The sequence below is a fragment of the Psittacula echo genome (genome assembly GCF_963264785.1).
Source record: "Psittacula echo genome assembly, chromosome: 15".
NCBI lineage: Eukaryota > Metazoa > Chordata > Aves > Psittaciformes > Psittacidae > Psittacula > Psittacula echo.
Window position 1 is genome coordinate 2,478,931 of NC_137751.1, and position 51,155 is coordinate 2,530,085.

Genomic DNA, 51,155 nt, shown 5'->3' on the forward strand with positions numbered 1-51,155 from the left:
GTACTTTGGGCTTCTTTATAGAGATCCCCTGGGCTCATCTGGGGGAGTGTGAGGGGGCTGGATGCACCCGAGCTGCTGTTGGAGTATTTTAAAGATCTTTAACATCCCAAGGAGAACTAGTTCCCTGCTTGCCTTGACCCAAGCCTCCTCTCCTTTTACAGGATAGCACCCGGGAACAGGGATCCCAATCCCTGATCACACAGTGCAGCATTGGGAGCATTGGGTTATCAAGTCAGTGGTGAGGAAGCAGTGTCCATAGGGCAGGACATCACCACCCAGATGAAGGCATCACTCTCATGGGCAAGGAAGAGGTGCGATGCTCATGTTGGTGCTCAAAGCTCATTCATCTCTTGGTGGCTTTCCAGCTGCCTACTCCCTGCCTCACTCCTCCCATGTCCCCAACATCAGCTGTACCATGGCATTCACTTCGGGACACAAATTGGGTCTTGCCTAATGACACTAACACCTTGCTGCCACAGAAAGGCCGGGTTTGGTGTCCCCATGTCACCCTTTGCACACTCTCACTGGGATAACACCAGGCACTTCCCTCTCCATGTTTTCCTTGAGCCACAGGATGCTCCCGCACATGTGGCTGTCAGGAGAGCAATATCCACATATGGCAGCAAAGGATCTGCTCCCACCATTGTGTTTTAAACCCAAGAGGAACCTGTGTAGTTCAGATTTCCTGCATAAACATGACCCTCTGATTGCCATTAAATAACTTAAACTGCTGCTCTGCAAAGCATGACCTGTCCCTGCTGAAGGGACACAGCCACCCACCCTGCGATGCCAGCATGCCAGTGCTTGGCAGCCCACCCACAAGAGAACACTTCCCCTTGGCTCCATGGCTCGGCCTCATCCTCAGATTTGATCTTGTGCCCAATTCAAGAGTGCAGATTTTCATTAGAAAGTCATCTCATCACAGTTCAGCTCCCCCTTACCTCTGCTGCAAGCGATGGGAACGATGTGCAGCGTATGCAGGACATGCCTTCGTGGTGGGGTAATTCCCAGGGGTGCAAGGCTGTGATGTCTGGCAACTCCTCGTCCTGTGGAATGCCTAACTCAACTCCCTGTAACAACCTCCAAGCGTTCATAGATATGCAAGTACTGGTACATAGATACGCAAGTACACAGATATGCAAGTCCTGCTGGGGCTGGAAGGAGAGCCTGTGAGCACAGTGGACACCTGCATGTCCAGTGGGACAGGAGCACATCACAGCAGTGTTATGGGCACTCACATGCTGGTTTCAAAGCACAGGGAAAGCTGAGGGCTACAACCTCTCCTCGGCTCCTAGCTCCTAGTAAAAAGATTCCTTTACCTGTCAGGATGCACAAAAGACTGAACAAGGCCTTGGACAGTGCTCCTGGTGTCAGCCTGGCTGCAAGCCCAGAGAGAGGAGAAAAAAGAGAGAAGAGAAACAACCTCCTGAAGGCCACAGGCCAGTGGCAGAGCTGGCATTTGCTGACTGATCCCACCTCCAAAGGCACTAAGTAACTCTCCAGACAGACACTGTCCGTCCTGCCACACCAGCTCCTTGCTCTGCATCTTCCACCCCAGCACTGCCCATCTGCAGGGAAGGAAATACATCTCTAAGGACAAAGAACTGACCTTTGGGAACAGCAGGAGCTGAGTGCTAGTGCCTGCCTGGTCAGTGTGTTACCCGGAAAGGACAATGGCTGTCACTCACATTTAATGTAAGGCTGTATTTCTGTGAGTGGTTACCTTGTGAGCATCGCCTGCCTGCGCTGGAGAGGAATCAACTGAGATACTGCCGTAAGTCCTTCTCGATGACCAGGAGCATTTCATGACCACACATGCTCAGTGTATCAGTGAGGCAAAGCTCACGGGGGAAGATGCTCTCTGTTATTTATACCAACTGCTACAAGCAAATAAACCAACAAGTTTTCAGCCATGAAAGATCTTCCTGCTCCTTCTGCAGTCTGTCTTTTGAAGAGCCTGGCATCCCCTTGCTCTGGGAACTGGTAGCAGGAACAGGCTGGAATACGCTGGTTATGGGTAGCAGATGGAAAATGAAGTAAGAAAAGTGGGAAAAGCCCCATCTCAGCCAGGCTGAGGTGCACACAGACTCCCCAGCTCCCCTTCCCCTGTCAAAGCCCAAAGCATTTCAGAAGTCACTCAACAACAGTAGCTTCCCTGACAAGACCGATGCTTTCGAAGCCTGTGTCCAAGCACAGAGAAGCAGCTTTCATGCCTAGAAGCAAAGCATTTTCCAGGATGCAGAACGTGCTGTTTGTGCATTGCCATGGCAGAGCTGCCACCCTAGGGAGGCAGAAACAGTAAAATATTTAGTCATAGACAACGCAGTACAGGGAGATTTGTGCATTTCAAAACCAGGATCCAGAATAACCTCAGTCACGGCTGGGTTAACTCACCTGTGGCTTGACTCGAGGGGCCGAGCACAGCTAGCATGACTGAGTGAATGGTTCTGTATCTCAGGTCAAACGTAAGGCAGTGAAGAGGCTCTATGGATTAATTTGGCCTGTGGAATAGCATTAATCAAAACGCAAGAGAAAACTAGTAAGATCACAAGGTCTGAAAGACCATCTTATCCCAGCAGCATCCTGGGACACATCCCTTACACTACAGGATCCTCGTTTGGAACAGACTCAACTCACTGCTGTAGCTGCAATGTGCAGGATGCACCATTAACACAGAGCAACTTCAGAAACTCTGATTTCAGGCTCCAGCAACTGATGAAATGACAGGCACGACATAAAACCCTGCTGCCATCCTGGCAAGACTGTCCCCTTCCCTTTGTCACATCCCAGAAATGAAGTATTTGCACCGTGCCAGAGCCCCAAAGCACCCACCAGCAAAGAGGCCACTGGGCATGAATGGAAAAGGGGACAAGGGAGAAACCCCCAACTTGCTGCCTCTCAGATCTTAACAAGAGCAGCCTTTGCCTCTGTGCTGAGCAAGCAACAAAAAACATTCCAAGTGCATAGCGGGAGGGAAACCAGCCAGCCAGCAACACTGAGGTTGGAGATCACCCAGTTCAACCTCCCCACTCACACAGGGTCAACTAGGTCTTTCCCCTTCAACTATCAGGTGGGAGAAACACATTTCCAGTGGGATGAAGAGCAAAGTATGACTCAAGCAGCCTGCAGCTCTCCCCAAGCAGCCTCCACAATAGGTCTGGGACCAGCAGGAATTTGCTCCAGGACATGATCTGACTGCTCTGCTACAACTCAGCTGTGTTCTAGTTACATTTCTCAACTTTATTTCTTCTATGGTGTAACAGCTTCTAAAACATGTCCAGATTGATTATTTGTCCTGTGTCGGGGTCTGCCAGGATTACAGCAGTGCAGGCATCCACCCCTCATGGACTCTGATGTGGCTGGTTTATCATTTTAGGGCATGAGTCCCAAATGGTGCAAACCAGCCTGGCTTGGTCAACCTCTAAAGCAAAAGCTTGTCTATGACCAGTAGAACCTTTAGTAAGTAAAGTTATCTACAGAGCTCTTTATGACAGAACCTCCTTAAAAACATTTGTATAAACACTTTTAGACACTCTGTAGATGTTGCTTAACCCCTTCAGCACACTGAGACATTAGGCTTGAATGCCACTCCAGTGTCCTGCTTCAATGTTGTTTAAAGGCATGCTTCAGAAGAAAACCTACTTCAGAAGAAAGCCAAACCTCCAAATGCTGGGGGTTTGCTTTTTCTAATGAAGACCACACACCTTTACCTAGTGAACACACCACACAGATAGAAACAAAATGCCTTTTGCTCCCTGTGAGACATGGAGAGCTTGTCAAATTCTGCACTTCAGTGGTGGGGAGCAGCCCCTGTGCAGCCCTGCCATGGTCTGACCACCACCAAAGCTGCTTGGCTCACTGATAGGGATTTCCGGGATTTCCAAGATTCCCTGTGGACATTTCTGTTCCCAGTGTATCCGTTTCCCAGCTCCGGAGAACAGCCAGGTAGGAGCTCCTTCTGCTCCCATAAAACAAATGTTCTAATAAAACTTCTCCAGCAAGGGCTGCCAAACAAAGCCTAGGGCAAGCTGCCCTTCTTGCACTTGAATTTATGAGAAGAGGAACCCTGGGTATTTAGAAGGATCAAAACGGGAGAGGAATTCTGGCAGCTCATTCCCTCTTTCTCTCAGAGCGGTGCTGAGAGCACAGGAGCTGCCCTAAGCAGAGCTGACAATGAGCCAAAAGCCAAAGACGCAATAGAGAATAAACACGAGGAACATGTAAGGAATGAGAAAACTAAAAGCAATATGCACTTCTTAAATATCAGAAAGTGAGGAGTACTATGCCCCTCTGTTCTTGATCCTGGGGACCAAGCTTTTAAGTGCCCAATACACACATATGGTTTCATCTACCCACGACACATCAGAAGGCCACCATCTCTTCATGTCATCTTCTCTCCTTCAAAAGAATTAGAAGAGTATATTTACTGTGTTAGGTAACTGATTAGTTAACAAAAAGCAGCCCTGGGAGAGACACACAGCTTTCATGTAAGACACAGGACACTGGCAAGATGGTATCACATAAGCAAGATGAGACATTTGCTTTCCATAAACCATTTCTGAGTCTCGGCTTTCCAAAAAACACACCTTAGGGTAAACATCACAACAGGAACCTGCTCTCAGCACCACAGCAGTTCCTCACCTGCGCTTACAGGATCAGAGAGCACAGACAGTACATTTAAACACGACTTCTTGATGCAATGCAGATGTCAAAATCCCAGAACCCTTCAAATGTTACTTAGAATTGTATTTATAGGGAACTTAAGAGTTTACGTACCTGAACTGAGCCTGACAGAGCTGCCCATGCGTTTGCACAAGTTTAATATGTGTATCCATCTGGAATTGATTTTGATGACAAGGTTAAATACAACAGCAAGTTCTTGTATCTTGTACAACATACACAGCAGAGGACAACACGGATGCTGGCAAAAATCCATCCCGATAACAAATCGGCAATTCCCAAGATGGAACATCCAGCTTCAGAGATCTGTTAAAATATTCTTGCTGGCGAAAGGCACTTGCAATCTGGTTCCATCTGCTTTTTGCAAGCTTAGAACGTGCTTCAGCAACTTCATTTTACAACAAGACAGCTCTAAAAATGTAAACACTTGCAGCCCAAGGCCAGAGCATGTCAAACTGCGACTGCTACGGGTAAAAATGCTAATTCTGGAATTAACTGCATGTCATTCTGTGCTCTGATCTACTTATCTCTTTTGTTTTGCTGCACATTTAGAGAGAAAAACGCATAATGATGTATCACAAAACTCACCAAGGACTTTTCCCTCTAATACTACTACACTTCCCCAGTCAAAACATAGCTTTAGTCTCCAGCCTTGGAATGCATTTCAGATAAATTATCTTTAAGAGGTAACAAATATATTTTCCTATTATTTACTCTTCAAACATCAAAGCAGCTTAAAATACCATGGAAATGCGCATCATAAATCCTCCAGACACTTGAAGTTATCTCTCCCTTTCACATACAGCTCAGAAAGAATAAATTCTTTGTCTAAAACCACAAAATAAAACCATGACAGAAGGAAAGAAGTCAGATATCCTGATCCAAACTCTTATATCTTGTCTATAAGATTTAAAATTCCCAGGACACACTTCAAGCTCTATTTATAAAAGAATGGTCTGCAGTCATTGTATAAAACCAGTGCCATGTATAACTCATGACTTTATGTATATATATGTATACTACCCAAATGATTTATTATAATCATCAATGCTTTCAACATTAAATACTTGACCCTGAAATCTTCAGTCAGACAAAAGCTCAGTACACAGAAAATTCTGCTTTAACCAGGACTGATTCCCATTCTTCCAAACCAGATTAGGACTCCAGTGTTGACCCACTCATTTATTTCATGGTCACGAGCATGTTCACAAGACTGTGACTTGTCTATATATAACTATTGAAACAAAGTTTGAAGGGAAAATATACACCTCACCTAAATCTGCTCTTCTGTTTGTATTACTAAGAGCCTTAACATCTGAGTCCAGAGCCCCAGCTGCTGTAAACTGGTCCAATGCAGCTGATTATGGTGGCAATACGTTGATTTAGCTGATGATCTGGATAATTCTTTTATCAAGAAATGCCAGACATCCTTGAGAACAGTTACCCTTCCAACAGATCCTCTCACTTCCATGTTGCCAACAGCCTACATGAAATTGTCTGGCCAGATACCCAGCAGTTTTTGTCCATTACTCTCTGTTCTGGTCACTGAAAAGAGCCCTCTTCACAAACACAAGTTGGCTTTGTATTGTAGAATGCATTCTGAAAACCAGTTGGGCAATTCAAAAACATATGAAAGCAATTATAATTTTAGCACTGCTGTGACAATTAGAACAGTGCCAGCTGTATATGAGCCTATTCAAATGTACAGCTGTTACATGGGTAATGGAAAAAATACAAAAGCTTCAGATTCTGTGCCCCGTAATTTCTCAGACATTACAAACTCAGTTATTACCATCCCTGTTTATGACCAAATGCCAAAACAATAGTGTCCTTTTCCATGCTTTCTGGTAAACAACTGTTTCCCTCATCACCCCCGAGTCATAAAAATTGCAACATATTTTACAATGATGTCCAATGCAAGACGAAACTGGTATCATGTAAAAACCAGAAAAATATTAGCTGATTCTCTTCTGCTGAAATTGTTGCCAGCTTTGGTCTAGATGCCTCCTAGGCTTGGTCACTTTTGTCTTCAGTTGCCATTGCGGAGTCCCTCTGTTGTTCTTCAGGATCCCCTGGAAGAATACTGGTGACTGTCTGGAGAAGTGCCTCAATCTGTTCTTCTGTAAGCCTTTCCTCGCTTTCTTCTACCATCTGCAGGTTAAAAAAGCAATCTATTGTAAACATTAAATCCATACTTCCTTCCTTGTTCTGAATCCAAACAGAAGGATTCAACTAATTGGGAAAGAGAATTCTCAATGGATGCAAGACAGTCTGAGCTCATTGCCAAAGCATTTTACAAAGTCGAACTCTTGCAATATTCAAAAATAAAGACAGAAGAGCTCCACTGTAAACTGCTACAATTGGCAATCCATAATGAGACCCTGCTTGCTTTACAGCAAGCAGAATGACACACTCAGAACAGACTTTCCTCCCTGGTTTCTTCTAAAGCCTCTCTCATTGGTACACGTCCATATCTTGAGTCAGGCTTTTCATTTAGCTCATGTGCAAACCTACCTTCCAGGCTGATTTTCCTAAGTTCCTGTGCTTTCACGCATGAACTGAAATGAGATGACAGAGAGCGGTTAACTGAACCTCTCTATCTTACTCTGCACCTAGACTATAAGCAATCAGGCCATAAAAGAAACCACCTCATCCTAAGCAGCTATACTTTATCAGAATGTGCTTTGATTGTGAGATTCCTGAGGATAAAGGCATATAAAAGCTCTGAGCAACACAAAACACGCTGTCACGAATCAACAGTAAAATTCCCTACATTAATTAGGGCCGTACTCTCACTGTGGAGCTGTGGGAACTCTTCTATCACTGCTACCAGTAAAAACAACTGCCCTAATTTATAGGCAGCTGTTAAAAGGAAAAGCTTGTCAGAGGCCTGGAAAAGCAAGCCAAAAGAACTCTTCAAACGCAAATGAAACCAATTAGGATTGTGGGGTTTGAGACTTTCTTTTTTATACAAAGTCCTTTAGAATGTCCTTTGAAGCACAGTGATTTATATTAAATTATGATTCCAAGTCAATGCAGTTTTAATCAGTTCTAGCTATAAATTGTCAACCATTCAGACACATCTTTGCCATGTAAAAAGCAGACTGGTATATTCAATTAACTTTTTTTTTCCCCTTCAATGTCCTATGAGCCCTCTTTGCACAATCTGATCATCTTTCATCAGCCATTACCCACAGATACTAGAATCCACTCATGTAGCAAAGGCAGAGAGTGAATACCCATTTGCAAATGACTGTTTCTGGGGACTATCCCGATCAAAGGATGAAATCCTCTGTGGAGTGGCTTTCCAAGTAGTGCTGGTTCAAGAACTACTCTAGGACCCTGGCTTGAAAAACAGCCCTGGCTCTCATTACCACCAGCTGCTATACTATAGTGCATTAGAATGCTATACATTGTGCATTAGAATATACTAAAAATCCTCCTAATATTACCTTTCTGTGTAAGCAACTGCTGCAGCTACTGAAGTATCAGATAATTGCCTGCTAGGCTGCATTTCAGAAGTGATCATCTCAGCAGCTTGACTAGCATACCTTGGAGCATCAACAATATACAATCCAGTATGCTGCAGTGTGCGCATACACTGCCCATTGCCAACACTGCTGACAAAGCCACTACTCTGTAGATGACCCATGCTATTAAGTTCTGTAGAGGATTATCAGCCTGATTTTTGGACTGGGTTATTAATTACTGTTACATTGAATTTTAAAGGTGACAGCCCCATAGCAGCAGGAACCATACAAAGAAAAAGCCCACATCCTTTGGATAGGCGATATCACTTTAGGCAGGATGATTTTTCTCTTAGTGGCCAATGTCTCCCACATTTATTACCATCCCACTGCTTTCTGATCTTCAGAAAAATGGCCCCTTGCCTGGTTTAGGTTTGATTTATTGGATCACATGAAGTCAGATCCTCTTCCTCATTTAAATTTTATCCCTCCCTATACATCTCCTTTCCATTTCTCCTCCAAACACTTTCTCCTTTAGGTGCTTGCTTCAGGTAGCCAGTAGCTGCCAGGATTTAATCAGAACTTAGAGAACAGAGAGTGATTTTTAGATCAGCATCGACCCTCTCAACTGTTGCATTTAAGGACACTTATATGACTTCTAATCACTGCTTCTGATGTGCTCCTCAGTGCCAAATGAGTGATACCGCAGTATGAACAACCATGTTGGTGTCATTTGTACTGGCTGAACACAAAGCCTGCAAGACTGACAAACAGCGGATACGACTCAGGACATCAATAGATGAGCTCTGGTGGTTGCTGTGACAGTTTAAGAAATCATACTTTACCAGAAAGTTGATGAAAGGAAATAGTCTCACATGTTTCAGATGCTTTGAAGCTGATGTCTCATTAAACTGTTGTGAAAAGCATCTTTAAAGAAAGACGCCAGATATTGCACTGAGGAGTGGGTAATGTAGCTCCAAATTTCCTTCTGTTGACAGATCCACAGCCTCTGCCAGAGGGAAGTGGTAATTCCTTAAACTACTGCAGCAAACTCATCAGGGGCTCACCTCTCGGTGCCTCCGAGCAATGCATCCTCACTACCAGCTCCCACACCAGGAACTACCAATAGTCAAAACTCTGTATTAGGCAGAATGTACAACTTATTACTCCAGTTGATGCTTCAGCACTATTCTGATGTGATACTAGTCAAGAGTTCAAAGGATCAAACGCATAAGCTATAAAAATCAATTTCTTTCACTCCTCAGGGAAACAGCCCGAGCAGTGACTTATGAAACATAAGCAATTAGGAAGCAGCAAAGCAGGATGCCAAAAGGAAAAACACAAAGTTAAGCACAGAGAGCATGTAGATAGGGACAAATGAAACTGTCCAAAAGGAAAACAGATCTCAAGGGAAACAGAAGGTCACTCAGAAGCTTATTCTAGATTCAACAGATGTTCAGAGTCTTCTGATTTATAAGATGAAATACCTTTGCTATTGATAGTACTAGGAAATAATGATACTCAGAAGAGAAATTAAGTGTATGAAAAAGCCTAGGAGGCAAAAAGAAACAACTGTATTCAAGTACCTGCTTTTCTAGCAAGAATCTTACAAACAGATGAAAAAAAATCTATCAAAAAGCCTTGCTAACCTCTAACTTGCAATTGGCTGACAGTGCTCAAGCAACAGCTTCAAACCATAAGCACTCAGGAATGCAAAGTTTATACTAAGGAAAACAAAAATGCTAATGTTTTTAATAAGTGTATGACATAAGATGTTTATATTGGCAGTGCCACAGGCACCAAATGGAAATAGATTATCCTCACAGATGATGCCATGTGCTAAGTGTAGGGTATCGTCAACCAAAGCTCCACTGAGCTGTGAATTTGCAAGATGCAGGGATTTGTGCAAGTAGCAGAATTGGACAATGTTCTAGTAACACAGTTGATAGATAAAAAGCACTTATTATAGATAATGCTTGTCTTGCAGCATGAGGCGCTGCAAGACAAGCGTGTCTCCTCAGGGCTGAGAGCAAGGATTTGCTTGAAATGAACACAAGAGACATGTCAGCTATGCTGCTTCTTGCAATAAATAATTCCTGAGCTGGTACAGCTTTTCAGCATTCAGGTCTATACTATCCCAAAATAACTGCAGTGTTTTTGTAGCAAATGTTATAGTATACCAATGTCATTCACGCATACACACAGTGTTTGCTAGGAAATGGAACTATGGGGTCAAGATCAACTCAGTCACGTCAGACCTCCATGACTTCTTATTTCACTCAAACTTGTAACAGTTATTAAGCTATCACTGCAATATATTACTACACTAAGCAATTTTCACATTTCATTTCCCCTCCAGCTAATACTCTGAACAATATAATCTACAAGACAACTACAGAAGGAAACAAAGAAGGAAACAGGAAAACTTTGCTAGTAATTGGCCTACAATCCTTAACAGCTAAAAAAGGGAGGCATGTTCCCCCTGCAGCTAAGATATACTTTCCAAGCCTCAGTACCTAAAGTTGCTTCTTACTTCATCAATGAATGTATGGACAAAACCAGCCAGATCTTCAGAACTGTGGAACATACACAACATACTCATGAGGCAGCTGAAGCCCCAGTAGTGCTCACCTTTGAGAGCATTGCTACCTGTATTTAAGTCAATTTTCCACCTGCTTAAGCACCTCATAGCTGCAAGTGTTAAGTCATAGCTTATGTATTTACTTAATTTCAAGTACTCAAGGAGTCCAACTAACTTCACTGGACTTAAAGCTTAAAATCAGGCAAACACTTATTAAACAGAGAATACAGCAAGAAAACGATGCCAATTCTGTTCTCTCCAAGTTCATGTATGGATGGGCTTCCTAACACAGCAAAATGAAACATGCATCTAACATCCATCACTGAATGTTGCTACATGAGAATGAAAAGACAAATCACTTGCCAAGTGTGGAATTAAACACTGGCAGATGCCTTGCACAGTAACATAACCGCTACTGGGAACCAGAGCTGAGCTTATTAAACAAATGTGTATGTGGGATATTTTAGTACCACACAGCCTTTCCCAGCTGCACATTTTAACAGTAGCTTTTTTTAAATGGAGTGCTATGTATGAGTTTCTCAGAGGAACAAAACAACCATAATTACCAAATCAGAACGTAGTAATAGAATTCCATTAAGCACTAAGTCCCATTAAAAGCTGCTGATACATTCTCATGGCAGAAAGCTAGTTTTCAGAAGCTTTTGAAGACTTCATTTATGGGGCAGGTAAATCACAAAAGCCCAGCTCGCCTGACTACCAAGCTAATTTCAAGCATTAAAATGTCTGTTCCTAAAATAAATGTGCAAATCTGCACGTTAGTAGTGCTACGTATACATGTAAGCACAAAACATGAACACAGCTATATAAACATGCATGCTTGCTCTTTTTTACCAGTGAAACAAGGACAAGCATTTTAGGAACATGCTTTCCCTAATTATACCCATCCCTTGTCTTTTCTGCTTATCCAAATACAGGCAAAGTATAAGAGACTTCACCATCCTCCCTGTGCTCCTTTTCAGCTTTCATTGCTAACGTTTAGCCTCTTGAGACATGACAATACACTGCTAATTAAGAAGCATAAATAAAGCCACACTAAAGAACCCTGCAAAGTTCTTTCAGAATTGAGAAACTGTCTCAAGGATAAGTAATATTTGATGGGTAACAAACCTCAGCATCACAGAAGAGAACAACCTGTGGGTTAAAAGCTATTGTTTATTTGAATGTTAAGCTAAAAGCTCTATTTAAAAAATAATCAGTAAAAAAGAGGGGTCCGATCCCTGCCAAAGCTATCAAGCATGTAATTTAACTCCAGTGTAGGAGATAGGTATTTTATGAGAAAATGACTGCTATTTCCTCCTTTGAGCAGTAACTTGAAATGGTTCAGCAGGAACATGCTCATAGAAAAAAAGGCACATAAAAAAGAACTAAAGTTAAAGACTGAATGATTGGATTAATGTCCCTCAGAGATAATTAACCAAGTATGCAAAACGGGGAGCAAAATACATTGCCAAGAACGTAAAATGATTAAATCCTCTTAACGTCTTTCGTTTCCAGAAGGATATTTTACATTCTTACTTTTCATTCAACAATAAAAGACCATTTGTCAGGCTGGTTATGCAGAGCACATAAGATGCGGTACCAAGCTCTCTGAGATGGAAATCTAGTTTTCAAAAGCACAGAATTGAAATCCACTTTTCCATTCAGAGAGAAGAATGTGGAGCAATTTGTTCATTAGAAAAGATGATGTTTAATCTTCAAACCCATCATGGTTCAGCATTAAGTAAAGCTGGCCCGCTGTCATGGTTAGATGAGCACCACTGTTTTGTTTGTTGTTCCTCCTTTGTGAATTGAATCACTGAGCCGGGAACAACATATGTTAGAGATTAAAACAGGAGGTCAAGATAGCTGCAATGTGTACGGTGTTTTGCCCTGTGGGATATGAATTAGAATTTCATGCTCCTTTTGTTGCTATTGTTCTTTGAAAATAAATCCTCACACGCAGTACAGAAAAGACAAATATGAGCAATTACAGCGATCTATGCATAAAGATTTACAAAGGAACTCGAGATCAAAAGATCACAACATAAATTTGCTTAAATATGATTTTATCAAAAACTGATTTATAGTTTGCATGCAACAAAAGACAGAGAATTTTATAGAAGGGAATAAAAACACAAAAAGCTGGAAAGGCAAAAAAGCAACAAGCAGTAGTAAATATAACTATCCTCTCACATCAGCTATTAAAAGCGTATCAGATAAACATGACTCCGTTCCATGGACAGGCAGCAATGAGTAAGAGTTTGAGACATCAAAACTATTAAAGTAAGCGAGAGACAGAAATACAGCTTATGTGGCATTTTGTTTAAAGCTTTTAAGACTGATTTGCCTACATTATGAAGTGGTCAGAAGTCTTCATCATCATTTATTTCTGATTCAATCCCAGGAGTGACTCAAAGCTTTTCAGTGGCAGGGGAAAGTTTGATGAAAAGAGAATCAAGGTGATTTCAGACCTAGCATTCACTTCTGCCTAGGCTGTCTCTCATTCATCAACTGCAGTGAATTGACTTGCCTGCATGAAATATATGAATGGGTAACCTTCTCCCTATTGACATCAAAGAAGAAAACGCTGGTAGCCTCCACTGCTCTGCATTATTTTATACTCAAAGACACTCAGAGAAGACCGGGTTTGTGCGTTCAAAAGGAGCTGCACTGCTACAACCTCTTTCCTCAGTCCTTACCAAACCCCAAAATCATTCAAGACAGCAATCAAACAGCAAAATCATTTCCTTGCTTCTAGTCTCTGTATTTCACTAACAAAAATGGCCTGCAGTTTCCTAGCAGTTATTGCACTCAAAAGACTTTGATGTGCTTTGATGAAAGAGTAAACGTACTGCAATTCTGGGGAGGCTTCATTTAACACAGTGCTAACAGTCCAGTCAACTTAGATTACTGTAACACTAGTTTTGGAGAAACTTGCCCTGGAAGTTACAGGGGTATCACAATGGAACAGAAGCAACTGCATCCCTAATACTTCCATGACAATACAAATTCAGCTTAGTCCTCAAATGTATGAATATTACAAGATGCTTCTGATCTTTAGAGAAGGGTTACATATCAGTAATGGACTGACACCAAACTTAAATCTCGTATCTGTATCCTGCAAGTTTCAGCAATGAGTTTTATCTAACCTTGACATTACAAACCTTGGAATATCTGAAGTACAACACTCCACAGAAACCTGATTTCTAATATAAAGGCCCAATTTTCTTACACTTGCTTCCTGGACTCCAAATGTGACACAAGAACAAAACTATTTTAGGTATTTTATGGCTAGGTAAGATTATCAGGAACAAGGCAGGATAATGAGCGGAGGAGGGAAAAGACAGACAAAACCACAGAGCCACCTGAAAGCAGCTAAAGACCACTGCATTGAAAGAAGGGGAAAATAGACTATATATAGCCTATATGGGAACATAATAAATCTCTGTCTCAGCATATACAAAGGTATGAGACAGGCTCTATATCATAGCTTATGACTAACTTCCTAAGCAAAACTCATGAAGCCTTAATGCTCTTGGTTGGGCTGATGATTGACACTGATCTCTTCAATCACAAAACAGAGTATTAACTCCTCAGCTAGAAGCATTCTTTTATGAGATGCCCTCAGCATTATAATTTCTATTCCCTGGCTATGAAAGAAAAATAGTCCTACTGGTACCTCTTTAATCCTTCCCTTTTTTGCAGCAAAATATGATCCTGTTGCTACACAGTTTGGTTTCTTCAGAATAAGATTGTAAACAGATGTTCTTAATGGAAGAGATATTTACTAAAAGAATATCCTTATTATAATAATCTATTACCACAGGATTTTGTATTCCTAAGGAGATACTTCAGAAAATATAATCAACTATTTCTATCTAGCAACAATCCCTCTTCACATCAGAATTGTGCTTAACAGACTCACAATGGCTATTTTCCATCCAAAAGTCTGTTTATATCCATTTCCTAATCTGCACCACTGGCTCAAAGGTCCGTATCAGTCATTACTTGTTCCTTTTTAGTGTGTTTGGTTTTACTGTAACATAAACCCCTGCCATCAAAACAATCAGGTTATGACAGCTATCAAAAAATCAAGTACATGATTACAGAGCAGCAGCAAAAAGACTCAGGTTAAATACATTCTTAGTTGTAATACCCTAACCAACCTTTAATGACTGCACTGGGCATTTTCACCATGTGACACTAAAGCAAATAGAGGTGGAGAATCTGTCTGAGAGAAAGATGGGCAAGTCTCCAAGGAGTTCTGAGAGGAAGCAGAGTGGATTTGCAGCCGTGAATGTAAAGATGTGCATAAAGGGATACATTCAATCACTGACCATAAGAAAGTAATTATTCAATTGATCTTCAAGGTTAAAGCTGCTTTCATTTAAGTTCTGAACAGTCAGGAGCATTGTTACTTACCAGCTGTATTTCAACTGCTGTCACAGGCCTGTGGTTAAGCAACTGGAGCTTTTCTGCCCTGTTTAAAAGCAAAGTGTAAAACAATCCGCATTACTATGTAATTTGAGGATCCCCTCAAAGGACTGGGAAGATGCAAACACATTCCTGATAACTTAGGGGTGAAACATCACTGCCAAGAATAATTCTGACTGGGTTTGCAGTGTGGTTTCATTGCCATGATAATTTGGATATTTTAAATACACTACTTTCTTATGCGTTTAGACATACTGCTACTTCCACCTGTAGTCTAAGGTGGCAAGGCAGAGACCCTGAGGTCATTACTGTACAAGCATTAACTAACATGCATTGTTGCTTTGTTAAAAGCTGTATGGAAACACCAAACAACTTGTCAAAATATCACAGACTCTTTTGCTGGTTTAACATACAAATGCCAATTCATTGATTGACAATAATTCAAACCCTTCTTTTTACCTGTGCATTTACAGTAACTCAAACACCTCTGATCTCCTGTCCATACTCTAAGGCAGACAGAAAGCAATTCAGATTTGCAGTCCCGTGCCTTTAGCACAAAAGCCTTTCAATCAATATTAACTTCTTTTGTTTTGACTTTCGGTATGAACCATGCTGCATCTCTTTTTAATAGTTCAAATTCCATTCTCCTCTGCCTGCAAGCGGGATAAGTCAGTAAAACTTGTGTGACTTCGGCAGTTAAACACAAACCACTTCAATACTCCAGAGAGACACGGCAGCATCACTGAAGCCAGTGGCAAAACTCCTGGTACATTCAGAACCATCATTAAGCTCACCCATCCTCACTGTTTTACTGGATTCATTTTAACCAAGCAGCTATTAGTTCTACTTTCTCATCAAGAAATCAAATGTCCATTTAAACACTTTGATCATTCAAATAAATTAAAAGAACGGGTTTGAGAGAAAACATTTCATTGACATTTAAAAAGCTCTCTTCTTTATTCATTTTTATTTTGAAGACATGATCAAACAAGTATGTTCATTACATTCAAACCACAACATTCAGGCAATAGCTCTGAATTATTAATCTTACACCCTACTTAAATACAAATAAGTCTAAAACCAAAGTAAAAAACCGGCTGTCATATGCCAGTGATGCATATTTCATTCGGTTCAGAAGCTCAAAACACTGACCACATAATAGCAGCACATCTAATGCTGGAAGCTGATCTTTGTGTTTGTTTTAGAACAGAGAAGCACAATACACCGCTGCTAAAGCTACAACAGATGTTTAAAAGGGTGTATGAAGCAGTAACAAATGCAGTTTTATAATAAAAACATACAATTAAAGTATAACAAGAAGAGATAAGAAGAAACTTGAGAGGACATTGGGGGGTAGGGAATCTTGAATTATTATTACTTGATATACAGCCTTTCCTAGCAGTCATCTCTTTTTTATGCAGCACATCTTTATTGCACACATTCACACGCTGAAGTGAGAAGTGACAGTCAGCATGCCTGATCTGTCTGTGATACAGTAGTGAGTTACCATTCTGAAGAACTAAAGCTTGGAATTTATTATTATTTAAAGGGCATCTTTAATGCACATTTAAACTGTTTCTGAAGAGCATTACCCTGGTTTATTGGACCTGTGGGTGGTTTGGAAAGGAAACCGCACAGCTTTCAAGAGAACACAGATCTCTCCCATGCAGGCATTTACAACCCACAGGTCAATGTCTGTGTGTCTGGAGGCACTTCAGAGGTACTGTCCCATTTCACATGGCCTCCGACACTGGCTGCCCTTGAAACTCAACCCCAGCTCACAGCTTGTAACGCCGTCACGCGCTTCAGCGCTTTATCATTCATGTACGCACAGTGGTGCACGTTCAAAGACCAAGGTGCTTGCGCTCCTCAGGAGAAGCCTTTGCCAAGTACGCACGTACGTGTTGAGACTGAATGTAATACTTCAGAAGGCACCAGGCCGACACCCAAAGAATAAGGCCCTTCATTTATCCACTAAACACACAGAACGAGCAGCACTCGCATAACATTTTCCTGGCTGATGTCTCCTGAAGGAAAAATCCTGTATTACCACAGACTGGATGATCTAACAGGCCCTCTTCAGCTAAAATGTCCATGATTTCAAGTGATGGGAACAGGACTACGCTTTGTTACACCAGAGGATTTTGTGATGTGTATTCACAGCCCTTAAGAATAGGAAATAGCTCCAAAGAGATGACTTGGGTTTAGATCCAGCCTGCTGATAACAAACCCAAAATCCTGACAAAAGAAGAGGTTTTAATTGTTCCACCTAATCCCTGAGCCATTCTGCCACCATTTGTATAAATGCTGGGAAATCATTTTGATCATGATGTTCAGCTTCAAAAGAAAAGCTTGTCATTTTTTAATGCAATGTTTGTGAAATATTAATAATTCAGAAGAGAGAGCTCCAAGAATTCCTCCTATATATTCACTTACCATTAAAAAGTGTACATAATTGAACATCTTCAATTTACATTTACTTTACAAATGTACCTATATTTTTACTCTCTACATTTCAAAACTGGAGAGGGGAGTAAAGAATTAAAACTTGCACAAAGGAGGGCAAAAAAGGAGAAAACCTCCATTGTGATAAACCACAGAACAGTTCAAAATGTCTGTTTAAAAATGAGCTCTAATATTTTGGGTACCACCCGATCCTTTGAATCTTCTTTCCTACTTCTACAGAACCACATCAGAAGATGTTTCTCAGTCTTCAGAAAAAGTCTGCAGTGAAGTGACATTTGGCATGTGGATACATGCAGATTTCACCTCAGCTTCAGATTTCACAGTTAAAAGATTACTTTGACATTGAGTTTGCCCTCACTTATTTGTGAGCCTTGTACAAAGCAGGAAGGATCACGATCCTCATTTATCCCCATGTTACGGACAGTAAGACTAAGGGAGAACAATTAAGCGGTGAATGCTTTACCGGTGTTGGGTTTTGGAGGTGTAAGAGTGGGGAAGAGATGTGGTATGGGAGAAGGAAAAGGAAGCCCCTTAAGAGAGTACAGGGCAGCAGATGTTTCTGTATTCTTTGAGGCCTCCACTAAAGCTGTGAAGGAATGTATGTATGCTCATGGCCCCTCTCCAGACCTCCTCCTTCACCTTGGGGATCTTGTAGTACCCTGACAAGGATGTGTCCTTGCACTCATGAACTGTAAGGTGCAAAAATACAGGAGGATGCTGGGGAGAAGATTGTGTCCATTACAGTATAAATCAGTATTTAAAGGCAGTGACTGTAGTGACTACATTCTCTATTCCCTCCTGAGTAACTGTTTACATTTTCCTCACTCTCCTGTTAACAGCCCCTTGGCAACACAGGGTTTGGTCTTAAATTCTGAATCCTGTGATTTTACAAACATCACAAAGGAATTAGAATTAGCTTGGATAGCCAAATTCATTAGATTGCTTTGGGTTTGGAGAATCAAGCATGAAAGCCAAACATGTTTCCATTGGTAGGAAGCAGTGAATACACCTCTGTTTTCCCGTGCTAACCACTTATATCTATTCGGCAGCTTCATCATTACAGCAAGAGACTACTAAAAGCATGGCTGAATTTAACATTGAACCAAGCGCACCACTGTTGTCTGGTTTATTGTCAGAAAGATAAGGTATTTATAACTGCCGCCATTTCCTACTGTCAGAAATAATGAAGGACAGAAAGAAAACCTTCATGTTGACAGGAGGCAAGTACTGCAATCCTTTACACTAGAACTAAAATTGAAAGGTCGTTTAAGGAATTAATGAGAGAAACACACCTTTGTAAAACTGTAGCAAAAGACATTACTGCCATAAAAGCAGAAGTCCTAATAGAGCTGGGTGAAGAATATTAAAGATCTCCTGGCCAATTCATCTGAATGAAGGCATGAAAGATTTAATGTTTTTTCCTCAAGAGCTAGGAAACTGCCTGGTTCTGTGCCTGGAGCACTTGACAGAGGCACAGAAGCTGCCCCTCTGGTCCTGGCTTTCAATGTTATTTGCTTTATGGTCCCTGGCCAGGCACATGTCCATACCTCAGTTTCCAGACAGCTAGAACACAAACACTACTTTCAGCTCTCACAGGAGAGCCATGAGGATATCTCCTTGTAAAACACTTCCCCCTCCTCCCAAAGCCCTATTTATAGCCTTTTATGTCCACTGTTTAATGAATTCATAACTGTATACAAGTTTCTCACTGCACTGCACACTCATATGCCACTTCTCACATCAGAGCCTTTTCAAACAAGTCATTCTTCACTTTTGCAGCAAGCCATATCCCAGTCCTAACCTATAGCTCCACTGCCTCTCCAGATAAAACATATTATTTGATTTTTACTGAACCACACATAAGAGAGAGATTCTCTTATTCTTGTTTTTCAAAGTAGTGCCTTTGAAGTTTATTTCCAACAAAACTTCAGAGCCAAATAAACAGGCTCGAAGAGCCAAAGCCATATCATGCCTGTGCTGAAGAATGCAAATCTTACTTATGCAGAGCTATTTCACAACACATAGAACTGAATCATGTTTAGCACTGAAAGACGACTGGCAGAGCAGTAAATAACAGAATGAAGTTAAGCCCAATGACACACATGATTAAACCAATCAATCAGTGAAACTGTTCATGTTTGCTTAAGACAAGAAATACAGGACACAATAACGGTCACTTGTCAAATACTTTTTGCTTATAAAGCCATTAACATTTCTGTAACTCATTAGGGAACAGATAGAAGTGTTACAGATGGGACAAAAGGAATAACGCTGAAGCATTATTTCAGCAAAGATCATATCCTTCACAGCATTTGCTGTTTCTAAAACGTGTATGGAAGAATGAGAGATAATTTGCAAGTAAGTAATTAAAGTGTGTTAGCTGAAAAATTTCATGCCTGGTTTTGATCTGCAAAGCTCCCTACTGGAAAAATGACTCAGAACATCAAAAAGGAATTAGCACCAGGGTGCAAGAAAACAAAAGCTGCTTAAATGACATATTTCCTCTGAAGGTGCTTGTGTAGTGTTACAGGGGTTTAGAAATCATGAACACCAATTAACACTGAAAAATAATCTTTAGACATGTTAACATAGAATTATGACTTAAGCAATGCATTTGTTTTATTTACATAGAGCTGGAATCCACAGACACTGAGAAATGACCAACTATTCAGTAACTGGCATCTGAAAATTGGTACCTAGCCAGTTATTTGCTGATCAACCTAAAGATCGTTTTGATAATGAAGATGAAAGTTATTGTATTTTGGCAAAATACTGCAAGATGGCAAAGGGATAACTGACTATAACTGAAGACAACTGGACAGACATGTTGATAGTAGTGTGGGTGAAATGGGCACTAGCATGGGTAGATATGCTTCTCCTGCAATAGAGAACAGTAACCTTTTCTCTTTTCTGTTTAGTAAATAGCCAGCTGCTAAGATTAATCAAGAAATACCAAGCATGTGTGTGTGCAAGACATGAACAGTTACCTCTGCTTACACAGAGGGCCACCTTAGCATCTCTTCCTGCTCCTTGTAAGTGACTTATTCCAAGTGAACTGAGACCAGCTCAGGGGACCCTTTTGATGTCTTTATCCCACCTCTTCTTCCTGTGTGTAACTTCTCACCTTCTTACTCTTAACAAAAGGAGTGACCAGAAGGTTACTACTCCTGGCGTCTCCTTGAGGCAAATACAAAAATGCCTCTGAAGTTCAATGCTGCAGTAGAGAACTGGATTACTCAGCCCTCAACATCAGTAGTGTAGCACTGCATGCACTTTAAGCAGGAGCTGCACTGACTTTTTCCAACACTGATACCAAAATCTGACTATTAGCATCAGAATCTCCCTGTACCTGGTATTTCTTGCAAGCACATACACAAATTAAAACCTGAATACCCACAATTCTGCAAAAAATATGCTTTAAGGCAGGCAAATGCTGCAAGCCTCAACATGCATCAATATCACTGCTGACCGCAGTATTTTGCTTGGGCACAAGACACGATAAGCCTGAATTTAGTTCATGCTCCATTACATCTAAGAAATAAACCAAACTTCTGCCAACTCAGATAAAACCATCTTCACACTTCCTACAGCGTGTGCGCTTACCCTTGTGCTCATTAAATAAAAAAGATAACTGCCCCATTCATCTAAACAAAGGGTGAAGAATATTTTCAGCTTAATTGCCCCCCAAAAGTCTGTATTTGTATTTTCTCTAGACTGCCTGGATTTGCGTTAACACTGTTTGGAACATGAAAACTGCTCATTCAAGAGAATGCACACAAAAGATGACTGACAGCTGCAAGCCGTTTTCTCACATAAAAGCAAGATTCCACTAATCAGAGTTAATTGTCCCTTGTGCAGACTCTTACAGGACGTGCCTAGGGAGAAATCCCAAAATGGCAATTTCCCACTTCTAGGCTGCATCCAGCAGTAGCTGAGACTCAGCTAGAGCCAAGATCAGCATTTCCAGCTGAGGGCAAAATGATGTGGAGTTGGCTTCGGGACATACAAAGCTCAGGCTGCGGGAGACAAAAATATGTGCAGTTATGGGAGAAGAAAATGGGTCTGAGGTCTGAGTTTGAGAGGAGAGCGTAGGAGGTGAGGATGGAGATTACAGTGCTGGAATCCTTTACAGTAAGAACTAAGTTCTTCTAGAAGACAAAAAAAGCACTGGCTTGTGTTCAAGATCACACTGCACATCTCGGTAGAAAAATGGACTGTACACTGCTGTAGTGCACACTGCATTGCTCTTCATCAGGGACTGTAGTGATAGGACAAGGGGTGATGGGTTCAAACTGAAACAGGGGAAGTTCAGGTTAGGTATAAGGAAGAAGTTCTTTACTGTGAGGGTGGTGAGGCCCTGGAACAGGTTGCCCAAAGAAGTGGAAAATGCTCCATCCCTGGCACTGTTCAAGGCCAGGCTGGACAGAGCCTTGAGCAACATGGTCTAGGGTGAGGTGTCCCTGCCCATGGCAGGGGGTTGGACCTAGATGACTTTAAGGTCCTTTCCAACCCAAACCATTCTATGATTCTATGATAATCAATTCACAGATTAAAAATAGTAACAAAACCAGTCACATACTGTTGTGTAAATTAAGACAAAATGTATCATATTCTGTCAGCAGTGAGCCAAATATTTACAGCATTTTGTTTTAAGCAAAACTTGGTATTGTATGTTTTTAGCTACTGAACTCCTAGACTGTATGTAAATATATATGTATGCACATTTTGTTGCTCTAGTAAGAGATCTATAGGCACGGGTAAGAATGATATTAGTGCCAAGATACAGCAAACAGAGCTAAAAAAAAAACCCCTAGAACATCTGTGACTGTGCAGAGGCAAATTTATCCTCCGGAATATATGCTTTTCAGTTGCTAGGAAAACCATAAACTAACAGCAGATAGCCATGGCTTTCATTATTAGCTGAAAATACTTAAGAGTCAAATGCTATGGTCTTGAGTCAGCCACAGCAACTCGCATAAAATATCTGAATCAAGATCACACAAGATCCGGCTTAGGGATGAGCAGTCCTGAGCTGTGGTCTGTGAAATCACGGTACCAGTCTGCCCATGGGCTGTATTCTCCTGGCTGGGGTTCCTGCTGTATTTCAGTGTCAGGACATTTGTCCAGGATGAAATCTGAGGGCTGATAATGACATCTCAATACAAAGAATTGAGGAACACTGCTACAAATTGAAGGGTTAATTTCTAACCCATTTAGAGGGAAACACAACAGCCTTTTTAAAGGGTATTCAATGATGCTATTGTTAAACTGGCTTTAGTGTTGAATATTCATTTCAAAGCTCTGGAAGAGACAAAAATTACAAAGGAAATCATTCAGTGTTTCCTATTGCAGAGGTTTATAATTGTTGTAGGTTTTGGCAGTAATGAGGGAAAATACTTTCTAGAAGTACTGCTGATTTTCAGCTCAACCCTTCCTTGAATGTGTTAACATAAGGACAAAAAGGGCAATGTTTATGTTCATTTTTAAAAGAAGTATAATAATATGCAGTGATTGGAGATGTGATTATTCCAAAATTCAATCCAAGATAGGCTATCAGGAACAGGGAGAGGTACAAGTAGAACCAGCTTTCTTTGATGGCGATTACAGAGCGCAAGTTGTTCTTTTCATGCAGTGCCATTCACACCACCTTAGAAAATATGAAGCCATTCCAGGGACTAAAACTGGAAAATTAGCTGCCAGTGGCACAGTGTATTTCCAAGTACAACATGGCTTACTGTACTGTATTAGCCAAAGCTTGAGGCCTCCACAAGGTAAAAATAAACCTCAGTACAATGTCAGTTCAGAGCTTTTCATTGTATAAAAATCTCAGTTCTACAGTTTGAATTCTACCAAAATAACTGATGACAAGTTAAAAACTGTGCTTAACCGCACTTTACTGACAATATGAGTGAAATCTACCTTTAGATGTCATTGAATTTGCTCCATTTAGCAAGGCAGCTACCTGAGATGACTTGGAAAGGGTTGTTTGTACACGTTAGCGTATTTTAAACGAGAAAATCCCAGAAAACGGATGCTGTCAGCAGAAAAGATATGCTGGTCTGGTAACCCGAGTAGCAAATAGCAGCAGTAACAGATAGAAAAGGCTTGAGGTGATTTTACAGGAACCACACCATGTGCCAACACAACGCTATCAGCAAAGTGGCGCCAGAACGTTTCAGAGCCTTCAGGTTTGTGAAAGGAGTGCAGGAGAGATGGAAATTCACTTGATGAAAAGCTCCGTTCATGAAATGAATGGTGCCTCAATTCTTGTCTGCTCTTTCCTCGCTACCTTGAAATTCTCACATGCAGTAGCACAACCTAGTGCTTGAGTGCTGCAATAACATGCTGAGCAGGGAGAGTGAGCTCAGCACACTAGCGACCTCCAACAGGCTTTTAAGATACAGCTGCAAATCCTTCTATTCAAAGCCCTGAAGTCCCTGTATTAGAAAAGAAGATGCTGTGCCTAATTAAAAGCACAAACGCACTGCTTAAGTGCTTCCCCCTTGAGGAAGAGGCAGAGTCGTAACAAGGCACTGAAGCAGCAGAGGAAGCAGCCTAAGATAATGGGGTGTTTGCAACCAGTCTTTCAACCAGAGCCTCTAACCCTCTTGCAACAAGAAAACAGAAAACACTGCTGTACCCTCACTGAGGAGAGACACCAACTAACACGTATCTTAAATCAAATCATCTACTTTCAGAAAGCTGTTACCAGCAGAGACAGCATATGACCGGCTAAGCAATTAAAGGAGAGAGCACATCTTTAAAAGCCTTGCCCAGAAAGGAAGTGGCAACGACAGATTCTGAAGTTTATTACTCTTCATGGGAGGAAAGGTCACTACAGCAAAATCATGTAAGCAAGGACAGCAAACATCGAAGCATTGAAGCAAACATCCTTCCTCCCAAAGGGGGAGAAAGCTCTCTACCAGGTAACCAGAACAAAATCTTTAGTGAAGTCTTTTATACAAATACCACAGAATGGAAATGATTAAAGCCTTCAGTTTCTCATTTATTTAACAACAGAGCAGTGTTGAAACGATCCTGGTTATGAACCAAAGGGTAGTTCAGAATTTCCTTGGAGGCATTACTATTTTAAGTGGTTTAACATAAAACGCATTGCATAGTAATTACACACCATATGCTTTCTGTGTTTTGGTGTGAAGAGGCTGCCAGATGGGCTTTGATACTTCTAGATTCAAGTGTCTGAATGGAAAAGATTAGAAGAAAGAAGAACTGCCAAGATCACACTAAATAATTCTGTTTCTTCTTTTGTAAAGTATGTGGCAAACGCAGAGCTGCCACATTCATTACCAGATGACAAAGATATTAACAAAGTTGTGCAGGATGCTCAAGAAACTAAGGTGCCACAGTCCAGCCTGAGTGAAGATAAGCCACAAATGTGGTAAATTTGTTAACTAAATTAGTGGTTGGCTCTTCACACGCTCATCCCTCTGCCATGAAGCAGAAGTAAATGACTTTGGAATAATTCTCTTGCTTACCTCATAGACTGATTCAGAAAAAAAGGACAGAGAGGATGACACATAAAACCAAAGGCACTTCCTAGCATCCATAAGAAATAGTCAGAAATCTCATTTCAAGCTTGCAACTACTTCAACTTTTGCAGCAGTGCTATATTCAAGCTCCCAGAACAGGCAGGCACGGGAAGGGGAATATTTGGGTAGATCTTCACAAAACAGGTAGGCACTATGAGAGACCAAGAGATTCTGTAGCAAGAATTTTAATTGTTACGACCCAACATGATTTAGCTTCACTCTTGGAGACCCCATACAGGGGAGCAGATGCAATCAAGTCATCTAATGTCATATGTCCCCTGCCTTTTTGTAAGAGTTAACCATGAGGTCCTGGTCAAAATCTACCTGAAAGAAGTTTAAAAATGAGCTTTAAGACAACACCACCAAAAAAACCCCAAACCCTTGGCTTTTAATGGGACTCATTCAGTTACTTCTGAAAAATACTCTTCTGACTTTTTAACTCCCACTGGCTTTTTGCTGTGATATAGCATTCTTCTAGCGCTTTCCTAAGCTGGTGTCCTGTACAGACTGAACCAGCTTATTTCACTTCAAAAAGCATGACTGTTTCACACTACCAGAAATGAAGGATGTTCATTATTTACTCAAGAAATTGTTTGCTGCCAATTTAATACACTTTGTTTTGTTTCCATGCTATCAGGTCTTTATATTCAAGAGCATTTTCTCCATGCTTCAACAAGCCCACTACATAAACTAGCATCCCGCTATATAAAATGAGCTATGGGAGGACTAAACACTGACATACCGACCTCGCAACTTTAGTTCTACAAAAGAAAGCACTACAAGCAAAGTTACAATACCCATGACTAAGCTTCCAAGTACTAGCACCCCTGTGTCTGCAGAGACAGCAATACTGCGATCAGAGCTGCTGACAGACTGGATGTGAGCATGACTGTTTGTAGAGAGAGGGCACTGAAAGCCAACAAAATAGCTGACAATCTGCTTCCTACACAACTTACTGTGCTTTGGACAGGGTAAAAACTTGCCTCGTAGCATTGCACTCTCCAGATGCTCTCACTTTGCATTTCTTTTTGTGACACAACCAAATTATTAGTAGTTCTCCTTCCCAGAACATGAACTCTCTGGGAGTCCTTCCAGCAGGGAAAAAGAATGCAGTCAGTGTCTATACAGCATAAACTACCCATTTGTGGTGAAGGAGGAGGCATTTAGAAGCAACTAAATCTTTGTTCTCTCTGCTTTAAGAATCAGATGACTGATTAGAGCTATCCAAGCAAGTAGCCAACTGATGCAATTTCTTTCTGGATTTGACTATTTACAACAGGCTTTGCTCACACTCTGCAGAGAGGTTCAAGAGGATTATGCATTCCAAGCACTGCAAACAGGTATTTCCACCACTGCCAAAGAGGAAAAACGCCCTTTGAGTCTTCTTGTAACTATGAAGGAAATATTTTCTTTTCTACACAGGACTTCCCAAAATAAGAAGAATGAATTCTATGTTCAGCTTTACTGGAAACTGCAGGGAGAGAGGCTGACCGACAAAGTATTTAAGTAACTGAAATGTACATCTCAGAAATCCTGGTGGACAAACAGCACAAAAAGAGAAGCTGAATATGTTAGGTTGCTCAACAGCAAGTAGAGAGCATAACCCTGCTCTGTAGCAGCTGAGGTTCACAGATTCACCTGAAAATTAACTTCAGAATAACATTTTCCCCATACATCTATATTAGAATTTTATTTACTTATTACCTCCCTGCAACACAGTCACCTTTTTTTAATCACCTCTTAGGAATGAATACATTTTTCCTTCAGAAAATTCATAAAAATAGAGGGGGAGTTGGGTTGGGGGGTTCTTTGCAGTTCTCTAACTGTGTTCAAAACCCATTTACAAGTTCATCCTCAGAAAACATTTTATGAACTCTATTTTGCACTTGGACCATGTGAAAACATGCTAAAACCCAGCACACTGACAAGAACCTGCTTGAGATACACAGTGGTAACCACCGGCCCACTTAAGGAAATATTCATCCATGTAGGTGTTAACGAGTGAAGGAAAAGACATTTTGGTGAGTATTTAAATAATGGTAGAATATAGGTTGATCAAAACCCGACAGGTTATCATACTGTGCACTTGGGGATCAGTTTTTCAACATTACCATGAGTTTACACTTCTAAACAAAGGCACAACTTACTTGGTTAGCTTATGGCCTTTCATTGCTATGAGGAAATTTCTCACTGTCTCAGGACTCTGGTATCTACAGGGTGTTTTGGAAATGTACTTCAGGGTCTGCAACAGACAGAAAGAAAGTATTTGTTATTTCACAGTTACCCTTTGGTTTACTGGTTGTGTATGGAACAAACTGATTTTGGAAAGTCTTCTCAGTATTACTCAGAAAAACTGGAAAAGTCAATTCCAGTTCTTGGGGTTTGGTTTTGTATTTAACAGTAGGAAGCGCTGTCACAGATGACACAGATCACTCACATTGTTCTACCTTCAGTAAGACTATACTGGTATGTGCTGAGGGAGTAAGAAACAGGCAACACATAACTACAACTTTACACGATGGAAATGACATTAGTACTTATCCAGAAAGCCCCAGTGAATTCATTCTGTAACGACATGAACCAACCAGCTCATTACACATCCAGGTGAGAATTACAGCTTTGACTATTCCCTCTGTGGCCCTGGAGGCCACTCATCTCTTCAAAGCCCAAAGTCACACGTTGAAGAAGAGCACAGGAAAGGAGTGAGTTTTAGCTCTGTCTACCAAAAAAAACACCTGCCGTGGTGACAGCAGACATTTGCTTTCTTGGCTTTAAATGACTTTATGTGATGCTAAGACTGTGATCAAGACATACTTACAGCTGTGCTGAACAGTATCACTCACATTTACTTCTTTTAAAACCAACAAACACTTACTGTCAAAGCTAGATTAAGAAGTTACCAGTTTTGTGGTGTTTATTTCTTTGTTGTTGGTTTGGGGGCGTGAGGGTTTTTTTGTTTTCAAGCAGTAACACTTCAGACAAGTTTGATACTATTCATCCTTAAAACCACGTTACCTTCTGCCAAGCTTTCACATGCTCATTGCCAGGGATACTCTCACTGCCAACCCTTAAATAACTCAGTAAGCTCTCCAATCTATGGCTGGTTTCATCCTTCATATGCTATTTGGCAATACTTTCTGAAAGTTCATCGAAGCAGGTTAGATGAGTTGTCGTGAACATCTGCAAGAACTATGAGAAATGCTTATCTGACAAGACAATTTATCTTTGCTCCACCTTTTGCATGTAACACCCACCAACCTCAGCTAACTGTTGCAGCAGATGTTACATCTGCTTGCTTTGTTTAAAACAACACGACACCCAGCAGACAGATAATACATAATGGAACTCGACATGAGTAAAAACCAAACATCTGTTGATAAAAACTCCACACAAATTCCAATTCACAGCTGCCTTTTCAGTGGAAGTAGCTTAGAATCTTGCTGAATGTTGCTTGTTGCTGGGATTAGACCCCAAAATGAAAGTTGGAAATAATGCCCATCAATGGAAAAGGCAAGGAAATCCTTGCATTGTCTGCACTGTGTGCATCAGCAACTGAAGGATTTAAGAGTATTGTCAATGTTCAGTTTGCATTAAGGAAGAAAATCTTCACGTGTTGATACTGCATAGTTATACATAAAGCTTAAAAGTACCAATACAACCTACTCCCGGTGCACTTACTGGATGGCAAATACAGAGACACATGTAGCTCGACACCACATGCACAGATTGTCTATAACAATAATAAAACCCCCTATAATTCTACATGGTAATCTGAGTTTCTTTCTTAGAAAATGTTACATATTTATGTTGGAAAGTCAGAGGCCTAAAAAGCAGAATCAGTATTCTCAAAGTAGAAAACAACAGACACTGGTTAAAAATGAGCTATAAAATCAACTAAGGCAAATCAGAAAACAGGCAAAGGTATTTCCAGTGTATTTCCATTCAAACCCATTATCATTTTAAAATGCTAGGTAAAAGAAAACAAACTTCAACATCACAGGATAAATCATCCTACTAAACAGGTAGAGAACTGATGAAATATGAATCACTTGTATTCTTAAGCACGAGGTTCATTGGACTGTTAAAAATAGATTTAAAAGCACAAGAAGGTGTTAGATACCCCTCCTTTCTACAAGCCCTGCCTGACCTTTTCAGACAAAATGAAGTTGTTACTCATCAATAATGACTGACACTAAATCATCATATTGTCATGTAATAAAATTGCTTAATAGGACTCATTTTCTTTCCCAGTTTAGTCTTTCTTTAGCAATTTCAAATCAATTAAAGTGCTGGACATACAGCAAAACAGAGCTCCAGTTTAGCAAGCTTCACCTAAGTTATTTCACTACCAGTGGATACAAGCCTGTCCACAGCTCATGAAGACATACTCAGCATGAACAAAGACAATCAAATTCTGGTTTTCCTTCAGTCAGATATAAAGCAAATATACCTAGAGTTTACAGCAGCTTCACTCCATGCACAAAACCAAGCTTCCTATAGGTACTTAACACATAGCAATGTAACAAAGCGATTAAAGCTTTAAGGTACCTTCTGACAGAATATACTTACAGGATATTTCTCAGCTGTTTCAAAGCGGTACAGGAAGAGACTGTTTGTCTCCATGAAGATTTAAATTAGACTTTATGTAAGCCCCTATTTTGTTGAATATGAGGCTTAGGAATTACAACCCTGTACCTTTTCAAACAAAGCCAGAACTAAAACAAAACAAAGCCTAGGCCAAATCTTATTCACATGAGTAGTTTTGCTGCTCAACAGGATTACCCATGCAAGCAAGGCAAACTGCTTTCAACTCGCTGCTAATGATGGTGCTACTCATGCAATTCTCCAACACAGACACAATAGGTCACACTGCAAGTCTGTATTGAAGTTGCTCATTTGAGATTTCAAATGTTCCTATTTGTATCATACAATTTCAGAAGTTCTTCCTAGCAATAGATTAAACACTCATTACCAGTCCGACATGCAGCTCATGTTGCCATCTGAATATATAATTTGGTTATTCTTTTGACAAAAAGAAGAAAAATAGTTGGAAATCAGCAGTTTATTTCTGTTAATACAAAAAATACCATATGTGATCTGTGCCTCAGCTTTGGAATCATGATTACATGGTATCATCAATTCATCAGATGAAAGAAAGTTCTGCTCTGCATCTTAAAAGGAGCAAATATTTGGAATAATAATAAGAAAAGAAGTCACAAAACCAGGACTGTTAAAAAACTGTTGTGACAGATTTAATAAGAGCAGCCTCTGCTTCGACAGTGCAGTCAGCCACAACCTGAGCAAAGTGACCACAGGAAAGCAGCAAATACAGTATTTAACTGTGGTCTTTACAGGGGAGATTTGATACAAAATTATTAATATACAGACTAAGGATGTGACCTACTCCAGTCTGGGCTAATTTGCAAAGGAATGTCACAGTGCTACTCACTTCATACATGATCGTGTTCAGATTCTGCTGACCAGAGCTCTGCTTGTTTTTCCCACTCTCTTTGCGCTGCTGCTTAAGATCAGTGAGCAACTGGAACACCTGAGGGAAAAAACCAAAGTATTTTAGACCATTTGAGAGCATTTTCCCAGGAAAACAGAAATGAACAATGCAAAATCCTATCAACCAAACAAAAATAATGTGGCTTCTTTGGTGAAGAATGCATCAGCAATTGAATTGAAAAATGTTTTGGCATCAGAATGATGAAAAGGTATGTAAACTGATTTTTAATAACAGATTTTCAGCACTTGTTAAGTGATACCCAAGAGCTCCAAAAGAGAAGTTGCCAGGATGAATCCATTCTACTTGTTTATGTTATGTTCTGAACACGGTTGGGTCATACCCTGCTGCACTGGCACAGAGCTCCCATTTAAATACGAGTGATGCTTGAAGCAAAATGTCACACAAGTTTATGGCCCTACTGGATTTGTTACAGGAGATGGACCTATAACATTAAAAGGGATATGTATCCCGTCTCACAGAGATGAAATTTTACTTTATCTGCAAAAAAAGGAAGTCTACAACTGTCACATCGCCAGGAACCAACTAAAGGCTTGACCTATAGATGCTCCTCAGATTAGTGATCCCATTGTAAATTCCAGTGGAGTTATTCATAAAAGTAAATGTTACAGTGACCAGCACAGTGTTATGGTATGTTAAGCCACAAAGATTAAATTAGCTCCCCATTTCATCATAGCAATGTAATACAAGCAGACATTCCTGAAAAGAATGTAATAAAGTTATCTTCACATTTATGATACAGTGATTATTAATGTAGGAATGAGATTCGAAGTCTGAAGGGAAGGAAGATATTTTGATTTTTGCAACTGTGCTTTGTCAACTTCGTTGCAACACCACAACATCTTTACTCATCATAGCTACATCCACAGCAACATGTTGAGACAGCATCACAATTACTCTTTTATTCCCATATTAAATCACGTTAGGTTGAAATTCCTTCAGATGTTTACAGTATATCAGGAGCCAATACCCACAGCAAAGTAACAGACCACTTCTTTCTGTTCATCCCTTAATTTTTAACTAGCTTCATTCAAGATCAGGATAAGATCTCTGGATTATATGCGATATCTTGATCATATCAAGATCCATGATAAACTGACAAGTCCATAGAAAGAAAAATACAAACATTTTTAGACAGTGAGAAATAAGAACATAGCCTGCAATCCCTTTATACTGCATCTTCTGTGAAACAGGAACAGCCGCCAATCCTGACTTGAAAGCCAAAACTCAAGTTAGGAACTTTTACCTAATATATATTTGAAGAAAACGCAGCCAGTGACACCAAAACACAGTATGACAACTCAAAACTCACACAAGAAATGTAGGCATGGAACATAAAACTTCTCAATCCTGAATACTTCTTTCAAACACCACTTTCTGAGCAAAATATTACCTCGATACAGAGAATGTTAGCTATGCCAGTCAAACTGCAACTGAAAAGAGGAGCAAATGGAAAGATATCACTAGTTTCAGGGGAATCAGTACTTTGAAGAGCAGTGAAAAGCCATGCCCCAAAAGCCTATAGCTGCAGACACTGCAAATCCCTTCCTGTAAAGAATGAAAAGCTGCATATGTGACAACTCTGCTGTGAAAGGGAAATGAGAAATAAGCACTCTCATCAGTATAATTTCATTTTCCACTTCCTTTTGCTCTTTTCCAACACACATGGTACATTCACTAACAAAAGGACTCAGCTGAAGAAAGTTCTGACCGAAGAGCATGAAGAACAGATTCTGCAATTCTCTCTATTCTGGACCATACCTTTAGGACACGTATAGATTTTACATAAAGTGGTTGCCATCACTTGAACCTCAGCAGACAATAATATCTATATTCCAACAATATCCCAGCACATGAAGAAGGAGGCAGAGATGATTTTGCAATAAATAATCTCTGAAATACTTGCTATTTTCCTTCAATAGTAGATGTTTCTAACAAATAGCCACCTAATACTAGTTTGGCTGACAAAATATCATCTATTTCTCAGGCAAGACAGTTCTTTCCAAGTAAGTCATGAAAGCCCTTCTAACAGTCCCCAGATGGTTGCTCTGCTGTACACAGACAGATGCAGCTCACGATAAAACATTTCAAGATTTATTTCAGAAGAGATGGAAACAGCTGTGCAACACTCAAGTAACACTTCAGTAACAAAATAACACAAACAAAGCACTTGGCTTATTAAAACCATGCCGAAAAATTACATTCATGAACAAAGCACTGAAATCTCTCCAATACCTGACTGAGGTTAAACCAACAAGAACACTACATTGCTATTTGTTTCGTGTATGCCAATATTCATTGTTTGTTACAACAGGGCACTGTAACTTCCTTCTGGCTCCAGACTAAGGGACATCACTGGCTCCTAGGAGTGTTTATCCTGAATAACACGTCAGATGAGCAAACTGATTCACCCTGCCTATAACCTAACCTGCTTTGGAAGATCTTTACAAGAATACAAGCATTCAGGGCTGTAAGACTGCATTTCCAGTAGCACTGGCTTTCATACAACTATGCATTAATAAGTTGCAGGTTCTTGGATGCTGCTGCACATCACAAGCTTAAAGTTAAACACAAAACAGTGATTCTAGCAGCAGCCATCTGTGAAAAGTTTTCTGCAAGAGTTTTTATTTGCAATATTAAAGACACTCCAGTCATCAGTGTGTCACTCACTCAGCTATATTGGCTTGGCATATGATTAAACTAAAAACAAAAAGAGAACTTGGATATTGCTGCTCAGTCACATAGGGGTCAACATGCCCCATTTGGGACCCAACGCACCATACGCCACACAAAGCATCACTGAATCTAGTGCACTTGCCCAAGTGTTTAAAGATGTGGAGAATCAAATTCTAAATGACAACCTACCATAAACAAGAGGATTCAGCAAAGTAATCACACAGCAACAGTGTAAATACAACAAGGCTGATGTTCAAGTTACTGACATTCTACACATTTGCTTCTCATCCATGTTTATATCTGGTTTTACAGATTTGGGACCAAACTAACAACAATACAGCTCATTACAGGTGAAAACATTTCCAGATCTTCTTTAAAAAGCTTTTTTCTTAAAACCAGATCAAATGTAGGGGGGTGGAAATCACACACCAGTCTGGCTGATTGCCACTGGCAACTTTCAGCTACTACAGGAGTATCGAAGTGACTGATGACAGCTTTAAAGTGCTGGTTCAAAACCAGAATGCAGCTAAACTTACCTCAAAGTTACTGAGCAATGCGGCGTTCGCGTCCTTCCTAAAAGGAATAATAAAAACAATTACTTATATTCCAAATGAAACTGTTCAAAGGTTTTCTTGGCTGGTCACACATTCTAAAAGAACAGACACTGTTTCCATGAAGTGCTGCCCTCTCTGAAAATATTTTTCCATACATATTACATAAACATTTTGCATGCTATACCCCATAAATCATAATACACTTGTACAACATAATCTGTTCACTCAGCCACTCTATTTTATTCACTCGCCCAGTTTTACACACTAAAACCAAAATGCCTTGCTTCTTCCTCACAAAAAAAAAAAGGCCTCTGGTTTTATCTGAATAAAGAGTGATGGAAGATATAATCCAGATTACACACGCTAGTTATTTGTCAAGAACACAGACACTTACTATTTTAGTACCACAGACATATGTGTGTGTATAAATATGGCACTGTATTTACACATATTGCTCTGAGTAAAAAAAAAAACCTCACTCCATTTCCTGTTTATTATAGAATCACAGAATCAACCAGGTTGGAAAAGCCCTTTAAGCTCATCCAGTCCAACTGTTCCCCAGCATTGTCAAGGCCACCACTAACCCAACTGAGGGCCTCATCTATACAGTGTGTGAACACTTCCAGGGCTGGTGACTCCAGCATTGCCCTGGGCAGCCTGTTCCAATGCCTGAGCACCCTTTGGGGAAGGAATTGTTTCTAATATCCAATCTAGGAAGGAATTGTTCCTAATATCCAATCTAAACCTCCACTGGTGCAGCTTGAGGCTATTTCCTTTTGTGCCTACTCCTTTATTAGCATCAGGCAATGCTGAGAGTTTCCTATTTTCCACTAGCCAAACAATTCCCCACTAATTCTGTCCCAATTAAGCAAGAATCCTGATCCACTGCTGGTAGGCAGAATGCACCGAGTCAAGCACATATTTAGAGTCATCATGCCTCTATTACTACCGTACCTTGTAATTTTATATTTTTAAACTCAAAAAAAAGGGAGAAAAGCCGACTCAGAACATCCTATATTCCCTGAACAACACGTTCTGCTGAGCAGTCAGCAGCCACAACAACAGACAGCTTCCACACAAAAGGAAAAAAAGGCCTTTCTCAGGTCTGTGCAGCAGCTTCTGAAAAAAAAGGTACCATGTATTGTTAAGCACCATCGACTGTTTGAATAGAACTGTCACGTTCATCACTTTCAAACGAGTTCAATGTGTCCACAAACTTCCACAGGTTCCATCATTGTTTTTAAATGAAAAGGACCTTCTGAAATACGCTGAGATGAACTTCAACTTCCATTCCGCTGACTCGAGTGAAACTTCAGCCAGTGAGCTCACACACGCATTAGCTTTCATTCATGTTTTACAAACCATATAGCTTTTGTTGTTAGGTAAACGCAATCCTCCAGAATGTTTGCATTCAGGCTATCGCTACAGAAATCCCTATGGATCAAAGACATTCTTTGTTAGAAAAAATAATGCCATAGAAGAATGATATAGGGAATTACTCAGCTAAGTGAAAGGGTCATATAAATACATTAGTATACCAGTGAGGCTGTGAAAGCTATCTGAAGGTAAATAATTCAGACAACTGCTTCCTTTTTAATTCAAAAACATTACCATAGAGAAAACCACTTATTTTTTCTTCTAACAATGGACAGCAAGTGAATCAGTCTGAAATCTTTTTCTTGTGCTGCATTACCGCAGTTATAAACTGATCAACAAGACCTTGCATTCAGCTTCCAAAATTTTTGCAGGACTTACAAGTAGAAACACCCTTTTCTTCAGTGCTAACTCCCCTGAAGCAGCTGCCAATTTTACCCATTCAGAAAATGAGAAGTTATAAATGATGAATTCTAGTGTGTTTTTAAATAGTCAAACAGTCTGCTCCATTTTTATGATATTAAGCCTTAATATTAAGCTATAATAAATATAAGACTTAATATTAAGCAGAAAAGTCATGTTAACACCAAATGTATAAACTCTTTTTAGAATAACTAAGCAATATTTGCCCAAAGCTGAGTCCAAACCAAAATATTACTGAGAAGTATCCCAGAATATGGTACCACACCTCTCAAGGTATCACTGACCCTTCATGGTTTTAAATCTACTACTGAAAATACGTTGCACATTTAAATCACAATGGTTTCTGAAGGGTTCTTTCCTCTAGTAGCAGATACTTCTGACATGGTATGAACTTAAGAGAGGTTTCCTTAGTTGCAAAGCTTCTCTCTGTGAAGGCCATCAGGCAGGAGGCAAAAGATTAGGAAGATTAAATGCCAAAAGTAACTCAAGTGCAAAATGGACTAAACTGCTCCATTCCAATGCAAGCGACATTAACCCAAAGCTCAGGAATCCAGCCCCCATGTCTTCTACTCTAATGAGCCTTCTTATTGGTATTAAAAGAAGTAGCACCAGTAGAATAAGTTGGGCTACTTAAGGTAATAAAACACAAATGGACGTATAAACATCAGGGTATCAAAAGCATCTTTCTGAGCAGGGCAAATCCTACTGTTCCTCACATGCAAAAGCAACATTCAGCCTGTGCATGTTTCACAGCATTTTTCAGTATACAACGACAAGAACAGGTCATTTCCCTGCAGGCTGTTGCTCATTCTAAGACTAACATAACACAAACCTGTATTTCAATGGGTATTTCCCATTTATTACCTATTTCTGCATTTTATGTAAAGATTTGATTAGAATAATACAGAAGATTTAACGATAATGAAACACCCATGGATACCACGAACTGCAACAGCTGAGCTGACTTTGGTGGATGCTGACAGACATCCCTTGGGATTCGTATCCTCCGTGCTCCTATCCATTAGAAACAAGCACCACGCATGCATATAGAACCACACAATGTAAAGAGCTCCACAGAACTCATGAGTTTCTATGCTTCAAACCAGCTCAAATCCTATTGCTTTGTGCCTGGGTGATGCTAACAAGACACAAACACACATAGTGCTGTCAGCTTAAGAAGCCAACACTGCTTGCTGCCTGGGACAGCAGCCTGGGGGCTGGCTGGGGTAACTACCTCAACTATCAGCTAGCCAACGCTTTGACTCATCTTTCTTGTCTGCTGATGCACACAGAATCACATCGTGAGGTTGGAAGTGGCCTCTGGAAATCATCTAATCAACCCCCCCATTGGGTTTTCTCCTTCTCCTGCATATTCGGCTCCCACAATGAGCTGTTCACCCGATGCTCACAGGAATAATGCTCTCCCCAAAGCTGAGGATCCGCGTTTCACCTCTCCAGGGCAGGACAGAGAAGGGAGCATGAGGAGGGCAGGGGAGATAGGGACTAAGAGCAGGGGTCAAGCTGAGCCACGGTACCTTTTGCCCCAGCAAAGAGATGCTTTGGCACTGTGTTTAAGGTGAAACCCCCTCAGTTTCTCAGCAGAACGCCTGAACACACTGCTGGTTATAGGGGTGTTAAAGGCACAATATACCCCCTGTACACCACAGGCAGGCCCGTAGAAACAGCCTCACACAAACACACTGCTGGTAGGCCCACATAGCTACACAGAGTGACTTTTTACAAGGGCATGTAGTGACAGGACAAGGGGGAATTGTTTTAAACTGGCAGAGGAGAGATTTCAGTTGGATATTAGGGAGAAGCTCTTCCCTGTGAGGGTGCTGAGGTGCTGGCACAGGGTGCCCAGAGAAGCTGTGGCTGCCCCATCCCTGGCAGTGTTCAAGGCCAGGTTGGACACAGGGGCTTGGAGCAAGCTGCTCCAGTGGAAGGGGTCCCTGCCCGTGGCAGGGGTTGGAGCTGGAGGAGCTTTAAGGTGCCTTCAACACAAACCAGTCTCGGATTCTCTGATCCAACGAGATCATACACCCCACAGGCAGCCTATACACATGCACCCCAACACACACATCAAGGCAAGCACATATATATATGTGTGTGTATATATATATATATATAACCCTCTCACACAGCACAGGCAGGACCATATGGATGTACCCACACACTCCCCCTGCCCTGGAGCCCCCGCTGCCGCCACGACAGGCCGCGGCCCGGCCCCGCGCCCTCCCCCGCCGCTCCTTACACCTCCATCTTGCCGCCGCGCTGAGAACTTCCCCTTTCACTGACACAGGCACCCGCAGCCCGCCCGGAGACGGCGAGGGGAGTGCGGGAGAGGCCGGGTTGAGCTGCAGGAAGTTTTGGCTGCCGGGACGGAAGCGGAAAAGGAAGGAGAAATAAGAGGTGCGAGAGGAGGGGAGAAAAAAAAAAGCAACTGCATTGGCCGGGAATCGAACCCGGGCCTCCCGCGTGGCAGGCGAGAATTCTACCACTGAACCACCAATGCCTGCGATGTAAAAGCGTTTTGCGCCCCGTAACTTGTAACTACCGCGAACAGAGATGAGCTCGAATGAAATACACCCCGACCCTGGCAATTACCTACTGCCAAGTATGACAAGGGGGAAATAGTATTCTAAGAGGCCCTTCCGAATGAAATCTAGTCATGCGCAAGCGATACAGTAAGGCTGAACTAGTTGTAGAATACTCCCATCATCTGTTAAAGCACCTGTACATAATAAGCTTATCAAGGGCATCAGCGTCATATGCCTTTTCCTACCATCGCTTCTTCCCCATTTAATTTAGGTGCCGTTACGTTTTTCCAGAGCCCTTTTCATTCTCAAGAAAACTGAAGATACTTCACTGAATGCAAATAGCAGAAAATCCCATTGGCTACAGCAAGGGAAACGGTCTGACTGAGAGCCAGAATTAATTAATTACTTAATTACTTGATTTTGCCATTATCTCTCAGGCTCAAGTTTATCTGCAAACCCAGCAACACTCCCTAAGGAGTCACATTCACTTGTTTGCAGCTGGGCTGTAAGAGCAAACTAGGGAACCAAGTGGGTTAGACTTGTGGTCACAACCTCCCTCTTGCAACACCAGCACAAAATCCACCAGCCATTTAGCTCTCTCCAGTCACACCAGAAGAAAGCCCGCTCCCGCGTTTGGGATTTTACTTCTCCTTGGGATGTTGCAAATCCTAAGTCAATTCTGAATAATGTGAATAAACTGCAGTGCTTCAGAAACAGGTCTTAGTGCCAGGACAGTAGGCAACAAACTACTCCCAGCTCTCCGGGAACCATTGTCATCGAATGCCTAAGTGCTAGGCAAAGTTTGAAAGCCTCTTGCAAAGCTTTTTCAGCCCTTTTCTGCTGAAGACCCTTAAAAAGGCTTCAGTGGACATGTGGACCCCATCATGCACAGATTGCGGTACAGGTAGAAATTAACTATACTCCAGAATCATTTCTCATGGAGTTCTATGGAAAAAGAGCCATGGAAAGGTCTTCAAACTGCAGATTGAAAGTTGCTGGTCTGACTCAGTGGATAGGATGTAACAGATGCTGACCTTTTGCATGTCAGGACTAACCGACATTGTAAGTTGGCCAAAACCTGCACAGCAAATGCTCTGTAACTTCTCTGCCATGTTTCAAACCTCACACGTGAAACTGCCTGCACACCAGCCCCCAGCCAGGCTAAAGGGAATAAAGAAGGGAAAGGATGTCAGCTTTCATTTGAAAAGATGGCATTTTCCAAGACTATCAAGTTTCAGAGTTTTGTTCCACAAATCTACTAATCCTTGCCTGCCTCTCATCACTCTCTCTAGATACAGCTTCAGAATCTTCAGCATAGGACCTTCATTTCCCTTTTGCATCCCCTCTTTATCACCCTCCCCCATCACCAATTTATCACCTTTATTTTAACTGTTTCTCCAAACGTTTCATTCCAGACCTTTGCTGCTGTATTTGTTTACAATCCATGAAGATGATGCCTGATCCCAGCAGCTGGGATAAATGAGCAAACCACAGATGCCTCTCTCCACAGCTAGTTATTTAAATGGAGATATTCTTCCTAAGTGTTTTCCAATGGAGACATATATGTTAGGGTGTAAATATATATATATGGAGCAGCTACAGGTCCATGTGAGGGAGAAGGGGAATATCTAAGAGAGAACTCATTATCTTTACATACAACTTTTCAGGAGATGGCTATTAGCTCAGTTCACTTTGTTTTGAGTTGCTGCATTTTAGGTGTTAGACAGTCACAGTACACCATCCATAGGGAATGCAGACATAGGTTTTACTAAATGTGCTTAGCATGTCAACATTTTAAGCATTGGCTTGTGATTGTTACCACTAAGGCTTGGTGAGAGAGGGGCCTCGGTATTAACTATTGAAAGCAGGGGGCCTAGTAATTGCTATTGAAAGCAGATCTGCGGGGTATTTGTGTTCTTTGTCATGAAAGATGTTTACTGGATTCAGCATTTCACTGAGCACCGTTTAGTGTCTTTTTGTTTTCTTTTACATTCAAAATTCATTAAACAAAGTTGGGTTTTTTTTCCCAACAGAAAATGTCAGCACTGCTCCACACCAGTGCAGCTGACTGTGCGTTTGAGCAGCACTTTCAGCCCACAGAGCTTTTATTCTTGTTCTAAACCAAAATGACAGTTAAAAAAGGAAGGTTTTTAAAGCAGTGCCGCAGTGTCTGCATCCTTTTTCTTCCCTGGACTCAGTTATGGAAATGAGTCCTAATATGAAAAATGGACTTCTAGAAACCTTGAAAGCGCTCTTTGGAGCTGCACTCCCCAGGCACTGCGCTCTTCCAGCAACAAGTGCACTCAGAAAGGAACAGTAAGGCTGTGACTGATGACAAAAGCAGGCACAAATAAAGTTCAAAACTTTGAGGACATTCAAATACATTTAATTAAACTTCTTCATGCTGCAAAATGGGCAATTTACTCTCTAGTACTACCTCACTGTATCTCAGATTAGAAAAGGAATATTGTAGCCGGGAATATTGATGTATGAACGATGTGCCACAAGGGAAAATAAGTGGAAGACCTTTCTCTCAGGCCTTCCTTGGTTTTGAACCATGGGGTGGGGATTTGGGGGTTAATCTTCCTATTTCACTAAGCAAATCAAATATTGAAAGAAGATGATGGGAAGTGGAGAGCCATCCAAACCAAATCAAATTGAGAAGTCAGTAATGAGAGTCCATTCCAGTGTGCATTAGAAAACCTATTTTGCAATGCCATTTCACTGTCTGACCTGCAAAAAAGTCCAGCTGTCCAGTTCCAAGCATCTTAAAGAAGCGCTATTTCTTCGATGTTCAATTTACATTAATGACTTCCGCTTGGAAGTTTCATTTCCATTCTTATTATAAAAATATATTCCTCTGTATTCTACATTGCTTATTTTACAGAAAGGATAGTTATTGCCTGTTTCATCTAAAAATGGGCAAAGGGAGACTAAATAATCTCCTAGCTACAAACTGGGACAGGAGTTAAGCAGTGTACTATAAGCAAACTAATCCCTCTGAAGTTTGCTGAACACACAGGGATAGTGCTGACAGATCTCATGTGAAAGCACATGTTCTTGCCACATGTAATATCAGACACAGATTAATAATATCTTACTGACATTGATGTGTTCTGGTTACAAATTCAGTGTTACTATTCTCCCAACACATCAGCAATCTCTTGTCAATGCCCAGAGAAATGACAAGGACACTCCTAAAGGGTGAATAAGGCAAGAAAAGTGGTAAAAATGGGGGGTTTCACAGTTGGAAGGAACACAGTCACAAATGATCTTTCCTAATGGCCAAGGATCCAAGTGTAAAAAGGAAAAGGAGGTGAGTTGCAGAACTGAGAGAACAGCAGAAAAGGACAAGTGGGTCAGTTAAAGGAAGGAAAACCCAATAAAACGTGGATGAGAAAGCTGGAATATGTTTCCTGAGCTCTGTGAACGGTTTGGAGCATGCAGATGGAAAAATATTATACCATATTAGTGTACTCAGTACGGCAAACCTGCAAGCAGAAAAGTGCTCAGTGTGCGAGGAGCTCATGAGAAATTGGCACTGAGCCATGGCTTTGCAAGTTGCTGCTCCCAAATCTCTTTTACTTTAAATTCGTTCTTTACTTCCATGATAGTTGAGGTTTGATGAGTTTAAGAGACAGGCTGTTTGCCAAGGCTTCAGAGCAGAACCTCACACACCACAGCCACAGCCTAAGGCTCACAGGAACGTCTTGGCGAGAGTGACCCCATGCAACTAGTGACAGCAAGGGGAGTCTCACAGCTGGAGCTGCAGCATCCTGCCAGGTGGGGCGAAAAGCCTCATCCACATGAAAATGGGAAAGAGCAACTAGCTCCCAGCTATTCTGTTCTTGTGTGTTTGCTGAGGTGGCAGTGGGGATAGATCAGCAATGGTCCACCACCATATCAATTCCTGTCAAAGACTGCTCATTAGAGGGCTATGACAAGGACTGATGTAATTCCTTCAGTACAATGATATCCTCAGAAAAGGAGCCGACCTATCCATACGCAAGACACTCTGGCACTGCCAGAGCACTGCCTTAAGCTACACCAGTAACTCCACTGGTTCACAAGCAACATGAAAGCATCTCTCCCAACCCTCCTCCTTGCGGCCACTCTGCCTCCAAAGACGCTTCTCTCCCTGACTTGCTCATCACCGAACAGGGGCCGGAGGCAACTGGGGGGTAGGAAGGGCGAAAGGGGCCTGAGGGGGGGAAACTGGAGTGGGGCCGGCCCCGGGGACACCCCGCCCCGCAGGGGCGGGACAAGCCTCCAGCCCCGCACACAAACGGGTAAAAGCGGGCGGCGGGACCGGGGAACAGCGAGCGACCGGGGCTGAGCTGCGGAGCGGGTGAGCGGGGCCAGCGCCGGGCACCGGGCCCAGGAGTGGGACCGGCACGGGGACCGGGCACCGGGCCCTCATCTCATCTCACCTCACTGCGCTGTCCCACAGGTCGCACCAGCTGCGGGATCGCTGCAGGAACCAGCAGAACATCGTCCACAATGGCAGGCGAGGTGAGGGTGAACTTTGCTTCTCTGGAGGGGTGGTCTCGGGGTGCTCTGGCAAACAGGCTCAGCTGCATGATAACCCCAGCACTGCAACCTGCCCTGCTGATCTGGGTGCTTCTCTTCTTGATTTGTTTTCCTGGGTTTTAAATGGAGAAGGGGACAGCAAACATATTTGTTGCAATAGTTGCAATGACCCACCTCTGATTCCGGCAACAACCCACAGTAGTTGGGATATACTTGGGTATCTCTCCCCCATTCAGCACTCAGTTCCATCCCCTCTGCCATTCATCCCAGGGACTGGTTTCTCAGCCAGGAGCTGCAAAACTTTGCTTTTTCAATTCCAATTGAATTCCAATTCCTCACAGCTCCTACTGACAAACCGGGATCATCAGCAGCCTGTGCCTGCGCCCTGACTTCCACGGGCTCTCTCCTGCTCTCCTCTCGGGTTCTCCTCCCCTCCTTGGTTCAGTTCCTGGGGAAGGGGTTGCTCGGGGCTCCGCCGCTGTCCATGGTAGCGTGCTCGCTGCGCAGCTCCGCGCTGCTCCACAGACCTTCTGCAGGGTATTGGGGCTGTGGGAGGTTTTCTGTCCTTTCCTTTTTACTCGAACATTTCTAACACCAAAAGGGACCCAGACCTCCCTTTCTGCAATCTGCACCTTAACCAGTTTTCTGCTAATTTTATGCCAAAGCTTGCAAGCACCTCATGGAGACTGGAGATGCTTCAAACGGTAACTTCGTGCACTTCGTAGTTACAGGAGTGTTTTAGAGGATGTGGCTTGTGCTGGCCCACAGCTCTTTGTCAACTGTTTTGTTATAGTCTCTCTCAAAGAGTAGGGGTTTAAAAATTATCATTTCAAGTAACAGGAGGTTTCACTATACAGCTTTCACTATATCCCTGGATGCCATACTTTATTCTGTGTCAGGAAACTGTCAAAGAGTCAGTGATCAGCAGCTGCCTTAAAAGAGATCCCTGCTGGTCTTGCAAAATATGCCCTGATACTCTTCTTCATAGGATCATGGACAGGATATACTCCCTCCAGACTCCTACAGAAGCAAAGCAACTGGGAGGATTCCTGAGCCAGACCTGACAGGTCATAAAGTCCAGGGCTTTTCTGATTAATGGTACAAACTGAGAACATTCCCGAGTATGTCCTCAGTTATAGCTGGATAAGGAGTAGCATGGACATTGCACAAGTTATACAGGATAGATCAGAAAGTCTTCTAAGAATGTCTCTGAACTATTACTTCTAGGGAGATAAAATGATGGCAGGAAGGTTTGTTGGAAGCAGAGATCCAGTCATGGAGATGCTCAGCGCTTCCATTACATATGACCAGAGACTGGCTGAAGTTGATATCCAGGGAAGCATAGCTTATGCCAAAGCCTTGGAGAAGACTGGAATCCTACCTAAAAGTGAGATGGAGAAGATCCTGAGTGGTCTGGAAAAGGTATTTATTTCCTTCACAAACTGTTGTGCGTGCTGAAATGAATGGCTCCTTCTCTGACAGCATCACTAGTAGTCTCCCTGACCTGCTATTCTAAAGAATAATAGAACCATAGAATGGTTTGGGTTGGAAAGGACCTTAAAATTACCCAGTTCCAACCCCCCTGCTGTGGGCATGGACACCACATCCTAGACCATATCACCCAAGAATCCACCGCGCCTGGCCTTGAACACTGCCAGGGATGGAGCATTTACCACTTCTTTGGGCAACCTGTTCTAGTGTCTCACTAGAAAACGAATCTTTGCATGTCCTCATGTCCTGTTCTTTGGAGCTAGGCATCTGCTGAAGTGCTTTCCTGAAAGGGAATGCTGCCCTAAGTCGCAGACATGACAGGCCCACATGTACTGCACATAGGTCTCTTGGAGACATTCTGGGCAGGAGGTGGATGCTCAAACTGCATCCCACTAAAGGCACCAAAGCCCAACACAGTGGGATGTGAACCAGCTGAGAAGCCCCCAGTGAGAGCCTGAAACCCTGAGGAGCACATTGCCAATGCTCATCATGACAGCCCCAGTACCACGGTGAGGTGTGCTCAGTGTGACCTGCCCAGCCTCTTCACACTGCAGTCACCAGGAATTGTTTCCCTATGAATGAGGAATATTATTTTCCTGCTGGCAGCTGGGATCCTGCTGAGTCTGGCTGCCCGAGTCAGAACAGGTAATGCATAGCCTGCATAGAAGATATCCCATTGTTCTTGCTCACCCACCATGGACAATGGTGACTCTATACAATGTTTGTATAGGAAAATCCTGGTGGACAATGAGCTCACATTTGCTGCAATGCTTAAATCCTCCTATAGCCATAACACTGCAGAATCATCATGGGGAGAGAGAGGAATCCCATCAAGTGCAGTATAGAATATTGGGATAGTGCAAGCAGCCAGCCTTGGCCTGAAAGAACAGCAATGCCAGAGCTCACGTGAGACTTCACACTTTGACATCCACTGGGAAGGCAGAAATTGGTATTTCCTGAGGACACTCATGCACAGCACCAGGGTAACTGTAGAGGCTGACTGGTGTTTCTGCTGATGTTTGTAGATCTCTGAGGAATGGTCTAAAGGAGCCTTTGTGGTGAAACACACCGATGAGGATATCCACACTGCCAACGAACGCAGACTAAAGGTTTGGGTCCTCTCACCTCTTGTTCCTGCTCCTCTGGAGCTGGATCTGCCTCACATGAAGTGCTTGTACCTCTGTTCCACTGGGAAATTCCACTATACCCCTACTGCACAATCAAGTGGCTCCAAGACCCCCCTTTTGTGGAAGAGGCACTGTACAAGTATAGAACCCAAACATGCCCTTCCCCAGAAGGGATCCCATGGCTACTCACAGGATCCTCTAGAATCCCTTCCAGGCAGCGATGAGGTCTGCTTATGTGGAGTCTCCTGCTTAGAGTACAGAGATACTGATAGAGATCCTCTTCTTGCCCTCAGGAGCTGATTGGAGACATCGCTGGAAAGCTGCACACTGGAAGAAGCAGGAATGATCAGGTTTGTACAGAATCTATTTTAAATCCTTTCTACTCCTCCCCCACCTCACTTCAGAAAACCTGAGACCAGAACAGCCTTTGGCTCTTCTCCTGAGGAGCAAGGTATACTGACATTACCACATCAAAATGATCAGATGATGACAGGAAGATGCACCTTCCTATCACACAGAACAAGGAGGGGGATTGCTGTAAAAGTGGCCAGTCACTCCATATGTCATATTCTGCTTTGTCTGACTGTGGCCAATCTCATACAGGTTGTGACTGACTTGAAGCTGTTCATGAGGAATTCCCTCTCTGTCATCTCCAGTCACCTCCTGCAGCTCATTAAGACCCTGGTGGAACGTGCTGCCATGTAAGTCCTTTCCAAATCCATGACCTCTGCCTTGCAGGACCAGGAGACTTCCAGGCTTGCTCTTTGACTGGCTCCAGTGAGGGCAGCAGCAGGGTCTCCTGCAGAGGAAGATACAGACAGACAGGCAGTGTGTGGTAGCACAGGGAAAGGCAATGGACCCTCTTTCCCCACAGTTCACATCACAAAGACCTTCCTCCTCCCCCAGTGTATCCAGGCAAAGGAATTGAGGTGGGAGGTCCCCACAGGACTTCAGAGCACCAAATCCATCTGAAGGAGTGGGGAACATGTTTCAGGTTGCTAAAGATGAGAAAAGCTCAGCTGTGTAAACTCCCTGTTTAACTCTGCCCCTTACACACTACACTCCAAACTGGTGGTGGACTGAGGAATCTTTGCCTGTAGTTTTCCAGAGAGGCCTATGGCAGATGCACCACTCTGGAAAACTGGGAAATCTAAACCCCATGTGCTTAGGTAGCAGGTGACAGGGAGACAGACCAGCTTCAGGACAAGCTAAAGATGTTCTCTTTGTGACCTTGCCAGAAAACCCTGGAGTGTACCTGCCACTGCTGGTATCCTCACAGCTGCTGATCACCTCTTTCTCTCCTTTCACATGCAGAGAAATTGATGTTATCTTGCCTGGCTACACCCACCTGCAGAAAGCTCAGCCCATCAGATGGAGCCAGTTCTTGCTCAGGTAACCACCTTTACACTTGGCTGCAGGGACCCTTCTCCTCACTTGGGGCCATGCTCAGCTGGAGCCTAGAAGGGCATCATCCTCTGAGGGTGCAGGCAGGGGTGGTGACAAACAGAGATAACCTTGCAGACTGGAACAGGAGCTCCCCATGTGGCCCTGACCCAAGCACTGAGGAGGCAGTGGAGACTGACTCCTGCATGCTCCATCCTTTGGCCACTCTCACCTCTTGGGTTGTGTGACACTTTCTGACATCAGGTGCTTCACCTCTCATGTCCTTTCCCAGCCACGCTGTTGCTCTGACCCGTGACTCTGAGCGCCTGGGAGATGTGAAGAGGAGGATGAATGTCTTGCCTTTGGGGAGGTGAGTTTGTGTTATCACTGAACAGGCTTTGCTCTGCCTTCTCTGCTTCCTAGAGCCCAGTTTTGGTTGAATATCTTGCATGACTTCTGTTTCTTTCTTCCCTGGCAGCGGTGCTTTGGCTGGAAACCCATTGGAAATTGATAGAGAGCTTCTGCGTAGTGGTAAATGTCTCCATATGATTGAGTGACACTTTCCTACCTGTAATATCTAGAAGGGAGGGAAGCATTGATTTATGGCTTACAATGGCACCATAGTACACTGCTGGAGCCAAAGCTTTTCTTTCATAAGGCTTTTTACTGCAAAGAGACAGGCAATGGCTGTTAGCTGAGAGCAGGAAGAGCTAACTCTGCTGCACACTGGCTGCCTGGGCTAGTAACAAAGACCCCAGTCAGTGAAGAGTTTAACATGTCTCTGTTTCTGGGACTACTCAAGGGCTCACGGTTACGGGCATGCTGGGGCAAACTGTTATATTCTAGCTCCATCCATACCAAGCCTGACTTCCTCTGTCCATCATCACCTTCCTTACAGAGCTGGACTTTGCCTCCATCAGCCTGAACAGCATGGATGCCGTTAGTGAGAGAGACTTTGTGGGTAAGCACAACTCATTCGCTTTTTCACACCACCATTCTAGAAGTAGCCTCCTGAGACCTTTCCAGTTAACTTCCCTTCATAAAGGACTGAAATCCTCCACTAGGAAGTACTTATACAGAAAACCTATTTGATAGTGTTTAAACTCTAGTCAGGGCTCCCTGGGTTATCAAGCAAACAAGCACCTGATTTCACATCCTGATTTCCTGACTTCTCTGCAGTGGAATTCCTCTCCTTTGCCACCCTGCTGATGATCCACCTGAGCAAGATGGCTGAAGATCTCATCATCTACAGCACCAGTGAGTTTGGCTTTGTGACCCTCGCTGATACCTACTGGTAAGTTTTTGGTCTCTGGAGAGTAATTCTCTTCTGCTATCCTCACCTGAAAGAGTAAGACAGTGTTTGGGGTCTCCCTGTTGCCGCAGGCTGACACAGCATTAAAAGGCTGGCAGAAAGGCAGCCACAGGGTGAATACCCCTCACTACTGAACACTTCTTTCTGATTCTGGCAACTCAACCAAGTCTGCATTCAGCACTCGCTCCTCCCCAGCAACTGCTGGCACAGACAACTTCCTCCTCTGCTGGCACTGCCTGCCAAAGCCTTCCCTGCCTGGCCAGCTTTGCAATCCTAACCGATTTCCTGTCTCTTGGGGCAGCACAACACAGCCCTCCCTCTGCGTTGTCAGAAGGAGAGCTGACCTGCTGATAGCAGCCATGGGGATGCTTGGGGGCAAATCTCTTCTTTGCTGCCTCTTTGAGAGGTGGAACTGCATGTTAGCTCCAACAGGACTGCAAAACCAAAGGCTTTGCTGTGGGAAACATGAGAAAGTTGGCACACTCGGTTCACTGCTTTCCTAGAGCCTAGAAAGAGAAAGGGACAGATGTGTTGCTTTTGGAGGGCTGTACCAGGATGCTGCATGATCTGTGTCTGTACGGGCTGGGGTCCTGCTCACCGTTACACTCCACACACCTGTCTTCCAGCACTGGCAGCAGCCTGATGCCTCAGAAGAAGAACCCCGATAGCCTGGAACTGATCCGCAGCAAAGCTGGACGAGTGTTCGGACGGGTGAGCGGGCTCCGGAGAGAAGGGGATGGGGAAACTGCTTATCCAGGGCTGAGGAATGTTCCTCCTTCTTGCCTCTGCTCAAAGAAAAGTGCCCAGTCTTGGTTCTTCACCTCTGCTGGGACAGTGTGCTTCTCCTCTTGTACCTAACCACCTCACCTGCTTCTCTCTGCAGCTGGCTGCCATTCTCATGGTTCTCAAAGGCCTTCCAAGCACCTACAACAAGGATCTGCAGGTAAAACACATGTTGGCTTTTACAGGGTCTCTCAAACACACAGATCTCTTCTACTCTGGAGCACTTTGCTAGTCCCTGTCCCTGCACAGGCCCTGCTTATGTGTAGGGGGTGAGGAAGGGGCTGAGGCTCAGCACAATGCACTTGGCACCATGGCCATAGAGGAGCCCCTGCTTTGCTGGCCAGGCTGCTCAGGCTCTTGGTTGGGCTTTTGGGCCGCAGCAGGTTGACTCACAGCAGTTTCCATCCTTGTTCTAATGCAGGAGGACAAGGAGGCTGTCTTTGATGTTGTGGACACCCTGAATGCTGTGCTCCAGGTGGCCACTGGAGTGATTTCTACCCTCCAGGTAAGGCTTCAGGATCTCACTACTGAACATGGTTGGGATGCACATCGCGTAGATAACATGGGTAAATGAGCTCTAGATGGGTCCTAAGATGAAGGCTCTTCAGTAGCTCACCCACGTTTCTCACTATGGCCACCACTCTCAGCTATTTACAGCCCCAAGGAAGAGTTAATGGTAATGTCTCCTTCTGTCCCTCCTGCAGATCAACAAGGAGAACATGGAGAGGGCTCTGAGCCCCGAGATCCTGTCTTCTGACTTGGCCCTCTACTTGGTTCATAAAGGAGTAAGTGTCAGGGGGAGACTGGAAGCTGTGATTTCTTTGAATGCAGAATACTGCTCAGCGAAGGCCTGAGATGAGGCCTTGTGTTCTGTTCCCAGGTGATGATCAGTCTGGGTGAACAAACACGAAAGCTGGAAACCTATTCTTTACATGTATCCCAAGTAGTGGAACTGCTGCCGGGTGGATTTGATAGTAATTTACAGGTGGAGTTTTACCTACTAACTCCTTCCCTTTTCACACCCCAGAAAGCCTGGATTGAGATTGCATTGCCCTAGGTGAAAACAAGCCAACCAAAACAGAGCACATCCATTTTTTTTTCAAAGGAAAAGACCCCATTTCCTGGTCACTGACTGTGGCCTCTGCTTCTCACTGCAGATGCCATTCAGACAAGCCCACATTGACGCTGGAAAGGCCGTCCACCTTGCTGAGTCTAAAGGCATCCCCATCAATAATCTCAGCCTGGATGACCTGAAGAGCATCAGGTTCGTATTACTTGGCTTCCCTCAACAGGCAGGTATCAGCCTCTCGTCATGTTGGCTTCCTTATGATGCCCTTTCTGAAATCACCTGGGCCAGACAATACCTCAAAATCAATGCTGTTACTGCTGGCCCTCACAACACAGAATGGGAACAACATCACAACCACTCAGCTCCAGCAGGCTATGGGCAGCAGCTACTGGGAGGGAATGGATGAAACTCATGCCCTGACCTGGAGGCACCAGCCCTTCAGAAGGCTTTGGCTCCAGACTTCTGCCTGTAGAGCTGACTCTTTGGTCTCCCACAAACAGCTACTGTCAGGAACCAGAAGTGCCAGGGCTGCAGGAGGCCTTTCCCTTTCTGAAAAGGCTCCATGTCTACTCCTTCACCATCTCCACAGGCACTGAGCACTTAAAGCCAGGCACCAGCACCCAGTGCTCTCCATTGACACTCTTGTCTTTGCCTCCCCAGCCCCCTGTTTGGCAGCGATGTCTCCCAGGTCTTCAACTTCTTCAACAGTGTGGAGCAGTACACGGCCATGGGTGGCACTGCCAAGAGCAGTGTGAGTGCCCAGATCGATCACCTGAGGGAGCAGCTCAAGAGGCTGAAGGAACAGGCTTAGAGTGTGGGGAGAGATCCCGTGGATGCAACGTTGTGCCTATATCACTAACCTGGAGTTAATAAACACTGTGCTGTATGTAGCTCACTGAAACTCCTGTCTTGTGTCTTCCTTTTTACGGGCATGACTGAGTTGGGCTTTCTCAGCCCATGTGAGGCCTGGGGAAATGTTCACTGGTGTGAAAGAACATGGGCCTGTGGCCTCCGCCCCTGGCAGTGGAGCGGGGTATGGGGTGCTCAATATCTCAGAGGCTGGTATGTTCAGAGCAGCTGGAGTGTCCTGCTACAGCAAGAAACCTGAAGATGTGTCTCTTGGAATGAAGGGTGGTGAACTAGGGAACTGATTGTTCCTTTGCACCTGACATTGGTGAGGCTATACCT

At 42.8% G+C, this 51,155-nt stretch overlaps 2 protein-coding genes across 2 annotated transcripts; one reads left to right on the top strand and one right to left on the bottom strand.

Annotated features, from left to right (window-relative positions):
* Positions 1–6,128: 6,128 nt before the first annotated feature.
* Positions 6,129–38,104, bottom strand: CRCP (CGRP receptor component). The gene is made up of 6 exons (XM_080629936.1): positions 37,987–38,104; positions 33,918–33,954; positions 30,628–30,726; positions 27,326–27,420; positions 15,151–15,208; positions 6,129–6,831 (listed from the first exon to the last, which is right to left on the bottom strand). Exons 1-6 carry the CDS (start codon positions 37,992–37,994, stop codon positions 6,688–6,690), a joined length of 441 nt encoding a protein of 146 aa, XP_080486062.1. The 5' UTR covers positions 37,995–38,104; the 3' UTR covers positions 6,129–6,687.
* Positions 38,105–41,553: 3,449 nt separating this feature from the next.
* Positions 41,554–50,778, top strand: LOC308227567 (argininosuccinate lyase; the record flags this gene model as incomplete). Its single annotated transcript, XM_080630254.1, has 19 exons — positions 41,554–41,588; positions 42,723–42,784; positions 43,144–43,289; positions 44,030–44,224; positions 45,319–45,402; positions 45,714–45,770; positions 46,024–46,121; positions 46,735–46,812; positions 47,096–47,173; positions 47,282–47,334; positions 47,702–47,764; positions 47,983–48,097; positions 48,742–48,826; positions 48,999–49,058; positions 49,320–49,403; positions 49,603–49,683; positions 49,779–49,883; positions 50,056–50,162; positions 50,628–50,778. The coding sequence occupies 19 exons, from the start codon at positions 41,554–41,556 to the stop codon at positions 50,776–50,778; spliced, it is 1,737 nt and encodes a 578-aa protein (XP_080486380.1).
* Positions 50,779–51,155: the final 377 nt, after the last annotated feature.

What these genes read in the sequence shown, in the direction of transcription:
- CRCP (XM_080629936.1), bottom strand. An exon ending in AAAGGCCATAAGCTAACCAA is followed by an intron (nt 15,209 to 27,325) that starts GTAAGTTGTGCC and finishes GCTTTTAAACAG; the next exon opens with GGCAGAAAAGCTCCAGTTGC. An exon ending in CAGCAGTTGAAATACAGCTG is followed by an intron (nt 6,832 to 15,150) that starts GTAAGTAACAAT and finishes TTTAACCTGCAG; the next exon opens with ATGGTAGAAGAAAGCGAGGA.